Here is a 72089-nt window from a genome sequence, read left to right on the forward strand (position 1 = left end):
TTTTGTCCCTCTCTGTTGCTCAAGCCAGCTTGTTCTATTACTGTGCTTGAGCAAATCCTTCTACAGTTGTGTTGTGAGCCATATTGGAACTAATCCAGTCAAAAGATGTAATGTCTTTGTTTTTTCCTTGGATTGTTTTCCAGCAAGATCAATTCCTCAGTCTGACTCACCATTGGACCACCACAACATCTTGCTTTGGCACAGCTCAAGAAATAATCCTAGGAGAAGAAACAATATGAAAGAAATAGAAGCATAATTATACTCTCACTGACTGTTTAATGCATCATTCATATAAACCCATTCTGACAAATATACTGATTTAGAAATGTGCTGTCTCCTTGTCTTTCAAGCTTACTGGAAACTACTGTAATAAATTGTTACAGAAATTAATTTCCCCCTTTTCCTCAGCCCAGATGTAAAGACCAAGGTGTTCAGCATAGTGCCAGGAAAAGAGGAAGAGAGACTTAAAAAAATCTGTCCTAGCTACTTCAGATCTCAGCAGTTACCTGTGTAACCTGCTTAATTTGATTAGACCATGGACAAGTTGGCTGTTATCAAATTATGCACTTTTCAGTAATATTTTTATAATATTTCTTATTAGCATGGCATTGCTTTTTTTTTTTTTTTTTTTTTTTTTTAGTATTAATTGTGTTCAGGTTAATTTTGAAAGATGTGTTTGTAGGAAGATATCTAGAATAATCTTATATTGGTGTTCTTTCACTCTCAGTATGTGTTTCAAAATCTGTTGTGCAATATGTCTGTAAGGAAAAGAAAGTGCTTATTACAAGGATTTGCACTCCTTGAAATTATTCTCTTCTGGATTTTGAGGTACATTTAACCCAGTTGGTGAAAACATAAGTCTTAGTATGCATGATCTATAGTACCACAGTGAAGATTAAATATGAATTGGAGAAGTAATAATGAAAAGTTTCATTTAGAAGGCCTGGATGATTTGATTCAGCAAAAAGCTGCAGCACCCAGTTTCAGAACAGGATACATTTTAATATCCTGAAAAGTAATTTATTGCACAAAGAGAGCATTAAGGCAGTGTGTGTATATATATATGTATATGAAAGCACTCTGCTCATTTCTGAGGTCTTGTAGCTATTACAGTTAAGTCTTGAAGAAATCTGGGTTATTGTTTCAGTCAGTGTTTCTTAAGATATTATTCTCCTTGGGTTAAATATTAACAGGAAAACTGGTAGGTTTTGATTTTAGGCTACTAAACCCTGATTTTGTGACATAAAATCCATTAATGTGGATCCACTGTGGATGAATTGAAATTTATACGAGGTGCTTGCTCTAGGCTTCTGAGGTTTTGATTCTTTCGGAGATATATCTTCTGAGTTGCTGCCTTAATATTTTTTCTTTAGAATTAATTCTTTGAAAGCCTGATCTTTACCTTGTGTTTACCCTGTGCATTCAAGTTCCTGCCTTATTCTCCTTCCGTCTCTAATAAGAAATTTTTCTTAAAGAGGAGACTGCTTCCTTCATAAAAAAAAGGTATTAGGATAAATGCCCACCCTTTCGGAAGTTAGACAGCCTCTGATTTGAGAAACTTGTTCTGTCAAAGATAGTGCAAATATTTGCTTCTGTAAACAGGTATTAGAGTGCTTCCCTACCCAGTGAAGTGGCAATAGGACATGATTCAAAAATCCATCCAATCCTCCTTTCAGCTTTTTTTGCTCTCTAATTGAATAGGAAATGGAGAGCAGCAGCTGCCTGTGAAGCCATGCCAGCTCTTCATGCCAGCTGGGGTCTTCCTCTCTTTTACCCACTTTGCTTTGTCCTCCCTTTCTCTGCCCAAGCTGCTGTCTTGGTTTGCATGCCCTGAGGAGGAGTTGTTTCATACACCCTTGGATCATTTACATCGTAGCTGGACCCCTCCACAAGCTGAAATCTTTGAGGGATCTATACTGCATAGCCTGCTTGAACCATCAAACTGAGATACTGAAATCTGAAAGCCTTTTTTTCCTTTGTGTTGTGAGCAGCCAGGGGAGGATGAGGAGCTCTAGGCTTTCCAGGCTTATTAGACACGTAAATTGTGCTCTTGGCTGAATTGCCCTCTGTCTCCATTGACCACATAGGAAGCCTCATGAGACCTATGTCCTGCCTTAGGCATCTTACATCAGATGACTACAAATTGACTTTGTATGTTATCATGATTACAAATTTTTTTCCTCTTCAGCTTTATTTATAGCTTTAATCATTTCAGTTATTGTTTGTGTAGTTTCTATGACCCCTCTCTTTGATAGATACAATTTTGGTTTTGTTACCTTGGCCGTCCAGGCTAATTTTCTCATTCTAATAATTCTCTCCAAGTGAGCCTTCATCCACAGCTGCCAATCCACTTTGCAAGCTGCTCTCAACTACATCATCCAAGGCCCATGTGAAGCAGGAAGTGAGTGTAAGACCAATATTGAGAATACAGCACCAAAATTATCTACATCTGAGATGGAAAGTGATGTCTGTTAGATGAAAATACTTTGAAGCTTCAATTACATTGCTAAAAAACACTGAGGGAGTGAGGAGAAGTGGGCTTAAATGGAGACTGTGAGAAAGTCAAGTCATAGTTAACCTGAGGAATTAGAATTAACCCTTCTTTGCTCATAAAAATGCTGCTGAAGCTTCACTGGCCAAAGAGCCAGAATATTCCAGTTCTTGCTTGCTGGCTGAATAGCAAATAGTCTGCAGATAGGATTGTATTTGATGTCTCCTACACCAGTGCTTTTCCCAATTTCTAATTTTGCTTGATGGTCCAAACCTGTATAAAATAATTTCCTCTAGCTTTCTTAGCACAGTGGAGAATTACCCAGTTTCATACACTGGCCATTTTGGAATGAGTTTTTCCACATGTTTTAGTTACTGCTTTCTGGACATAAACTTGTACCTAGGTTTTTTCATGTCAAGAAGGTAAGCTGTAAACACTGAAGCTATGCTGCTATCAGGCATTGAGTGCTGGTCCTGAAGTTAGTGACTGTCAATACAGACCATTCTTTGAAAACCCACAGAACAGCAAAGCTTAAAATGCTCAATATACAACTAACTAAGAGGTGAACTATTAATTTGTTAGGGATCTAAGTCCGAAATGAATCCAGACTGTCTATTCCAAGAGGAACACACATTTGTGTTAGTTAGTTCTTTGGCAAAAGAGCATGGTTCTTGAACTCTGTCACTTTACAATGCTTGTGAAACAGGTGCAAATTTGTTCTGTTAAAAGTGACGTGTGATTCATGTCATTACATTCTGGGTAGGATGCATTCTAATATTTCTATCTGAGGTCCAACCAATTGAAATTAGCTGCTTTGGTGTACAATATGAGCTTACATCCTTTACATTTTTTCACACTTTAAAATATATTTGCAAAACTAAAAATTACCTACAACTCACTGTACATTTTAAACAGAAATGAATATTTCCTATTTTCACCCACATTTGATTAAAATTCTAAGATATTTACATGTCTGTGTAAAGTAGATTTCTGCTGGAATAGAAGGCAAAAATAAACAAAAAACCCAACCTGTTCAATGCAGCACATTATTTTTTTTCTATGTTCCTGCAGATCATACTTTGTCTTTCATTTTTCTGTTATTTTTAGCAAATGTTCTCTGGCATATGGTTTCTAATTCAGTAACTATTAGAAGCACAGTTCTGTTCATATCAATCATTAACTACAGAAAAAGAAGCTAACCACCTTATTCTGATCACTACCAGTTTTAGGGGCAGCATGGACTCTTCACCGTGTCTTGTCCCTTAGGTCCATGAAAGTAAACCAAAATTCAGAGTAATGTACAATCTATGAATTTATGACACTATAGTGCCACAGCTGGATTTTGCTCATAGTTTTAAAATTCTTCTTTCCTGAGGTAATAGGTAAAGAAGGAAATCAACATGAGGGACCTGCTTTATTTCTTCATAGTTATACCTGATGATTATAATGAAATAACGATTATAACAGTAAATTTACACTTTCCTCAAACCTACAGAGTTAGTGATTCAAAATGACTGACAGATTTTATTTTTTTATTATTAATTTTATTCTTTACTAAGTGTCAATACCAGAAGAGGGTAATTTGCAATGAGGGTCACTAGTTGCATGTTGTGATTTGCAGAGTTGCTTATCTGTAATGCCAATGGGATGGATTTTAACAGCAGAATCTGTTTGCGTTTCCTTTGGGGATTCTTTTACGTACCAACATTCTGGAAGTGTTCAAGAGAAGGGATCATTTTGAAATATTGTGTTCTGTTTCAAAGATATATTTTAGAACTGCAAAAATGATATTTTGATATTTTAATATTTGTATGTTTTTAGTGATAATTTTTCTCCTTATTTCCAAAAATACATCTAATGTTTTGTGGTTTCAGTACAATGCAGCTGAAGTTGCAACAAAACATGCTTGATTGCTGTCATAGCTGTCAACTTCAAGATGGGAAAGAGCTGAAAAGGTTAGAAGCTGGGGAAACTGGACAACGATGCAATATTATTTAAAAATATTTAATCCATGAAAAGGCAAAAAAATGTTTATCGTGACATTTCTATATACTCAGTGTTAAAGGAGAGCTGCACTTTTAATAAGATCTTAATTTCAACAACAAGCAATGATCTCCTCCTCTTCTTCTTTCCTTCCAAAATTTACAGGAGCTAAATAAATCTAGAGCCTTTCTTTGAATATTTTAAAGATTTTTCTACTCCTGGACTGCCTGGATGGTTGCTTTTATTAATATTATGTCTAGCCTCTTCACTTGAATTATACTTTTGTGGCATTACTTTAATTAAAGGAAGCTGAGAAATAGAAAAATTGTTCTTCAAATCTTCAAATGAAATAGACCTGGTTTTGGTGCTGTCATCTTGAGACTGGGTGGTTTACTCTTCATGTTTCATTTTTATTGATTATAATGACTGTCCTGCAAGCATAACACTGATAAACATTAAGTGGAAAACAACTGCTATGATTTTTCATATGTAGATGTGTATAGTTTTCAGAGTCTTTAATAATGGGTAGCCAAACAAATATTACTACTGTGTGATAAGAGAGCCACTTATTCTATGCAGGTTCCAACAGGCATCCGTACCAGTTCCTGTATGTCCTTGCATGAGAGTAAAATGAAGGGAACATAAATATATCCGACAAAGTCATCAGGGATTAGAAAACAGAATCCAGCAATAAATATGGTAATTAGGCAATTTGAGACTTAAAGCTCAGAGTTCTTTGAAAATGCAATTTCAAGACTGAGAACCAGCACTGAAATTCTCACCATTAAGGAGAATTATGATAGAACTGAAACTTTTTAATGACATTTAAACATTTTTTATTGGAAATTTAATAACTTTTCTGCTCATGCTAGAGAAATTTTAATGATGAAGCTATGTGTAGAGAGTTTTCTATGCACACCACTCCGCCTTGTCCTGTCTAATCTCCAGCAGCTGAATTTGGACTCCTCCAACATTCTTTCTATTGCAGTATGATGATGGGGGACTGCTCACTTAGCAATGAGAATGTAGAGCTTCTCGATTAAAAGTAATTTTGGACAGATAACACTACAACTAATTTAATGGATCTGAAACTTCAAATAATGTTTTGTCATTTTACAGTATTTCATTCCACACTAACATCTACATACATTTTTGTGGATGGTCTTTTCCATTATGATGACTCTAATAGAGCTAATAGTCTGGATTCAACAAGAGGGTGTTTCCCTATTAAAAGATATAGGATGAGAATTTAAAACAGAACTGGAACAACCAAAGCTGTTCAGGTTAAACGCATAATAGCAGAAGGAGTTCCTTTTCATCCATGACATTTTTCTGCCAATTCACTCTGTTCCTTTTAGTTCTGCAGGCTCCCAGCAGCTGCCTCAAAACTGCTCCTTAGCACATGGGGAAATCTGGTCTTGCAAGCAATGGAAAAACTTACACAGGAAATCTGTGTATGGCACCTTTGGGGAATGTACAATGGTAATTTGGTCTTGGTGGTGAACCATAAATTCTCTGTATGGGTTGGCACACTGTGGAGACCACACTGAGTATAACTGCAGACTTTGTAGTCACACCAGATTAGGAAGAGACAGGAAAGCCTTTTGCAACAGTATCCGCAGCAGCATTATGCTTAATTAGCACCAGTTATGGATGACTAATGAAAATGTAACTAAGCAAGCCTCAACATAACCTGCAAAATTATCAAAACCAACCTTGAAAACAGGGATAGAAGGAAGCTCCATGTGTAATGTTCAGTACAGTGAGTGCATCAGGTGCTATTCCCCTGAGGTTGATTAAATGCAATTGGAGCTGCTTCAACCCTTGAAGTGAATTTGGTGGGGTAACTAAGATCCTACACCACCACTCCATTTTGCAAGAATCTTTGTATTAAATGTAGGTATTATGGTATGCAACTTTTTATAAACCAACCAAGCAAAACAAAGTTCATTTGAACTGTATGTACAGGTGAGGTTATTTACAGGTAAATGTTCCATAGAGCTGCTTCTGAAATTGTGCAATTAAAGTTCAGCACTCTGAAGTGCTCCTTAAACCCTAAACCTGTAAACAGAAAATATGTAGGTGCTCAAGAAAATAGTCCAGGCAGTTTTGAACCTTTTCACCAGGAACAGAGTAATTGATATATCTGTTTCCCTAAAGTATCTTACCCTCTCATCTGTTGTAGTGCAGGAAATTGGATGGGTAGAATTGTGTGCTGGTGACACTTAATGAATACTTTGTGTATGCCTCAGAGGAGAGACCCCCGTGGATTTTTTAAATCTCTTCTGTGTCACTTCAGCTGCCCAGACTGATCAGTATCTCTCAGACAAGGCTTTGTCATCAGATTGTGGCCAAAGCATATTTTGGCATACTCAATCCTGACAATCTGCTACTCTGTGGATAAATAAACATTTGCATCATTGTGTATTTAAACACTAATCCTGAAAAGCATTGACTACTATTTGCAAATGTCCTCAGTACCAGTTTGGACATTCTTGGTGTCCTCAAGTCTGTTTTGTACTGAGCTCCCTTTCCTGGCATTTCATAGCAGGCATGATTTCTGTCTGAGCGCTGTGTGATGCTTTGCCTTTTTAGGTTAAAAATCCCAAAGCAAACAATGTCTGTGTAATTCAGCTACCTTTGCTGTCACAACTTTCATGCAGGGTCAGTGTCACAATAGTAACTATCCTAACTGGACAACAAGTTTACAGATCATCTGGTATTTCTGGATTGCTTTTTGCATTAAAATGCATCCAGAAGCAGGTGGAAAAATACAGTAATGAGAATCATAATTTTATTATTATAGATCTACTTCACCCTTACAATTTTTAAAGGGGCAAACCGGGCTTTGCCATTGCAAGGAATCGTTCACCTAAAACTTTGCAAAACCATAATAAACACACATCCATTTCTAGCTGGAGCTGATGCATGTGTTTCCCCTTGAGATCACAGTGCCTTGCTTTGTTGTTTATGGGTAAATGTTTTACAGTGGGGACAAGGAACCCAGAAAGGAGGGGATCAACATCAATCCTGGAGCACATTCAGCTTCCCAGAATAAATCCCCGTGAGCTGGCAGTGCTGTGTTCCTCTGTGGCTTTTTGTCTCTCCCTTGTAGCAGCACTGCAGTTGGGTTTGCCGTATCCTAGTGTTTCTGTGGGACTGAAGGTTCATAAACCAGTGAATGAATTATATTCACCCATTTATTTAGTTTTATCGTCTGTGGCAGATATCATACGGGGAAATAACTTTGTGTAATGAAAAATCCAGGACTGCTGCTGACTAAATTGGAAACCATACGAGTGATGACTGGTCCTCAGTTTGCTGTGTGTGCAGCCCAGCTCAGTTTAGTGAGAAGCATTTGTACAAACAGACCAGTGTGGCCCCTGTGTTCTTCAGAAAGGTCTCTGAGTGGCTGTGGTATTGCTGGAACAGTCACAATGCTGGGAAAGAGGTCCAGGGTGACGGAATGGGCTGAAATGCAAGGATGCAAAAAGATGTCTTCTCTGCTCCCCCCTCCTCCCCTCTTCTTCCTTCTCCTTCCTTCTCCTCCCTTCCAGCACTTCATCTTTAAGGAGTGAAAATGATGTTCACCAGTGGAGAAGGAATTATGTACATTGTTTTATACAATGTAGTATGGAAGGTAGTTGGAAAGCCCAGTGAAAGGCAGACTGCAAGAATGGAGATAGCAAAGACATCATTGAGCACCTTGGCTTTAAGTGAAGGAACGGTTCAGGCAATGAAAAGCAGCGCACCTTGGAGCCATTGAAGACACTCAAGATCAGGCTGGATGGGGTTCTGAGTACCTGATCTAGTTGTAGGTGCCCCTGTCACAAGGGACTTGGACTAGATGATATTTAAGAGTCCCTTCCAACTCAAACGATTCTTTGATTCTATGTTCTAATATGTTATTGTTTCTCTAAGTATAAGAGCTCGGAAGCACAGTAGCCTGTCTAGAAGCCAGAATTCCCTTTTGTTCCTATTTTATAATTAATTTTAACTATTTCCCTTGGTCTTCAGCATTATTCTATCTGTTTATCACAGAATCACACTATCCTTATTGACCATGCCAAAATCATCAAAGATTTTACAGTCCCTGGCTAACACTTCAGTTTATAACTGGAAGTAACTGGCAGGCAGTGAGGATTCTGGATTTCTAATCTTAGTGTCCCTAGTGAACAGCTACACTTTATAATCAGGCTGCATTCTGCTTTCACTCCATTACCAGAGCAGTCCCACAGCAGAGCCCCGCATGGAGCACATTCCAGCAACCTTACTAATTTAGTTAAATGACTGGAGGAGCTGGTCAGCTTAAAAATATGATTTTGATGAGAAAGGTGGGGTTAGAATTCACAACAGCCAAGAATCTTCAATATACGTGCATATATCATGCAAGTTTTCTTGGAAAAATATTGGCATATATTAAACATCAACTCTGTAATTTGTGGTACAATCCTTCACACAGGGAGAATTCCTAGATGGATGCTAGTTAAGTTTAGTTCGAAAATATGTATGGCAAATATTTATATAATTAGCCAAACACGCAAGGCTAATTATTGTTTATTTTCAGTTGTGTAGCTCAATACATAGAGTAATTGCTGAACAAATCTTAACTGATTAATTTACCTTTATTGAAAGCATTACTAAAGCTATGTTTTCCTGGGGAATCCTCATTTCTAAGTATATATCACATACAGAAAAAGTCCCAGGTGCTGTGGTGGTGCACACAGTCTGGGGATAAAGCACTGCTGGCCCATGGAGGGTTCCTGACCAGCCAGTGCTAAAGGTGTTCAGCCAAGTGGTGTGGAAAGCAGCTGCTCCAACACTGAGCAATTCTGAAATATCCAAGAGACTGTAGGGCCTGGGAACAGCTGAGCAAAGAGCAGGAGCCACAGCTGCCTGGGAACATGTGCGGAGGATGCAGAAGAGGGGAAGGTAAAAGCTGTATTTTCTGTGTAGGAGCAGCCTGAGCTGCATAACTTTACTTAAAATACAAGGCTGTGGGGAGCTTCACCAAGGAAACGATACTTTCTCCTGCAAAGTCAACAGAAAAATATTCCAACTATTTTGGTGGGACAGCGTTCTTCCTGAAATCTTTAGGCCATCTTTTGGTCATATTTCTCTAACATAAGGCAGTACATCTTTTCCAGAGTTGTTTGTATGTGTGTGTATGCATATGTACCTGTTAAAATTTTCAGAGGTATAATATTAAGGATTCTGCTGTTTTCTGTGGTAGTAGTGTTTCCAAGTTATTTTATGCCTTTAAAATGACTTTTTCTAAATCCACAGAGCTCAAAAGTCAGATCTATGCAAGAAGTTAACAAACCCTTTAGTGGAGTCTGTTGTGGCAAGACAAGGGGAAATGGTTTCAAACTAAAAGAGGGAAGATTTAGATAGGATAGAAAGAAGTTTCTTGCAATAAAGATGGTGAGACACTGGAACAGGTTGCCCAGAGAGGTGGTGGATTCCCCATCCCTGGAGACATTGAAAGTCAGGATGCTGTGAGCAGCCTGATCAAGCTGTAAGTGTCCTTGTTCAGCACAGGGAAGTTGGACCTTTATGGGTCCCTTCCAACTCAAATGATTCCATGACTCTATGATTCTAAGTTACAAGCTATGCTCACAGTAGTTGTAATCTTCATATGATCAGCCCATGGATTAAAAGTTGTAAACCTGTTAATTGAATTCATTCCACCGCAACTTTCCTATCAAAATGCAGCACTCTCATCCCAAATGGCCTTACAAGAGCAAAATTAACACTAGGAAATCTATTTATTTATTTTCTGGTTCTCAGAAGTAGAAGAATCATTTTTGTGAAAAAACAGGGAGAAAAAAATCAATCTGAGGCAAGAAGCAAGCATGAAATGCTTTAGCCCAACAGGATAAAATGGGATATAAACAGAGACGTCACAGAAAATGTTAAGCAACTTTATCTGCTTTTGTTGCTAGCAGATCCATCTGTTATACACAGTAAAAATACTGAAACCAGAAAAGCAAACACAGCAACAATCAACTTTATTTATTGAAATAAAGATGCATAAAGCAGCATTTCTATATCAAAATGTCCTAGAGGGAGAAAACCAATCTCACCAGGCAAGGTTTCCCAGTACTGAAAGAACTGTGAAGGGAGTTGCTGGAGGCAAAGTACTGCTGTTCTGTAGGAAGTGATACACCCTGAGATACAGAGGGCAGGAGAACTTCTAACACACCAGAGGCTTTCTATAAAATATTCCAGTCTGCATTTTCTGTAGTAATATTAGAGATTGTGGTGATTATATTATTTTTTCTCATAAAATGTGCGGTTCTGAAGGTGGTCACAGTGGTTTGCCCTTTCCCTTGATTATAAAGTGAGAAACCATTTTGGTGGTTAATCATTAAACAGAGTTCTTTGCATTTTCAGGAGCAGTCTGTTTCTTGACAGAAGCAGTGACTGAAATGAAATGCCATGTATTCAGGTGACCTTGTCTTGCAGATATGCTGACAGTTATGTAAGCAATGGCACATGCGAATCGGGTACCGTCTTAACCAGCTGGGACCATTTTATTTGCAAATAATGAAATGGCCCCAATGGTACCTTAGGAAATAGGCTTCTGGTTTTGTGCAAGATGTTATCTGTCTTCCTAAATTATGTTTTCTGTTGTGTGCTTGTGGTAACATTTTTTGTTCTATGCATTCCCAGACAATCACCTAAATTGGAAGCCCATTTTTCCTCCTTTTGTCACAGTCATACAAAAATAACATTTTTTTGGTTGCCTGGAAAGAAGAAATAGATGCTCTCAGTGAACAGCCTGATTAAAGCTCCCTTCTGCAGCACAGCTGAATAGGGGCTGCAGAAGTGTAATAAACACTGATACTGCCCTTTGAGGCAAGCATTTCAGATTTCTCTAAATCACAGATTTAAATCAAATCAAAACTTTGCTCAAAGCAAAAATCAGTCCTACGTACAAATACATCACTACACTTGATTTAGGCAACTTCCCATCTTCTGATTAAATAAATAAATAAATAAGTCGTCTTCACGCCAATCAGTTCCTTTCACATCCAGGCATGATCAGTGCTTTTCAAAAATACAGTGCATAGTTACGTTACAGTTTATGGCCGTCTGCTTAGCTGAAAAAAACCTGCCTCTTTTTAGTAGAAATACACACCCAGATCAATGTGTGTAACTTTAGTACTAGCAGGACAAGTGCTTGCTTCCCTCTTACACAGGAAGTTTTTAAAAAGAGCCTCTGAAATAATCAGAGTTCCAATATAACATTCCAGAATACACTGAATTACTCAGTCATACCACCAGTTGTGGCTGTGTGTGTGGGTATGCATAAGTTTCTGTGCAAACTGATTTAAAACAGGAAATAACATGGGTCGAGACTCTGCTCTGCAGGCAGCTGACTAATCCTCATAGCTCTGATGACAACTCCACCATGTTTCAGTGTAGGACCCAGCCACAATCTTACTGTCAGGTATCAGCTCCCCACACCCGCCGGATGTTTCTTTGAAGACATGTCCTGCCTTTTCCACTTTCCTGGCCCTGGCCCATGGTCATCATGCAGAGGACTTAAAACCATGTTGTGAATGAACTCCAGCTTGATTTCCCTGTGATATGAGCACAGCTTCAAGAGGCTATAAAGCTACCTCAGTGTTCATAAACTGAACAGCATCATGGTACAGGGCTATGCTCTGTCCTGCAGATAGCTGTATTGTTAAATAATCAGCGTGTTCCTAAGTCTGATTTGGCCCACATAATGAGTGTTCTTCCAGAGATTGCTCCGGCATGCAATGGGGACAACATGGAAAAGCAGATGTGGGCTTGACCACCTTGTACTGGAAACAGGAATGTGGAGTAGAATTTATCTATATGGATACAAATGCTGTGACACCATATACTTTTATTGCTGGAGCCAGGGAATGGCCTCTATCCTTTTCTAGTTACAGATGTAATCTGAAAAATGTGAGGCCAACTGTTTTGCATGCAGCTTATTCATCACTTAGCCTTTAAAATTTAAACAAAAACAAACAAGGAAAAGCTCAAAGAAAGAAGGTGGAGTTTTGTTCCCTTAGTACTTCCTTTCTGCATCTGCATGAGTAAATCTAAGCAAATTCTTCTCTCACATCAGAGTTGGGGCTACACCTATTCCCATCACAACTTCAGGAACTGTTCTGTGCTTTGGATTGAACAAAGCTAATGAACTAATTTTGTTGCCAGGGTTTCATTTATCATTTTCAGCTCTAAAAAAGATATTGGGAAACCGAAATGTGCCATCTTGTTCCAAAAGTCCTTATGCTCATAAAACTGGAAGCACTGCTCACGTTAAGTGCAATGGCTGGTCCTTGGCAGCCCTCATCTTTCTGGGCTTGCACAGGTCATGAAGGTTGTTGAGACCATCACCTCTTCTACCCATTTCAAATGAGAAAGCACATTTTTCTCATGTCTGCCTGATATGTCTGAGCTTTACTGGTAACCCTGCTGCCCTAGTTTTAAGAGTTTGGATGTTGTATTTGATGTTTCTTGGTTTCTTTTTCCTAGCTGCCATTGATGCCTAGTCATAATAAAAGAGTGAACCAAAGTTTTCCTGTGAGGTCAGTGCTCCATGCAAATCGCCTTGAGGTTGATTTGAGTGGCAATTTCTTGCTTTCACCTTGATATAGCAAACTCCACTATTATAGGGATTATCTTATGCACCTGCATCAGAGGGAAATTTTCCTTTAGGTGTTGATGAACCTGTGGTGATAACTGGATACAATTAACCATGCTGTGCTATTGGTGAGATGGGAAGAGAAATGCTGCTTGTGACTTTATCCCTGGTTTAAACTGGAAGTGAGGTTCCTGTAGGGAACCACCTCCTATGTTAAAATCATTGAATCATAGAATGGATTTGGATGGAAGGGACCTTTAAGATCATCTAGTTCCAAACCCCTGCTATAGGCAGGGACACCTCCCTCTAGACCAGGTTGCTCACAGCCTCATCCAGCCTGGCCTTGAATGATTCCAGGAAGGGGGCATCCACAGCCTCACTGGGCAACTTGTTCCAGTGTCCCACCAGGCTCACAGTGAATAATTTCTTCCTAATATCTAGTCTAAAGCTACACTCTTCCAGTTAAAAACATTTCCCCTCGTCCTGTCACTACTAAGATGCCCTTCTAAAAAAGTCCCTCCCCAGCTTTCCTGTAGGCCCTTTCAGGTACTGGAAGGCCACTGTAAGGTTCCCTGGAGCCTTGTCCCCTCCAGGCTGAGGAGCCCCAGATCTCATAGGCTGTCCTTGTGAGGGAAGTGCTTGAACTCTCCGATAATCTTTGTGGCCTCGTCTGGACCCGTCCAAGCAGCTCAATGTTCATCTTGTGCTGGGGGCCCCAGACTGTACACAGCACTTCAGATGGAGTTTCAGGAGAGCAGAGGAGCAAGAATGTTGAAAGCTCATAGGTTCCTATCTGTCTATGATAAGAATAATCTCAACTCAAGCAACATTTCAATGAATCTGTTTCAGATGAAAATTCTGGTTTCATATGGTACCCAGCAGTAAGAACTCCATTTGCACAGGCAGTCTCCCTCGTTGCATTTAATGCATCCACTGTGCTGTGTTTTCAGATTTGTACCTTATCATTTATACAGATGTAGATGGTCTTGAGTTGCCGTACTCATGAACTCCCTGTAACAGGTCTGTAAATTGGTTTCTTTTCTTCTGCTTAACTTTTATTTCCTGACACAATTAACCACTGCAATGTGATTTTAGTTTTCCTGCTGTGATGAGATGAACTCTAACCCATTCTCATGCATAGCTTCCATCTGGGTAGGAGCAAACTTGTTTCTGTAGGTGCTTGGTTCATCTTGGTGCTGCTGATACGAAGGGTTCGTGGTGAGAGAAGCTGCAGCTACATTAGAACTGTTTGATTCCACCATTGCTTTGTTGGTTCCTGTTGTGTACAACACAAGCTATACCAACTTCTTTTCTCCTCACAACCCCAAATTTGGCTTTTTTTCCCTTTTCCTGTGTCCTCTGTGGGTAGAGACCACCCTTAAGGCAGATTCTAGTTAGCATTGTCCTAGCTATGATTCTGCTCTTGGAGGCCTGTCTGACATTTGTAGATAATTCACATTTACAAGTGCATATAGAATGAACTCATACTGGAGACAGAAGGATCTGTGGTGTTCCCAGCTGCTATATGTTTTGCTTTGTTTCCTGAGTCAGTTCATGAGTCCCTGAACTCTGTCTACTCCTTCTGTCATTGCAAATCCAGCATCTTTGGGTCAAGTTCTGTTTTCCTCTCATGAAAAGATTCTAAAGTCATTCATCACTAATTCTGTACATCTGCACTGAAGTGAGTTCTCCAAGACGTTTCCAAATACATGTTCATTTTGCTTTTTAGCTGTGCCAGGTATTGATCTCCTGTTTCATTTTCTTGTTCTGTTACAAAATTTGAAACTGCCTTTGCTGCCTTCTTTGGGGCATGTAGAGATCTTTTACAGGTCTTGTAGACTTACGGTTCCTGCTTGCTTAGATTGCAACAGGACACTTCACAGGGCGTTAACTTTTACTGCCACAGATAGTGAGGAAAATTGCTTTCTGTTTATCTTTACGTGTAATCTTATTTGCGAGAAAATAGTGGCTCAACCTTTTTAACCTTCTGAACTTCTGTATGTTTTCAGACAGTTGCTGTGTTTCACTGTCTTTCTTTTCTTCTGATTCACCTGTTCTTGAAGTGTTATCTTCTGTTCCCATACAGAATTCCATTCTCCAAATTACTGGAACTGAATGCAAAATAAATAATATTTAATTTCTGTGTTAGTAACAGACACATTCATCTATTGCTGCTCACAGTGTTTGCTGGATGTGAAACATGAGAGTTTTTTAAACAATGGATCTAGTTTGGAGAATGAGAAATATCTGTTATCTTCTTTGTACTTGAAGTTTCTGCTTGGGCTCGCAGTGAGTTAATTAGCTTCACAGATGGAAATATCAGTAAAAATGCAAAACTAAGGTATTGCTGCTTATATGCAAAATTAGACGTAGGTTATAGATAGGCTTATCTTTTTCAGTCTCCAGGTTTTTTTTAACCTGTTTTCCTACTCTGTTTATATAATAACTACGTTATACCTAAAGCTCACTAAATCCTCTTGGTTTTTGTTCATCATAGAATATCACAGATCAGAGGCTCTGCAGACGTAAAACAAGAGATTCATTGGTGTCTACAGAACAGTACTGGTTCATTAATCAATATATCAACTAGAGATCTGTCATTTTATACAGAGGTACATTCATACACAAAAGAGCTATAGATGGCCCAGCATATACTATATATCAGTGGTCATTGGTTTGTAAACTTCCTTACACTCAAAGAGGAGAATTGATAGATGAGATCTGATGAGTGATTATGTAGAACAGTGCATAATACAGAGCATTTGCTGTACAACTGACAGCACAGACCAGCTGAATTAAACTGTGATCACTCCACAAAAAGTTGAATCCTGAAAAAAGGATGTACATGTGCTTTTATACGTATATATTGTCTGTGTGCAAGTGTATTTTTCGATACATTTAGGTGTGCCTACACGTACACGTGTGCTATGCAATATATGTACAACACTGAGTATGCAGCAAAACTGGGGACATGAACAGGAGCATCCAAATGTGTGAAAACAGCTGTCTTCAAAGAATCCCTTGCTTCTGCTGACTGCAGGTTGCCAATGTTTCCTAGAGACAGCACAAGCTACAAGGTTGTGCATTATTAAAGAGGAAGGAACATGAACCTCTCATGAGGATTCAACACGAATGTGCTCTTTAAAGAGAGATGTTGATGATACCTATGCTTGAATGCATCATAAAACTGCACGTATTGAAATCTCACACTTTACCCATAGAGTAGAACCTGCACTGAACAGTTCAATCCAATCCTGGAAAACATCTGTGGCAAGATACCTCATTTAAGTCATCATTTTGCCAGGACTTTTGCATGACATCTCATTTTAAATACAATGAGATCTTCATCTTTCCTCCTGAAACCATTGGCAAGCACAAATGAACACTCCACTGCCCTCATGTATTGGAGGGCATCAATTGTATGCAAAAAATACTAGGAGACTTTTGATCCTCCATGCAAACAAACGAGGACTTTAGTATTTGCCATCTGCAAGGATATACATGGTACTGCCCTGGCCTGTGTATGGAGGGGAAGAGACTAGGGAAGAGAATTTTAAAAAGTCCAGCAAAGCACATTCACCACAGCTGCTATGGTACAACTATAACTTATCAGCTCTTTTCTATGGTGCTGGTTAACATGCTGCTGAGAAATTCCATATCCATCCTGAGTGTGACAGAACTGAAACTTTACTTTCATGGCTGAGAGGCTTCTTGACCTGTTTGTGGCTTGTGTCACTGCTCATCATGTGCAGGTGCAATTGTAAAGGTGTTTTCTGCATTGCTGTTGCCACGACAGTGGTTCCGCTGACTAATCAGTGAGCTTCTGAAATTGTGGTTTCTTTTTGTACTTTTTGTGCCTGGAGATTAAGCTGAGCAGAATGACAGCCCTTGATCTGCTCTCTGTTCAACATGAGGGAGGCAAATTAACACAATGCGTGGGTGGAAAATCAAGAGCTGAAATCTAAATCAAGAAGAAAGGCAGGCTTTGAGATGGGCTGATAACAACTCATACAGTAGGTTATGAGCAGCCGGGCTAGGAGAATAAAGTAGCACCCACTTGCACGCATCTGCATTTGTTGGTTTTGTCTGATATGACCACCACTCCCTGCCGACTTTATAGTTTGCTATCTCCACTACTAGGTTTGATTCCTACAGCCACTGAGCACTTTTGCATGTGATACTGTGTTGACGTGCTGCACTGAACATCACATTCTTCCCTAAAACTGATCTACTGGGCAAAGCTGATATGGAAGAAAAAAACGTCAGCATTTCAAAGGTGCTAATGGACTACAGAAATAAATTAGTATCAACAGATGGAAAGTACATCAAGTCAGAAAAAAACTGAAATACTCCAGGAATGAGTTTAAAACGTTAATAAAGACAGAAGAAAATGCATAAACTTAGCTTTACAGAGTGAGGGAGTTAACAGAGAAGTAACTTAACTCACTAGTGACACAGAGATAAACCACTTAGGCTGTCAGCTCATGATGTATTCATCAAGTCATCTCAGCTTAGATATGCTCAGTAAACCTTTACTTCTTAGAGCTTTTATTATGCAGCTTGCTTTGGCTGGTTTTTTTTGTTTTGTTTTGTTTTTTAATCTCCCTCTAATTTCAGAGGAGTTAGAAAGAACACAGTCCTGAATGTGACCTGGGTGTTCATTTTCTAACTTGAGGTCACCTTTATACCTGAAATGCATTGTTATCTAGCTAAATATTCTTTCTTTTTCTCAGACATTAAAGCTTTGCAATGATAAGACAACCTGAGTCGAAAGTTCATACTGAGGAGGATGACATAATGGACAGCATACAAGCAGAAAAAATATATAGTATCTATTTTTTTCCCATGACCAGAGCCACATTTTGTTTATGGTCACTGGAAGTAACCAGCACCACTCAGTGGTAATAGCAGTGATGGCTCTTCAAGCATCTGCTAGAATGTAAATTTCTGCATAGACACTACAAGATAAGTTGTCATGGTGTCTGTATACATAGCAGGCACAGACGTACCTTGCAGTAAAACAAAGAGAACATACACTTACTGAGAAACTTAGAGCTGCCTTCCTCTGTCACAGTACATTAAAAGGATGGGGAGAGCTGCAGCTATGACTGGTAGAAACAGTGGATCTTCACACACTTTGTTCTATAGGTGACCCTCTCAATGGTCACTCTGAGACCCAACAATCAGAGCTGTATGAAAGGATGAGGATGCTGTTTGCCATTGCAGCTGTGGCTTTCTTGTGTTCTCCGTCAGTGTTACAATTGCTCAGTGACAGCAAATGCAGTCAGAGCTGCTCACGCATCTCTGGCTGCCACATGGTAACCAGGGAGTGTGCTGAAGGTGTGGAGCTGACACTTCAGGAGTGTGTGAGTCACCTAAAATTTGGTGTTCTCTTTCAGTCAGCCTGCTTTGGATCTATGATTAGAACATGAAGGGAAGAGAGCAATCACACTGATGTAATAGTAACCACTGTTACCAGGATAACATGTTGTGCAGCTACAGAGCTTTTGCTTAAGAATCTCAGCCACCACCAGGAATTTCCTTAAAACCTGAGATCTGTTAGGTAACTGAATCAGCTTTGGCAGTAAGATAAGCCCAGCACTGTTGATGTGCACAGTATTTCTGCAGACACAGAGATTACCTGTTTAGTTATACTTGGTAAACTTCAAAGATCATGGAACTCAGTGATAACAGTCACACTAAGATAATTGTAACATAAAATGTTTTGTGTTTACCACACTGAGGGATGCAGTAGCTCCTGCCCAAACCTGTCTGACCAGCATTCAATGAGATTTATATTTACATGCTGGCATCATTCCTGCAGTGACCTCCAAACAAGAGCCAAAATACTGCATGTGGGAGGCCAAGCCTCCTTCCATGAGCACTAAGCATTGGGCACTTATCTCAGCAAAGTTCATACATTTTGCATTGGTAACAGTAGAGTTTCACTCCCTGGTGTGCTCAGAGCAAAACTGAAAGGAAGCCAACCGTCTCTGGGCCAGAGAGGACTGACGTGCCTGGCACAGCCCAGCCTCGAGAGAGAGATCTGTCTGCTCTAAGGGCTTTGCAGAGGACAACCCCAAGCAAGGTGGTCCCAAGGGAACACGCAGAGAGATCCAAATGCTGATCAAGGACAGCTCAGTCTGAGGAGGGCTGAGGTCCTGGGAGCTGTGCTTGTTCACATGAGCCGAAGATGTGACTGCTTGTTTCCCAGGTATGACATTCTGAGTGCTAAAACATGCATCAGCTCTTTGAGCACCAAAGAGCCACATAATATTTTTCTATTCAGAGCCACATAATTCTTTTTTCTGGTATGCTTTATTTTCAAAACATTACTCTGAGATGATGTAAACCAGTGTAAGTCAGAAGAAACTCCTTTTTCCAACAAGATTGTGAAAACAGTGAAAGCGAAGAATTAGAATTAGCTCTCCCAAACTCCCCCGCATGCATTTATCACACCTAAGTGCTAAGTCTGACAACTTGCTGGGGGCTATGCACACATGAGCACATAAATGTGTGTCCTGTGCACACAGAGAGACATATCTGTGTATGCACACAGAAATCTTTTATTGTGTGTGTATTTCTGTGTGACTGTATATACACACATATTTTTACAGAGAGAAAAAAAGAGATTGAGTACCTATAAGAAAATAACTTGGTTCTCCTAAGAGCTGAAATGCCCTCTGGGTGTGCTCGCCCCTCTTTACAAGTACAGAGGAAACCCAGAGAGACTGAAAAAATGCTATTTTTAGTAATAAATTTCCTAGCCTGTGCTACTAATACCACTGTAACTTATTACACTGAAAGTTATTTGGAATTTAATTAACTTGGCTTTTAATCCTGATTGTTTGCTTTGTTCTATCGTGAGCAACGAAAATGAACTGTGTACTTTCACCTTTATTACCAATCAGTGTCCAATCACTTTCAGTTTTGTATTTTCTAACACGTACATAGAGTTCCTGTGTACGAGTACAGACATTTCTCTGGAAGCCAACAATCCATTTTGTTAGTTGAAAGTAATGAATAAATAAAAATACAGGCAGCCTTTCTGCAGTTTAAAACAATATGCTTTATACCGTCTTTGGGAATGAAAAAATATTCCAGTTCAGTTTAAAACCTGTCATTCAAGATTTCCTGCCTTTAATCTCGGGGACAAAAGTTTAAGGTCCACACAGAGTACTTTGTGATGTTTCCACTAAAATGGTTCTCATGGCTGTGGATCAATGCAAATCCAAGTCAAATAAGTGAATCCACACCACCCTGACCTTCCTTTTCAATTGCAGCCAGTCCAGCTAGTTTTAGTGCCCTTTGAGAAACCCCAGGTACACCCCTGTAAAGGCAGGTCCATGTAATGCCTTCTAAGTGCCCTTTCTACTTCAACTATTGTTAACACTGTCTTCTCTTAATATAAAGCCTGCATCTGCGATGTTCAACAGGGAAGAACCTTTTCCCAATTCTGTCAACAGATGTTATTATTTAACAAAGGCAGACTGCAATTATAAAACATTACCTAAACCAATAGCAGTAAACCTGTTGATAAAGCTATTGCAGTAGTAATTATCCTTAAAACAATAGTAAAAGCCTAAGTGCACTTGGTGACTGACACATGAAGACAAGGGTTTTCAGTTGCCCTGTTGGCCTGATCCTTGGAGCTGGGTAGAATATTTCAGGGCTCCCTACAGCCACAGGAGTCCACTGCACGAGGCTGAAGGGAGCACTTCCCTCTCTGCTCTTTATTCGTGGCACTCAGCTTGTTCAGAAGCTGGTATGTATCTGAAAGTATATATTGATGAGTGTTTCAGTACTGTTGAGTTTTAGCCAGATAAATTGTGTTGAATTTTGTAACTGTTAATGCTCAACTGCGACAACCAATTTCTCCCAAATCTGGATGTTGAAATTGCTTCTTAATCTCAACACATAAGTGATTTTTGTGTGTAAATGGCAAAATGCTTCCCACATTATCCATGGTGATGCTTCCATGCATCCACTTTCCTGCTGTGGAGAACAAGCATGACATTTCCCCAAACCAAAACTTCATCTCTGCGTACAGTGCTGTCATTTATTTGATCCAAATTCTGCTTTCCAATTTGCAGATACTCCTTCTGTATCTGAAACTGAAAGGAAGAAAATCTCAACTTCACGATTGCATGGAGTTAGTTATGTCACTGCAGAACCCTTGACGTGTGGAGATGAAATAGTGAGTGCTGCTATAAAAAAATAACTGTATCTTCCAAGCACCCTTTCCTTTTAGAGATAGCTTCCATTTGGCCTTAACTAGAACGTGCCGCACATGTTTGCCTAGCTGTACATTTGTTTTCCATCAGAGATGGGGTATATTTTAGTGCTTGAGTGGAAATCCTACTCAGCAGTATTTGAGAAATGCTGTGTTTGCTATCTAACAGTTTGTGCTAGTTATCACAGAGTCTAAAAGGATATCAGGCTTCTGAAAATTTGTCTAATGCAAAACCAGCTGCTTGAGATCAATGTCCACATTGCAAACTTCGTTCATTTTGCTTTTAGATACCAGGGAAAGTGTCTGATTCTTTCTTAGTTTCTTTGTATGCACCTCAGTTGGATGTATTGTTTGCAACCAAAAGAATAAAGACCAAGGAATGCAATTTAAATTCTTGCAATTGAGTTTCATCATCCTTTCCTCGAATTTGAAATACATTTTTGTTAACATAACACTTTAAAATCTATAATATATATTTCAATCAATTTGTAGGTGGGCACAGAAACCTCACTGCAAAATCCCATGGTAGAGCTCCTAAGAGTGGCAAGGAAAGGACTGCAATTTCCCTCCGTGAGAAATATGGACAAAACCATCCACAAATTCAAAACACTTTTTTTTTTTTTTGAAAATATCAATAAACCTTTTATAATTCAAGAGCTCTATTTCCAGTACGAGCATTGCACGCCACGTTTTGTCATCAGAGTTCTTTTTTTTCAGGAGATGCATATTATAGTTCAGTTCCAGAATCATAGAATCATCAAGGCTAGAAAAGGCCACTAAGATCACCTAGTCCAACCTCAGCCCATCCCCACCATGCCCACTGAGCCATGCCCCTCATTGCCACATCTCCTGAACACCTCCAGGGATGGTGACCCCACCACCTTCCTGGGCAACCTGTGCCAGTGCCCAACCACAAGTTTTGTATAAATTCAAGAAATTCTCTCTAAAATTATGTTTTGTAATACATTTACCCCATTTTCAGATTTAAAAATAACACTCTGGGCTGCCACAGCTTCAGCCTGTAAGTAGTTTACAGGACATGCACAGAGCTGTTGGGATGCTGGGATGGTGCTTCCTCGCTCTGCTTCTGTACACTTTAAATGTTAACCTTGTTTTAACCTTCATGCTTCTGGAAAAGTACACAAGGGATTGGAACCTCCCACACCCTGCACAACCACATGATGTCAGCGCACTGAACTCCTGGCTTTTCTGGTTACCAAGCCGATGGAAGAGGAAAGAGTGCATGATGAGTGGGTAAACGAGCCCCCTGCTGAGATCTGGACAGCAGAGAAGAGAATCCTTTGCCCTGGGAAGAGTTAATCCCTCCTGGCAAGGCTTTGCTGGAAGCATGGCTTGCTGCGTCACTGTGACTTCCCTCACTGGCTGGAAAAGTTCACTGCTGCTGTTTGCTTAGGGCTGTGTCCAAAAGCACGGTCGCGCCCTGTCAGGGAGCTGCAAGTGTTGGTAGTGTTGGCTCTGGTACAGCCCTTAGGGACCAACAGGAGCACAATGGCCCGGCGTGGTGGAGCTGGAACAACAGGAAATGCTGAGACCAGCTCTTATCGTTTATTTGTTCATTTATAGATTTAGTTTAAAAGCTTTTTTTTTTTTTTTTTTTAACATAGAGACTTCCAGGGAAATAGTAACTTCTGTAGCATGTCAAGGGAAGCTCTTTCAAGCCCACTTTTCTCTCTGATGGGTGTATGAGTTTCCCATCAGATTGGTGCTTATTGAGCTCTGAAGTTTGCTTTTCTGTAACAAAGTGGAAAACAAATCTTCCTAAAATAAAGTGCTTCCAGGCTGGCTCACATTCTTAAATAAGGCCCAGATATTGCAAAGCCATGACTTTGATGCTGCTGTTGCACTTTTTGTGTGCATTTTAGTGCTTGCAGAGCCAAATCCTGTGTCTGCAATGGCACTGTTTTTCAAAGGCATGCCGTGGAGACAAAGGTTGAAATCCAAATCTCTTCACAGCAGTCTGCAAGTCTGCCTCTCCCTTCAGAAGTTGTAAATGTGTCTAAGCAAAAAGCAACAGTTCACCTATCTGTAAATAATGAGCTGTGGTGAAATAGCTTAAATAGCTTGTTTAAAACAGAAGGAAATTCTGGTTCTGGGCACCAGCCTGGAATACTTTGGGGCTGGATTAGTATGCAGGATATAAAGAAATGAAAAGGCGAACCGTGGCTTAAAATGTCATTGCACAAACATGCATGCATATTCTCTCAGGCCCTGCCTTGTGGTTCAGTATTGCAGCAAGCAATGATAATGATACAATTTCATAGCTCCGCTAATCCCAAGAGAAGCACAAAATGCTTGACAAACTGATGCTCTGTCAGCAACAGGCCGGGTCTTTCCTTCTCATCTGTAGAGGAGCGGAAGAGATTATGGTACAAATATAGCAAAATCTTCCTGGTAAGCTCAGAAGCAAGTGGAAACATAATGTATTCCATTCAATGAGAGCATTAAAATTTGTATTAATAAAGAAATTCAGACAACTTTACACTTAATTAGCAGACAAACTAGAATGGTTCCATATTGTTCTTGGGGAGGCAGAGTGCTGTAATAGGAAACAGAAATCATCTAGAAGACACAAAGGCCATTTGCATGCATAAATCTCAGATTCAGAAGAGAATCTGAAGGTCTCTGATCTCATTATTCTGGGGGAGAGAAAAACCCAGCCTTGGCAAACTTCATTTGTGAATCTTGTTGTCAAACTCTATTTTCCCTTGCCATTGCCTTTGCTTTTTGCCATTTGCTTAAGATTTTATGAATATACGTGATCCTAAACAACACCTTTTTAGAAGCAGTGCCTGAGTAAAGAGTCGTCATTTCTGAGCAATGGATTTTATTTATTTATTGGATTAATTCTGAGGGAAGTCTGCATTTTTCCTTGATTATAATTGTAAATATTATCAGACAAGGTGTATCATTTCCTTGCCTAGCACTAGGCTTATAAATGACTCTCTTGAAACCAAAACTACCAAATTCAGTTGGCTTCTTTAGCATTAGAAAATGAAAAATTTTCTGTGTGATGTAAGCTTGCATGTTACTAGGTCAAAAGCGTTCACAAGTTTAATACGTTGAGATGTCAACTGTTAAAAGACAAGAACAACATCATTTAATAGGCCATCAAAAGCTTGCAGAAAACTTCCAACTGATTACCATCTTTGGAACAAAGCAGTCTAAAAGGCCAAGAAAGCAGAACATCTTGTGCTTTGAAGGTCCTGACGCAGGAGACACAGCTGCTTTGCAATGTTATCATCTGTTTTTTTTTTCCCCTTGACACATTTCTGCAAGTATCATCAAGAGCTGTTTATAGTCTCAATGACAATTTCTTGTGAGAAAAGAATCTTAAATTTTTCTCCACAGTCACATCAACTATGATAAATTCTGGGAGTATGAAGGAGTTTATTTCCTACATATCTAATTCTACATAGGAAGGGGTGCCCAAGGAATTATATCTGTGCTGAGGAACCTGCAAGACTATGAGGCTGAGTGCCCAGTTTAGCACCGAGCTGGGGTGTTTGTGCTGCGTGGTCATTCCTCACCATCTCCCAGGAGCAGAGCTGAAATCCCAGGCAGAGCACACACACAACAGCACAACAGCACCTATTCCAACAGAGATGCTGAGCTTCATACCTTTAAAAAATCAGCTAAAAGTATTCATCATGGGAGAGCACCTCTGACAGTTGCAGTGTCATGGATTATTCAAGGTCATGCAGTTGGCAACAGGACAAATGCTTTGGGCATCTGGAGCATACAGAGGCTGCTCATCAATGTTATGGATTTATGTATCTCCTGCAGGTTTTGTTAACAATTGTATGCCTGGCTAAGTGGGTCAGACAAGAACGTATAGGAATTGCATTCACTGAACAAATTACAGTTTCCTAGACTTCAGAAACTTCTATTATTGAGAAAATACCCTGTGTTGATCTAACATGTTTCAGAAAGGTGCTAGGGAAAAGACTAGAAGCACTGTAGCAACACCAGCTTAATTCAGGAGAGGGATTGTGTGCTGACAATTCAAGTCCCAAATGGATAAAGGAAGGGGCCCTAGAAAACAGTGAAGGAGTATTCATGGTTTCCTTGTAAACCTGGTAAAAGTCCATAGAGTAAGGCATTCCTGATTATCTGTTTGATCTCTGAAGGGCCATTTTTCATTATGCTTTTATTCAGGCAACAATGCCATTGTTCCAACAGCATTGTTCCGTCAGAGCTACTGAGCTGCGGCTTAACCCTGAGAGCGAGTGGGACCAGCTGAGGTAACAGGAAAGCCTGTGGAGCTCTGCACTGCAGAAACCACGAGCTCAGGGGAGATGAGAGGACCGAAAAAGAGGGCTACAGGGGACCTAATAATGACTCCCCGAGGAAAACTGCTGGTAAGAGCAATTAGCTCTGAATCTAGAAAAAGACAAAACAGAAAGGAGAACAGAGGGTTTCTTTTAATTCCTCAGTGCCTGGGAGCCCTTTGGATAAGAGGTAAAGCAATACTTCTGCTTTCTAAGTAGATTCATAGAAAGATTCAAGTCAGGATGTTGAGGTCACTGATGGCCAGAGCTCCCCACAACCCCAGTTCATTCCATGCTGGATGTGGCTCTGGGCAGCCTGGTCTGGTGGTTGGTGACCCTGAACATGGCAGGGGGGTTGAAACTAGGTGATCATTATGGTCCTTTTCAACCCAGGCCGTTCTATGATTCTCTGATTTCTCATTATGGCACATTATGGGACAACTGAAGCATTACATGTATTACACTCATTATGGAGAGCTACAGTGTATAAGCATGACTGCAAGGGATATTTATTTTTTCACACAGGCTAGGAAGTGTTGTTCCACTTGTTGTGGTCAGGGTGGAGCTAACAACCTCATAAGAGACTTCAAAGAACCTCAGAGAAACTTAGCAAGAAGCTCAGGGTTCTCACAAACCCAGTCTTTTTGGGGGGAATGTCATGTCATACAGCTAGAAGTGGTTATGAGTCTGCCATTGGACTTCAAATAAGTCACCTAATTTCTCTGCTGTAGTTTACCAGTGATAAACTACACACAATGCATCCCCCATCATCTGTCAGTGCAAAGTCTTTTGATTTCAGTGGGCTTTAGATTTAGCTCATGGAGGACCAGGTGAGGTAATAGAATGATATGCTCTAAGGTAAAATGTGAATATTAATGAATATTTTCCTCTGTTAGCAGAGAGCTGGACTTCATTCTTTTTCATTTAAGCACAGCAACAGGGCATCTCAGCATCTCTAAATCAGGCTGTACAGAGATACAAAAACAGGAAATTCAGAATTGTGCCCTTTTTCTTTGCAACTCCTTTAGCTCAGTGAATGATATTTAGGCAAACGAAACACACTGCTATACAGTGATAAGTAAACTGACTGATGTTCCTGTTAGGAATTCTTGCCATAAGTTTCATGGCAGAGAAGGCAGAGCAGAATCCTCCAGAAAATCACTGGCTTTGGTGATTACAAAATCACGTTGCTCCCTTTTGAAACCCCATCTTGTGTTTTTATTAGGCAGCACTGTGTTATGATCTGTGTTATATTAAAATGTTTAATTTCAGATGTAAGCTATGCTTTGCATTGTGACAGACCACTGTAAAAAGTCAAGTAACTTATACTCTGATAGGCTACCAGAGCAGTCATGCATAAGTTCAAATCCCTTTTCAGCAAGACAATACTTAAACTCTTTGATGAATCCAGGCCTACGTATTCAGCAGCTTCTTCCCTTTCTCAGCATGGATTTAGTTATGTGAAGCCACAAATGCCCTTTGTATGTTTAGACTTTGGGAGCACATTCAGCTGGAGTCTAGCCTTGCACCTAAGATTAGACCTCTGCAGTAATTCAACTCTGCTTATTCTGGCTCTGAACAAAGACAAGCAGGGTTACGGAGTTATGTTACTCACTACAAGTTGAGGAATCAGCTTTCCCTGTGGCATCATCCTCCCACTCTCTTTCCCAGAGAAACTGCACAACGTAAGTAAGGCTTGTGCCTTTGCCATTATCATGCTCTAGTGGCTCAGTTCCAACACGCAGCCATGTACCACCTCATTATTTATATCCTGCTAGCATCTTATTCAGTTCCTCAGCTTCCATCACAAATACATTGGGATAACAGCTTTTTTTCCTGGATAAGAGGCTCATTATAACTGCAGCTTCTCTGCAGGGGTCAGCACCTCCTCCCTATGAATATGATAAGGTGCTCTGAGTGCCACCTCACCTGCAAATGGTATTTTTCCCTGCAGAGTGACTTCCCACAGGGTGCAAGCTGCTATTGGATTTCTGTGGTAATATTTTAATTTAATAACTTAATCTAAGATTTAATGGCTTTCTTTCCTGTGCTTCATAGTATAATTAATTAATGTGATAGGAACTCATTAGACTTGGGGATCTGAGATGCATCTGGGCATTAAGGAACTACGAACATGTAAACATATGTTAGGACCTATTGGAGGAGGGCAGATGCAAAACTATTCAAAGAACAGACAATTTATTATTACAGATGAACAGAAACTACTTTCTTAATAGTTGGCCAAGACTTTTAATTATATCTGTAGTTTGTAATAATGTTGATAATATCAACAAAAGTCTGGTTCTCTAATGTTCAAGGTGGCTGAACCCTAGGCTTCCAGAGCATGGACACCTTCAGGCAGTCCCATGAAGGCATGTGTGCTCACCCAGTACTTGTAGGCACTTTTGCCTCTTGAAAAATTAACTCAAGCAGATACTACAGAGACACAGGAACACTTTTGGGTCTCGTGAATATGCTCCCCACTGCGTACCCAGTGCTGAGAGTAGGAAGCATTACAAAGGAGAGTGGTGCCAGCTGGATTCTATGTGAGCCTTCTGTGTGAGTTGTACTTGAAGGCCTGTTCTCCACAGATATTATTTACATAAGCACAGCACATATTTTTCTGTCTTGATCTTTTCTTCTGAAGTCTGATCTTGCTCTGTCCAATATCTGTGGTGAGCCAGGTACACTTGTGTGCCTGTTTTGCTCAATTAAACCATTTCCAAGGATGTGACTTATCTATTTCATGGTCCAGAACATCCTCATTTCATTTCCTCTGCCCTCTGGTGACTGAATTGATTAATACTATGTAAACACCTTCAGACCTACTATACGGAAAGAGCAGAGTTTGCCCCAGAATGCTTCTTCAGAATAGGACAAGATGGAAGAAGCCCAGGAGCAATGAAAAACCAGATCCCAGACTTTTATATTACCTTGATCTAACTTGGTGGATGCCTCATTCTTGAAGACATTTCAGGTTGGGTAGGATGAGACTCTGAGCAACCTGATTGAGCTGTCGATGTCCCTGTTCATTGCAGAGGTGTTGGACTAGATGAAATTCAAGGGTCCCTTACAACTCAAACGATCGTATGGTTCTAAGAACTTGGTAAATTTCCATTGATAATCTTGACATAAGCAACAATTCAAGTTCCAACATGGGGACAGAACACAGTCCTTGGTAACATAATGACTCAGTGAGGCAAATGGCTCTTACTGAGTGTTTGACATGTATTTCTAGCAAGCTCTGTATGGCTCTAATGAGCCCTGCTGGCTTTTCATGTCCAAAGGGTGCTCTGAGTAATCTGTTTACATCTGGCTTCCTGATCAGGGCAGTCAAGCACCCTTTTGAGCTAGTACTGAGGAGAGGCCTATATAACTGTGAGGTCTAGCATATAGCTGGCAATGTGTGGCCAACAAACGCAACAGTGTGCACGAAAGGGGCGAAGGAACAGCATACAGATGCTCAGCAATGGTGGCGATGTGCTACAGGGCATGGTCACCTGTACTACCGGAGCAGCTGTCCGTGGAATATCTCACAGCACGGCACAATCCCCACATGCAGCACAAGCTGAGGGAGTACATGGGGTGCCTGCTGGACCAATGTTGGCTGGGGGGCTGCAGGTCTTCCATGGGCAGAGACCAGGGCTGCCAGACACAGTCAATTCCAGCTGGCTTCAATGGCCTCACCAGAATGCACAGCTGAGCCCAGCACCAAGCTGGTGGATCTTTGGGAAAAGCAGATTTCAGCAATGGCAAGAAGGTTCCCTACAGTAGGTTACACAGGGAAGGATCCAGGCAGATTTTGAATATCTCCAGAGAAGGAGATTCTACCACTGTTCTGGGCAGCCTGTTCCAGTGCTCTATAACCCTCATAGTAAAGAATTTTCTATTCATGTTTTTATGGAACTTACTATGTTCCAGTTTATGCCCAGTGCCCCTTGTTCTGTTGCTGGGCACCACTAAAAAGAGCCTGGCCCTAATCACTTGACTCCCACCCACTAGATATTTACAAGCATTGATAAGATTCCATCTCAGCCCTCTCTTTTCCAGGCTGAACAGCCCCCAGGTTAGTCAGCTTTCCTCATACAGGAGATGCTCCAGGACCCTGACCATCTTTGTGACCCTCCACTGGACTCAAGATGTTCCCTGTCTTTCTTGAACTGAGGAGCCCAGAAATGAACATAGTATTCCAGATGTGGTCTTAACAGGGCAAAGTAGAGGGAGAGAAGAACCTCCCTCAACTTGCTGGCCACAGTCTTTGTAATGCACCCCAGGATAAGTATTGCTGGAAGGGCAATGCAGCAGTGCACAAAAAATCAGAGGTTTATGGAATACCTCAAGAGTTTCCTGTCTGATTGGGTAGCCAGCGAGGGAGAGATGTTCTCTAGAGCATACCTGCAAACAAGGATGAACTGGTAGAGGATGCGAAGGTCAGGGCAGCCTTGGCTGGAGGGACATGAGATGAAACAAGGCAAGTAGCAGGATTTCAGCTCTGGGCTTATCTTCTGGGCTTCAGAAGAGCAGAACTGTTGCCTGTTCAGGGCCCTGTTTGGAAGGATCCCATGGACGCAGTCCTGGAGAGAAGGGGTTTTGGGAGAGCTGGCTGATATTCAAAGATCACTTCCTTCAAGCTCCATAATGGTACATTCCTCCATGCAAGAAGCAAAGGTGGCAGGAGGCTTGCATGGATGATCAAGCAGTTCTTGACAGAAGTAAAACATGTAAAAAGAAGCCTATAAGAGGCAGAAATTTGCCCACAGAGATCATAGTTTTCCATTCATGGAATCTGACATCAGATTCCATTCATGGAATCTGTCAGCATCTTGTTCTAACTGCTCATGCTTGGAGAAGGACAACCTCCAGAGGTCCCTCATGCTATTACAGATTTTCTCTTTTTCTACAAACCTGTTGCTCCCCCTCAACGCTGCCTATCAGTGCTTAAACACCTTGATTTCAGCTAACAAAATCTGCCTCCTGCCACAATGCCAAGCTTTGGGGAAGAAAGTACATAATAGCCACTCTTGCAAATTAAAATGAGACCACCTTCCTGTATAATGGAAATCTGATGAGGCAATAGTGGTGGGTGGTCCTCCTTTATACAGTATCATAGAGATGTGAGCATAGTTTCAGGATGGAGAAAGATTGCACTTTCATTTCCTGTTATGCCTGAGTAGGATTTAAATTCCCATCCATCACTTCCACATTTTTGTGAGGTGAGGATTTTCATGAGTGCTCTTGCTGGAAGTTATCTGGAGCACAGCAAAGAGATAACTAATGAAGAAACCTCAGTACAGAAATCCCACTGCTCAGAGCAGCCAGCCCTGAGAGCAAAAAAAATCATCACAGTTCGTGTCCACCTAAATGCATGTTACATCAGCCCATTTTTGGCTCAGGTGTGAAGTTCTGAAATAAAAGAACAGTGCAGATGACATTTTTAAGAAATTCCTGCTCAGCATCTGAGGTCACGTACATTCTGGGAGCAGCCACAGTGGTATGAGGCTTCTCCATACCGTATCCCTCCATCACTGTGAAAGAAGACGTCAGCTGTGTTGCTTCATGTAATTGGAGAAACTTCTGGGTGAGAAAAAGGCCCAAAGCTTCAAGATTCTGCAAAAAAGGTAAAAATTAATAAATCAAGCTTCAGATTTAGTAGTCTCCAATGCTAGGTGGCAGCTGAGCAGGAATTTCAGGATATTGATTCAGACACCTGAGTGACATTTTTGCTTCTTCATGTTGTTTTTCAGATCTAATATCAGACACCTGAAAATTCAGGCATTTGCAGTCACATAGAGCACAGCTGGGTGCCTCACACATCTCGTTCAAAACCACCTAAGTCTGCACTAGAGCTAGAAATTGAATATTATGGTGAAATCCCACCTGTGGCCCTGATCCTTAGAAGCTGCTGTCTTGGTTACAGGGATTTGTCTCACTCTGTCACACCTGTGAGAAGGCCATCAAGGACAGCTGCAGCCTCCAGAAGACCTAACTCTCCATTAATACACTCAGCCAAGGACCATCTTGTTACAGCTGAATTTTCTCGGGAAGGTTTCACTCAAAGTATTCTTGCTTGAGCTGACTTGATGCTTTTGCATGAGATTCAAACAGCTTCTAGTCTGGACCTCAGGGAAGTGAGGTTCAGCCACTGTATCACTGTCTTTGTAGTCATGGATGTGTACATGGTGAATAGCTTTGACAAACTACATGCCATTGTACATGGTGTGACTACTTACTAGGCAGCACATCACTCCCATCCCATGCCTGGGACCAAATAGTTGTACAGATTTTCCCAAAACTCCCTATGAGTTCTGACGTTCACTCCTTTCTCCTTCTCACAAACACTACATCTGTTCCTTTAGCAGTGGCTGGCACACAAGACAGTCCTGGGTGCCAACTAATACTATATGATCTTTTTCTGAATTCATTTTCCACTTTTTAAATTAAATTATGTGCCAGATCCTCAGATTTAATACAGCCATTGCCTATTAATCAGTTGACAGTCTGGCCTTGTGTAGAAGTTTTTTTTTTTTTGTTTTGTTTTGTTTTTTTTTTTCTTTTGAGCATGAACACAACCGAGGAGTTACATTTTGATCTGACATCTGAAGCCAGTGAAAACATTGATTGTTTTGCACCTGATGCATCCGTCATGAAGGAAATCACTACAGTTTTCCAAACAACCTAGGGAAAAAAACATTCTGTTCAGGAAAAAAAAAAAAAAAGAAAGAAAGAAAGGAAAGAAAGATTATGAAAGATACTATAAATCTTTTATTTCTTTTTAGTTACTATGCAATGCCCTTCATTTTGAAGGAAATGGTACAATCAATGATCTGTACTTCTTTCTCAGGAAAAGAAGAGATATTTGCACTAACAATTAACATTCATTGACAAAAGACAGCTTACAGAAAATGCTCATGGAGTTAAAATCATATTTTGTGATTACACTGGCTATTGCAGATGATTCCGTGAAGTATTACAATATCAGGAATTTCAGGTGTGCATTGAAAGAAAGCTTCTAATTCAACAATAATGCAAAAAGAACCACCTAAACCACTGATGTTTGAAGAAGCTACTCTGATTTCTTCTTAGCCACAGTTAAAAAGAAGAGTCTGATCCAGGGAATCTAAGTCCATGATATAATAAACCTTGCCTTATCACCGCACATTACTTTATAGAGTAGCCAAGTCAACACATAAATAACAGTAGCTTTCTCACAAATAGAAACTGCTGCTGGAAACAACACATTTCCTACTTTTAGTTACTCATATCTGATCAGTTGTGTAAGATTCGCTTTCAAAAGAAATATTTGTTCCTAAATGGCTGTTGGAATTACAGTTATGTGGTTAATTATCAGGAAAGCACAGGTGGCAAACAACTCAACAAGCCTCACCACCCCTTGGTGAGGCCCAAAGGGAGAAAGAAAGAAAAAGAAAACCGCTGTTACAGGCAAAATCTGAAATATATTCCACACAGAACACCTTTTTGGTACATGGAGTGAAATATTGAATTTAAAAGAACAAAATAGTAGAAGCATGCCTAGAGCTGCATTTATACAAAACAATTAAAGTTTGCTTCCATAGTCCTTCGGTCTGAAGGATATACTTTTCTGAGCAAAAGCTAGTTTTTGAAGTAGCTTCTGTTGGTTTTTTTTTTTCCACCCTCCCCATCTACCCTACAACTGTCTACTGTGTTGTCCAGCTGAGCTACAGAGAGCTGTAATCAATACTTCATACTCACACAGAATCAGGGAAACTTGAAATAGTCTTGTTTATATCTTTGTTCACTATCATGGAAGGTAAGTGTTTTAAAAACACAATTCAGACTACTCAATCAAGGAATAATTGTAGGCTTCATTATAAAGCCATTTCTGTGGCATTATTTGCATCAAACCTACCAATACTCTGGGGAAGTAAGACTGCTCATCTTCATTTCCTAACTGGGACTACTTTTGCATGTCTGGGGCTTTGTCTTGCCAGCCTTTCCACGTGCAGAATGACATCTACAGCAGTCTTCCCATCGGTAACAGTGCGTACATCTAAATGAGTAAATTCATACAAGGGAAGTTCAAGCACGACAAGACGAGGACACCAGGAAGCAGTGTGCATCACGACTGTCAGCTTAGCATGTAACTGCTGTGTAATGTGTTTGCCTCGCCACTCGCTGAGTCAGTGCTGCTCATGGATTTTCAGGGGGAAACCGAGGCCAAGCTTTGGGCTGGATGCCATCTGCTTTGCTTGGACAAGGGCACTTTGAGGAAGAGCTTCCACAGTGCTTCTTGTGCCCTCCCCATGAACAGGCAATGTCAGATCCTCCGCACTCCCACCGAAGACCTCAAATCAAAATTCCAGCCTTATTCAGATAGAAATGCAGACACTTAACTTCAAGCACATTATGAGTTTTGAGGATTTTTCCAAGCGGCTCAACTCAGCATAGGCCTTGGGCTGAACCAGAAGCTCTGCAGAAGGATCACACCTTCACTTCTCTACCTTAAAGAATGAGCTCAGAGAACAGCACTTCCATTTACTCTCCCCCACCCCCTCTTCTTTTTTGAGCAACAGAAAAATCTTGAACTACACACTCACAAAAAAAGGCCTGTTTTCACCAAGAGATTATTTGATTAAAAAAAAATAAACAACAAACTGTAGAAATCCCAGTGTAGTCTGCAGAAAGTAAATGATTACAGTAAAACAAAAATGAGAAGCTAAGCAACTGTGATGTGCTCCTATGGCAATTCTAGTCCACACGTTATGAGCCATGGCTTTAAAAACCAGCCTGCTTAGAAACGTTTGCAGTGGTGTTCATAGCACCTATTGAATAACACTGCCTAATCAACAGGTAGGGAAAAAAAAAAAAAAGACCCACCTGTTAAAGATTCAACAGTCATTAGCTGTTGGGGTAAGAAATCCCTGTCAGGACATAGAAAAAACAACAAAACCACTCATAAAAAAAAAAAAACAGGAACAATGAAAACCCTCTTTTGCAAATAATGGAGTTGCAGGAGACAGAATAAATCCCGTAACTTGCAGAACAATGTATTCCAAGTATCTACATTTTTAAGGACTGAACACCTGAACTGCAGGTGCCAGAGAGGCAGACAGGTTTTGTAACACAGCTGAATGCATGCCAGGCTGCTTTGCTGTGAGCAAAGCCCTGTGCTCAGCTCTCCATCCTAGAGAGCCGTGCAAGCTCTGGGATTCTTTGTTAAGGCCCTTATGCCTGCATAGGAATTGATCCCAGGAGGCACGACCAGTACAGGGAAGCACCAAGATCAGCACAAGACGTGATTTTGGTTGGTCAGAGAAGCTTTGCTCTTTGTTCTCAAACAGATTTGGTCCTTTTTTTTTTTTTCCCCTTTGCTTAATTTAAAAAAAAAAAAAAAAAAAGGAAAGAGAAAAAAACCCCATAGAAAACAAAGCCAGACCACGCAGGATATCTCAGAAGGAGAGAAATGGCTGTGTGTCATAGTTCTGATGTTTCAGACACAAGGGAAAAATATTTTCACAACTAGTTTACTGTTTAGTACCCTGTAGATACATAATATTTGACATTTATAGCAGTTTCTATACTTTATGACCTAGAATATATTTTAGATCATTAATGAAAAATAAACCCATTCAGAGGACTGGAAAATAATGTGCATAACAACTTACTTTCAAATGCAAGGTTTCGATGGATTTTTTTTTTTAACTTTCAAAAATATCTGTAAGAAAATATTATTTTACATACATATATTACACAGAGAAATAAACTTTGTTATGTACAAGGGTCAGTATGAAAGAAACAACAGGCAGACATTTACTTGTGGTCTAGATAACCTCAGTTGTTGTATACAAGTCAGTACAGCACAGAGTCTCCATTCTCTTCTGGACTTTTTCCGTGATCATTTCAGCTTTCAGCATTTAGTTGTTGTATGAAAGCTGCATGCATCCGTCCATACACAAACCCTACTGCAGTCAGATAGGGGTTGTTACCACACTTTTTAAAGCAAGATTGCACAATTGCTTGACAGCCACACCAACACAAGTGTGACTACTGCACACTGAAGAAAACAGTCAGTGCAGGCACCTGAGCTATAGCGTTCTAACAGAGCTGGGTGTTAAACCATCTTTCAGATTTGAGCATTTTGCAGTCCAAAATGAGAACACAGAGTCATTAAGGAAACACTGTATGGTGTATTTGCATAACCTTAAAGCCACATTTCCTCTGGAAGCAAGGCTGAAGGAATTTATCACTGCTTTGTTCCCCCCCAGGTTGTGTATCTTAGGAAGAAAACAACTCAGATTTATTTAAACCATATTGTCAAAGTTGCTTTATGTAGTTTTAACTGATCAAAAATAGGTATCAACTTCTTAATCAACAACCTTTGCTCCCAAGGGGCAGAAAGGACATGGAGTACTTTGCTATTTGTGGTATAACCATAAACAACCGCAGGGAAGACGGCAGTAACAATGCTTTCAAGTTTACAGCACAACGTTAACTGCTGTTATTTAAATGAGCTCAAGCTTATCTTCAGGTTCACCTCTTCACTATTGTGCTTTTAAAGGGAAGGAATTTTGTATTATGAAGTGGCGTCCAAATCTGTTTGCTCACACACTTAAGATCTCAGGACAATGATCTGATGGTGCCCACGTGGGAGAACAGTTCAACAGCTGAAAGCAGAATTCAGGGAACATTCAAGGGAGGCAGTGCTGCACCCCCCAACCCACTGAATGGGGGACCTACACAACAACTCCCAAGGCATATCCTCTCTTCTAGTGCTATAGCTCAGCTGCACATCATAAAAATTAGTAGAAAATAAGGAAACATGAAGTCTCTAAAGAAAAAATTGCTCTGTGATAAAGGAGGGAATAAAACAAACACCCCAGCCCCCCTGCCTTCCATCCTGCACTGCTTCCCATCGCAGGGAGGGAGTGCTGCTGAGCAGGACCTGTGCCACACTCCCAGCCACGAGACCACCTTCTTGAGGGGCAGCTTACTGGAGATGTGCTGGTACACACAGACAGCCTGCTTCTATGCTCACCACAGATGTCATCGGGATCTCTGCTGTTTGCTTTAGGGGAAGCCTGTAACAAGCTCCAGTAGAGCTCAATACGTGCCTGTAAGAGCCCAAGCACCCACCAACGCGCAGACTCTGCAATCAGGGTTGTGAGCTTCCTCCTTCCTGGGACAGCTGCTCTCTCCCCAACAGAACCACGTGCTGCTAGCAAAGGCAGAGCTCTCGCAGCCCACCTGCACATTTCTATTAAGAAAGCACCAGGCACACAAAAAGCATTTCACTGAAGTCAGCACTGATTTCTCCCTTGCACCTCCTGGGGAGCTGGCTATCCACCCATGAAGCCTAGCACCACACAAGCAAGCAAGCAGCCTGTTGCAAGACCAACCGAGCCACAACTGAAGAGAAACGGAAAAAGAAGGGACAGCAATATATCACACCTCCCAGCTACCAACTGATCATACGCTCAGATAAACATGGCCATGTCCTAAAGTTGTTGGCTCCTTAATAGTATTAAGTACTTTTAACTTCTGCTGATAAGTAGATGTCAAAGGCATTTAGCATCCCATAGGGTCAGGCCTACTGGCAGATGGTGGAGGGAAGGGCTGGCACAGAGGAAGGGAAAGAAGTGGGAGCGGAGAAGGATAGAGTTGCCCTGAGTTTTATCCTCTACAATAAGTCAGTGTTTTTTTGTTTTGTTTTTATCATCGAGCACTGAAGGAGTTAAGCACTACAGCACAGACACTTAATCAGCTTTCCCCCTTCCTTTCACATGTGATCGGAATGAAGCTGCACTGAAACGGCCCAAAGGGTTTATAACAGCTCAATTTCGCAGCCTTCCATTTTAATCCCCATCACCCAGCCCGAGCAGCATGGCAGTGCTGAGCACTACTCCACAGCAGTCCGGGCACCTGGATGGTGGGGATGCTCTTCCTCATCCTCCTTGTCCTCTTCCTCTGCAGCCTGCAGGTGGCTGGAGAGCTCCTGGATCACGGCAGCCCTACCGATCTGGTCATTTCTCCTCTTCTCCATGATCAGATCCTCCAGGCTCTGAAACTCCAGCGTGTGGCTGCGCTTGTCGCCCAGCCGGATCTGCAGGCGGTAGGGCTGCTTGCCGATGCGCAGCTCCCCGCCGATTTTAAACTCCCGCTTGCCGTAGCGGCACCAGGCAGCGAAACACTCCGAGTTTCTCCAGCTCAGGTCCCGGTCCTTACAGCCCACCTGCTCCAGGGCATTGCGTACCACCACGGCCGGGCTGAGGGGTTTGTAGCGGTACAGCTGGTTGGCAATGCGGCCCCTCCTGCCCTGGCTGGCATCAGTGAGGAAGCTGTTCACCACCTCCAGCCTGTGCAGGTGCACAACCTGAAAATCCCCCACGTATACCACCCAGTGTGGGTACTGGGCCTGGCACACAAACTCCACCAGGTCGCCCGGTTTGCAGCGGTTCAGCAGGTTCTCCGGGGTGTAGGTGCTCAGGTGTCCCCTGCCTCCTTCCTCGCCCTCCTCCGGCAGCACGTCCTCCTCAGAAAAGCTCTTCTGGTAGATGCACTCATCCCGGTAATACACAGAGCATTCCACCTCGTGCAGCTGCGGATCATAGGGCTGCAGGGCAGGGTGCTCACCCCCGAGGTCGTGCCCCGAGTCCTGCTGCTGCTCCAGCTCATCGTCATCATTGGAAAAGATGTAGGAGACCCCGATCCTGGGCCCTTCATCTCTGTCCATGCCCGTTGGGTCAGCCGTGGGAACTTCCTTGTAGTTCAGATGGGTCAGCTTTTCCACCTGGTTCCCCATGCCTGCTGTAACGACAGACACACAGCAGGGCCATCAAGAGGCCAGAGAGACAGCAGAGGGGAGACTTTAGAGCACGGTATTCAACCCCCCACTTCACGCTGCGACACGTGAAACAGCAGCCCCGGGAGTACCCGAGGAGGGATGAAGGTGATGGCCCCGGACCACCGCCAGCGCCCAGGGGCAGGCGAGGCAGCACGGCCACCTGTTAGCCGGCAGCGAGGAAGAGGAAAAAGGCGCCTTAGGAGCACCGAGCCACCTGTTAGGGACCGAGGGCGCAGCTAAAAGGGGGACTGGAGGTCCGAGCTGGAGACGGCGGAGTTCCACCCCCCGCGGAGGTGAACCTCCCCGGTCCCACTCGCCCCTCCGCCGACACCGGGCGGCCGCAAACTTACCGCGGAGAACGGCAGCGCGGCGCCGAGCGGCTTTAGGGCTCCCGGGCGGAGGCGGCGCGGCTCCCGGGGGCGGGTGCGATCATGGCCCCCCCGGCCCCGCTCCGCGCTCCCCGCAGCAGCAGCAGCCGCGCTGCCGGCACTCGGGGCTGTGCAGGAGGCGCGGGGAGGCACGGCCGAGAGGAGAGAGGCTGGATCCGGCTGCGGACGCCCCGGCGAGAGCTCAGCCCCCAGCATTTAAAGAGGCAGCGCTTTTTTTTTTTTCTCTCTCTCTTTTTTTTTTCCTCCCTTCCGTCTTTCCCCCCCTCCTTCCCCTTTTCCTCCTCCCCGCACCTTTTTCTTTTTCCTCGCCCTACATGTCAAGCGCTCTGCTCCGATCCGCAGATCCGCGGGCGGAGGTCGGACGGGCTCTTTGCGCTTACGGCTGCGTGTGCAACGCGCTCACGCACCAACTCACACGCGTGCTCGCACGCGGCCCCTTTAAGGGAGCGCTGCCATGAAGCAGCCCAGCGCGCCGTTTCGGCGAGGGGTTGGGATAACCGGGAGCCGGAGTTTGCTCGGGACGGCGCCGGGAGGCGACGGGAAGTCTTGTGCGGGGCCGTGGGGTGATCCCGCTGCACCCCTATGGGGATCCCCGCCCGCAGCCCCGCCGGGAGTTGCCGGCAATAGCGGGGAAGTTGTAACGCAGCGAAATCAAAGAGCCCGGCTCTCCTGGGCTGACTCGGTGCCTTGCATTCCTCCATGAGTGGAGCGTGTAATTAGTTTTATTAATAAATCTCTTTTCTTTCCGACTCCAAGAGATCGCTCTCTTTTTCAATATAGAAGATGATGATTCTTTCCCACTGGAACGGCATTATCGGGACTAGTGGGAGTATTTCTCTTTCTGCATTTCGGAGAGCACAACACGATATTCTGCTTTTTCATTAATACCCAGTTAGGCTGCTAGGTGGGTATTCTTCCTATTTCCACACGCACTGGTAAATCCATGCTGTTAAAATAGACTACGGAGATAATTTATGGGAGCTAGGAGTAACGTCTTTAATTTTGCCTCATTGTCTGTTGCCTTGTAATTTATAAACCCAACTGCACACCGTTGCTTGGAGGATTCACTGAATGGCAGTGAGTGCAGGAACAGGCGTAGTGTTACGGGGTGCTGGGCACTGCCTGTAGCTCAGAGAATGCCATTTCCATCTGGTGATGTGCTGCTGTGGCTTCAGATACAGCCACATGTTTTGGTGTGGGGAGAGGAGATGGGGAGGGGGAGATGTGTGCAGTGCTCCCTGGGACAGCCCCAGTACTGCAGCAAGTGATGGGCAGCTGAATGAAGACCTCGTGTTTTGGGTCCCCTGGTGGCTCGATTCATTTTTCATCTCAAAGAGGTTTCAGACAACCTCAGCTATAGCAGATGTGCTTCAGCCCCAGGACTAGTTGAGGAAACCTCTACAATGTGGTGAATGTGGTTGTCATTTTTCAGTACTACAGTTCCTCCCTCCCTGCGCTGCGCTGCTTACTGGTGTAGATACAGATGCTGCCAGACAAAAGGGGGCCCTGCTCCATATGGCTTTGTAAAATTGCTTCTCTCCTGGAGGATGGGCATGTGTAACGATGAGGTTCTGCTGGAAGGAGGAGCTGGACTGAACATAAAGGTGACTTTTTCATTTTCTTGCATTTGCGCTGGAAGCTGTATCTCAGCATCCTACCTTACCATCTTTGGAGCAGTTTTATTTTGTGACTACAATGGTTGGGCAGCCCTCTGCTGAAGGCCAGATTTCCTTTTCAATCTGTTGCAGTGTGAAGAAAGCTGTGTCCGTGCAGGGGCTCAGCATTGTCCAGAGGAGCACTTGCATGTGCCTGCACATCCACATGTATTTGCTGCTGTCTTTTTCTTCCCATCTGCTTCAACTCACCCCAGTGCTTAATTTTCTGCACCTTGTCAGCTGCTTTGATCTCTTTGATCTCTTTTAGTTTCCTTTCAGTGGCTGTTCCTCAGAATTCACATTCTCTGATCAATCTGCTTTCCATGATCAGAAACCTTAGGCCAGTGTTTTTATGTCACAGAACCCATACGTAACTGCATACTGTGCCTGTAGATAAGGCATTGGATGGAAAATTCACAAAGGACTTTTAGTGCCTATATATCACCTGGGCTGGTGCCTAGAATTACGATGCTTAAAACTGCTGTGTGCTTAACTTCTAAGCCTTGAAGCAGCCAACCTGCATGGGCACCAGGGCTGGGGGTGGTGGCAGTGACATGCTGTCTTGGTGAATGCGTTTTTAAGGAGAGAGCTGACCTCTTGCATAGCTTTTGCAAAAAGGACTTTGGTGCTTATCTGCTAAAGATAATCCAGTCTGTGGATCTTGAGTGAAGGGAAGACATGCTGCACAGCGCTGAGCTGGAAGCCCAAGCTGCAGTAGGGCAGAGTTGAAGACACACCTCTGACCTCGCTTTGGACGTTCTTCAGTTACAAGAGTGCTTGCTCAGTGAGTTGCTATTTGGAAACCAGTTGTGAGGTATTCAGCTCTGGGCACATATCACAGAGGGAACCGAGTGCTGTGAACCACATACAGCTGTGCTGTGTATCTGCAAAAGTCAACAGGAATGTCCACGCTTTCAGTACTTATTAGAGCTTAGAAAAAGATGGAGAACTACTTTTTACATGGTCTGACAGTGATAGGACAAGGAGGAATGGATTTAAACTAAAGGAGGGAAGATTCAGGTTAGATGTTAGGAAGAAATTCTTTACTCAGATGGCAGTGAGGCATTGGCACAGGCTGCTGAGAGAAGCTGTGGATGCCCCATCCCTGGAGGCATACAAGGCCAGACTGGTTGTGGCCCTGGGCAGCCTGGTGGGGGTCAGCCACACCATGACAGGGGATTGGAATGGAGTGAGCTTTGAGGTCCCTTCTGACACAAGTCATAAGGTAACTCACCCGGGTCACTGCCTGGTCCCAGTTGCTCATCCAGACTGCATAAGTATTTGTACATTTTAGATTCTCTTTTGGAAGTAAAGCAGTCCCGTCACAGACAAAACCCAGGTGTGGTTTTAAGGCTGGTTCACTCCAGGCAGCCATATCATCTGAGTCCCTGCAAAGACTGCAGCGAAACGGGTGGACCTGCATGAGGTCTGGCTCCCTCTCTCAGCACAGCCCTCCAACATTCTCCCAGCTGAATTTGCACATCCATATGTTCTTAAGCTATTGCTGAGTGCAGCAACACGTATCTTTGGCTTCATGTCATAAAAATACCATCCTAGTGGGTTGCAGCATGGCTCGTAGGATATTTTAAATGTTTGAAATTTTGATTGCCCATAACATGCACTCCAAATAGTATTTTTTTGTCTAGGGACAAAAAAACTGCCATGATGCCAGGCTCTCTGGAAATTCAGAGCTGCATTGCTACATAGTCCAATGATGTATACAGTCCACAGAGATGGCTCTACCTCTTGGCTTAGTGACTGTGGGTCATGGAAGGAGAAGATGCATTTGTAGCAGTCCCTGTGGCTGTATAACTGATATGGAATCATAAGAATCATGGAATTATTAAAGTTGGAAAAGGCCACTAAGATCATCCAGTCCAACCATCACCACCCTGCCCACTAATCTACTCATTATTTGAACACCTCCAGGGACTCTACCACCTCCGTGGGCAGCCTGTGCCAATGCCTCACCACTCTTTCTGATCCAGGGACCTCTGCAGTGATTGCTCTAAACATCAGACCTGTAGTTTTGAGAGTCTAATTTGTTTTGTTGCTCCATTATATTTAATCGTACATGAATCCTACACGGAGGTCTTAAAAATGTGATGTTAACTTGAAATCATACCTCATCCTTACTTGGATGTGAAATGCTGTGTTGCCATTGTTATTGTTATTAAAAATATATCCACTATGAGAAGATATTCTTTTTGTGTATATTTATGTTTTCTTCTTAGCGACCAGTCATTCTGTGCACGACAAGATTCAGTGTCACAGTCTGTAAACAAGCTGTGTTTACAGGTATTCACCCAGCTGATGGCTGTGACACACTTGAATTATTTAATTGTTTCAGTTTCTTTTTTTTTCAGTAGAGTTTTATGAGAACTAAGATAAAATATACTCTGTTTGGCATGTAAGCATTCTGCTGCATCACAGCCTTTGCAAACTAGAGTGCTTAATTGCTATGGTGTAATTAGGGGCACTGAGGTTATGAAGCACATCCTAGTGAAGTCCATGGGACTTCTTCCACTGAGTTCTGTAAAAGTCAATCATACCTTAATTGAGGGAGGTGTGGGACCTGAGAGCTCCTCAGTTCAGTTTACCGAAGAAGTTTAGATGCTGAGTTGTAACATCTGCTTCGTCACCTCTTTGCCTTCCAGTGGAAGTCTCATCCCTGAATAAGGCACCGTAAAGCTGTGAATGCCACTTGAATGAGATTCATCAAAGCCAGCATGCCAGAGCAAGGTGGTAGGGAACAGAAGAGAGCTAGCGTCCTGACAGCTGTTGGAAAAGCACTGCTTCCTTTCACTCCTGTTACAGCCTAATATTCCTTCAAGGTTAAGTGCTTTAATGAGGTTGGCTGTTTCTTACAATGATGCCTTGTCAGTTAATAAAATGCATTAATATTTCACATTGCTTCCTTAGGGTATGAAAGACCAAGGTTGAAGCCTCTCATCTCACTGAAGGGACTTGAACCACTATCTCCCAGGAGGGTGCTGGAAGCCACCAGACTGTTTGCTGTTTTTGAGCAAATTGTGCTCTGTCTGTCCCACTGAAACTGTTCATTAAATATCCATTCAGTCAGATGAAAAAAAAAAAAAAATGAATGACAGTGTCTCTGAGATCAGGTGCAGGAAGGGGATGAGATTGCTTTGAGATTCTCTGTAATAAATATTCACATGTCTCATGACCGTGGAGTGTCTTCATCAAGAGTCATTCAGGCAGACCCACCAGAAAGATCTGAAAGTTTTGATTTTAGGGCATGCTTGAGGGTGAGTTTTGTTCATGTCTTCTCAGAGTAGAGCTTGAGCCTCTGGGTCTCATGTATCCTGCATGACTGCTGTAACCCAGTTGTTGTTGGATATCTGCTCATCATTGTTCTGTTGTGTTAGAGCCATTCTGATACATCCATTGGATCAGACTATAACTAGTTTGTGATTTGTTTTTAAGCTTATGTGTGAAACATGTGTTGATCTGTGCCTGTAGTCACTTCTCAGTGACTCTGCATTTGTGCCAGGAGAAATGTTTGGAATTTAGATAACCACAAAATCTGTGTACCCCAAAATGTTGGCAAATATCATGAGAACTTTGGTATTTTTAACTTTTCAGATTTGTGTTATTTGATATAATGTAAAGCATATAATGAGTGTCTGGTGTCAGGAAGGTGACTGCCTGAACTGAGATCTTAGTGTTTTTTCCTCCATTTAGCTTAAAAGGCTTCGATGACGTTAACAGGTTGGCATCTGTGTGCTTCCAAACATACAATCTTCGGTACTTTAGTATACTTTAGTATAGCGTAGCATGGACCACAATGTAGTCAAGACCTGAAAGTTATCAGAAAGAGATCTGCATTTTGAGAGCAGAGAGTGGAAAATGTGATTGCTGTGTTTATCACATCAGCAAACCGTTCCATTTTTCTAAAACTCTCAGTGGAAGCTTATGCTTCTGTTAAATACTTTCAACATTGTAATTTTTTGACTAAATGTGTTCCAAAACAAAATGAATTGCTAAGATTGCCAAAGCCACAGTGTTTTTGATTGAGGCTGTATCTCAAAAGTTTTACCACTGTGAGATTTTAATTGGTGCATTCCAGCAAATGAAAATGAGGTAATTCATGTGTCAGCAAAGGTCTGGAGTTTTAGGAATTGCTATCAGACTGACTTGAGCAGCAGGCATAGCTTACTTAAAATGCGGTCCATTTTTTCCAGGAAATAGCAACTGTATTTCAAACATAAGCTAACAAGGAAAGAGGTAAAGCACATGCATCTTAGACTCTATAAGTAGTTAAGAATGTATATGTGTACTGTATATGGATGTATGTAAGTTCTTTACTGTAAGGATGGCTTAGAGTTAGACTAAATGGCCTTTAAGGTCCCTTCCAACTCAGATGGTTCTATGATTCTGTGATTATCCAGTGTTAGAAATGCTTGTCTCTTGCATCTCTGGTCCTGCTTTCATTCCAAGCTTCTCCCCAGCAGCCACTGTATCTTTTGATACATCACAGGATTGCTGGCTGCCTTGGTGGCAATCTGTCCTGTGCAGCCTGGAGAGGGTGGAACTGCCATGTTTGGTGGAGAAAGCTCTCCTGGTTGCTCCCAGTGTGGAGAACCTATGCAGAAGCCACTGTTGTGATCACAGCAGTTCTTCAGGCAACACTTAGACATGTCTGTATGTTAGTGCCTCCGTTTTGAATGGGAAGGAGCAGAGGAACCAGCAGGCAGAGTCCCCTCCTGTGACTTGGATAATGTCAGTGCCAGGATGTGAGGCTGGTCGTGTCAGAGCACATGGCCATCTACACAGTGGTAACAGGATATCTATGAGACCTGCTGTCTTTATCCTGTGTTTGAATGCTTGCTGATTTGAGCCAGAAGCAGTAGTAGTGGCTGCTCATCACAACCTTTCTGCAGGTCTATGAAAGGGCCGAGGGGAAGTGAGGTGAGCAATTCCCCCTTTCATTCACCCATTAGACTGGGAAATGGGTTACAACTATTGTTTCCCAGCCAACAAAAAGAGAGAGATATAAGGCCTCAAAACAGCTGTGAAGGTGATGCTTAGGCTTTTCCTCAGGACTTGCTCCAAATCCAGCAGAGTAGCACTCAACCCCTAGCAGGACTGCTGGGCAATTGCTGAGGCTGTGCAGAGCCACAAGCATCTTTGGCCTTGAGGGTTTGGAGGAGCTCGTGGGCTGGAGGCTGCATCAGAGGCAGCTTTGCCAATGCCCCACTTCAGACTCTGAGGCACCAGACAAGAAGGGCGACATCAGAGTGACACCCTGAGAGTGCTGTAGCAATGCATTCAGACTTCTAAAGAAATGTAGTGGTAGGATCTATGCTTTCAAGCTTTTGTTTGCCATTTGTGACACTCCTACCTTTTACACTAAAGGCTGCAAGGATGAATAAGCGTTAAGGCACCCATGTTAAGGCCCAGAGGGACAGCAGGAAATCAGTAGGTAGGTGCTATGCTTCTCCGGGCAGTAGGAGTGTCACAACTTGAACTAGAGTGCTGATACCCACCGTGCTCAAGGAATTCCATGACTTTGCATCTCTCTGATGTGCAGCAAAGGCCTGCAGCATGTGTGGCAAATGCCTTTTGCCATGGTGGATTTCTCCTGGCTGCAAGCATCTCTTGGCCTTAAGTAACGCTGCTCCTGAGATCCTGGTGGCTGCAAGGGACCAGTGAGCCCAGGCAGGCTGAAATCACAGAATAATAGAATTGTTTTAATTGGAAGGGACCTTTAAAGGTCATTTCTGTGGACTCATTCACTTCTGCCCACAATGAAGAACCATTTTATGTCTTGGTCAAGTGCAGGTGTGGAGTCAACTTGTGTAGGTTTTTAAGCAGAGAGCAAGCACTGAGGCTGCCCCTTTGCAGAAGGCATTTGAGCATGAGGAAATGCCACTACGCTTCTGACTTAAGGAAGCATTGATATTAAGCTTGACTTCCTCTAAGCCCTTTCTGTTTATGCTCATGGGAGGAAGGAAAGGAGCAAATGTATATTCATTCTTTTAATCCCATGAACGAGTTAGATAAAAATCATATTCCTCATAGAATCTACTGTTAAGGAAGCCTCTGGCCTGCTGGATGACTCTGCTGGTTTGGATTTATAAAGAGCTGTCTGGGTAATGATGTGTGTGCTCATAATAATGGCTCTAATACCTGTTAGAACTGACAGCTGTATGTGTTTGCCTTTCTGGAGACAGATGTTCTCCTGCCTGGCTACGTAAGTCAATTCCAACCGGGGAAGAGGACAGTGAGCAATGTGCTATTCAGTGCTATTACATTCCCTTTTATTTTCCTTTTCCCCTTCTCTCTTTCCTTCCTTGGGCTGTCTGCTAGGCAGGAACGTGACATGATCATGCCAGCTGCTGCAGGGAAGCCCCTTGGCCATTCCAGTTCTTCCTCTGCGGGCTGACAGAGGTGGAAGGGAGGCTCGGGGCAGGCAGGGCTCTGAACATGGCTCAGCTCAGCAGGTCTGTGATGCTTTTCCTCTTCACACCAGCCGCAGACCAGGTTTGACACTCATGCCTAAAGGCAGTGCTTAATTTCAAACAGTTCCTGTATATGCTAAACTTGTTGACTCCTCACCAAATCCTATTTCTTGGCTCTTTCTGTGGTGTTCTCTTGCTCTGATTTAAGTGTTTTACGGTTCCACATGAAGGAGATAACAGCATGAGCAAAGCTGTGGGTGAAGATAAATCATCTGTAGGGGAAAATGTGAACACTATTTTTGGAAAGCAGCAAGGCCACCATGCCAAGGGACCAAAACACTTACTGTAGTAAGTCTCTGCAACAATCAGCTTTAATCTCCACTGCATCAAATGTAAAGTGATTTCAACACAAAACCATTTTGCAGTGCAGCTTTTGTATCAGAACAAGCAGTGTAAAGACACTCCTCCAAGGAAGCTGCAGATTCTTGCTTTCACCTGAAATGCCCTTCAGTTGATGTTATGAGTTAAATCCAATTCCTTGTTAAGTTGAGGGAAAGACTTCAATTGAAGTCAAGAGCAAACAACCAAAATTGTGTGTATCTTGCTCTTTTGGGGATGCACTGATTCAACAGTCTAACACTGCTAGATATTCCATTCCAACATCTGCAATTTATACCCTAAGAGTATCAGTGCTATTTTGTTGGTGTGGAGTAGAAGAGAGAGAAAATACTTTCTGCTGTCTATACCATTTCTTTGATCAAAGGTCTAACAATAAAATCCAGGTGAAGGTAATGTCTGCAAGATAAGATGTCATTAATACTGGCTTTGTTACAACAGGAAAAATGATAAATGAGTCTGAAGAAATACTGAGAAAAAGTCTGAGAAGTGACTCCAAGAATGCATTGCACAACACAGTTTTTTATTAATTAAATTCAACAAGATTCATGTCTAGCCAATCATCACAGCACCCTGGGCTGTAATAGTGAAAGTGTAGTCTTCTGGTCCAGGGAAGTGATCCTCTCCCTCTTTTCAGCATTCATGATATTGCAGCTGAAATGCCACTTCAGATATGGACTTGCAGGTACAAGAAGGATGGGAACAGAGGCAGAAGGCACCAGTCAAAATCTGAAAAATTCTGATTTAATATTAAGAATATGTATTTATTTATTTATTTATTTGAAAAAGAGAGTGAGCAAATGCTGGAATAAGTTGCCCAAACAAGCTGTGTGATCTCTACCTTTGGAAGGGTTAATGTCTGGGCTGGATGCCTGTGTTATCAATCTGACCTAAGTAGATCTGCCTTGAGCAGGAGGTTGAGCTAGATGAACTTTGAAGATCCTTTCCTGTCCAAATTATGGTTCTGTTATTCTCACAGGACACACGAAATCTGCCTGTTAATAATGCCTACTAGCCAATCCAATTTACAGCTTCCTTTTTCTCCATCCTGGAGTCTGATTTAGTGAGAACTAGATAAAATCTACTGTTCAGTTTGAAAGTCCATGAAAAGGTAAAACCCCTTGGGGCTGTCCTTACCTAAATACTTCTGATTTTCCTGGACTTCAAAGGGAGAAATTCTTTTCTGTCGGTAAAGGTTTCCATCTGGGGGAATGCCTGGGAAAATAAGTATTCTTATCCCTGCTGATGGGTCATGTAAAGAAGTAACACATCAAAAACTAATTCCCTTATCTCCCTCAGATATTATGTACGTAGGTTGCTCCAAAAGCAATGCCTTCTATTTATTTATATGGAAAGAGCACAATAACTCTATTTGATAGAGCAATTTCTCAGCTACGAAACACCATTTTTCAACATGATCATCACCATTAGATACGTATTTTCACCAGCGATGAACAAGAGACTGCATGCTATGCTGGTTAAAATCTGCATGGCTGTATGGAACATGGCTTGTTTTTCACACTGCTGCTGCCACTGCAGAAATGAACTGTCCACCACCTTCCTGTGCTTATGTCCACTGTTTGGCCTCCATAAATGTTCAGGAAGTGCCAATGAATGTCAGTGGGTGCCATTTTTTTCATGTGAAGGAAATCAGTGACACACTTCTGTTTCATATTTGCTTCCATGTCAGATGCCATTTTGTCAGACTGCTCCTCTGCTGCCATCTGTCACACAGCAACAGCCTCTACTGCCATACCACCATTTGCCTCTGATGTTGTGTGCCAACATAATAAAACAGGAGGCATTACGTTCGGAGCAGCTCTCTTAGTTGAGCTCTATGTGCTGTCCATGGTGAATACCACTCTCTTAGTTACTTCGCAGTGCTATGTAGGAGACCTTGCCCCTGGCCCATAGCAGAAGTGACAGACCTGAGCAGTGATGCACTTCCTCTGGCAAAGTGTTTCATGAATTCTCAGGAGGATTCTTCTCCCCATTTGAAAGTCAGATGTATTAGTACTGATGGGCCAATGTCTGAAAGCCAAGCCAATATACGGTATTAATATGACTGCTGTGTCAGGTCTTACAAAGAACGAGCATTATAAATCACAAATAAATGCATAACTTAAGGCCAAAGGTTGCCTCCATTCTGTATTGATCTAAACAAGATTGTTAAAGGTGCTACACTTGCAAGTGAGGTTGTGAGATCTTGGTCCTCAAGGAGCACAGCACCTTTGGTAGTGTTGTGTTCACTGTCAGGAAAGGCAACTGGCTGATTTCTTCCACGCTGGATTGAAGTCAATGAGTGCAGTGCATATGTGGACTCTTCTAGCTTTCTTGAAGCAGAGCCCTTATTCAATACACAAAAGAGCCTTTGAAAAATTGATTGCTTAGGTTTTAACTTTTCCAAAAAGGTTTCTCTGTTAAAAGCTCCTGGTTGGAAATACCAAGACCTGTTGTTGCTAAGATTAAGGTATTTGTTTGTTAGAAATGGCTTGCAAATAGAAACCAACACATGGATTATTTCTCCTTCTTTAGCCAAGTAGAGCGAAGGTGCTTTGTGTAGATTGTGCTTCCAGTAGGATCAGGTTTTGCATGTGATTTTAATAAAGGCTTTAGGAATGCAAGGGTCAGATATAAATTTTTATATTTCTAATTCTTATGCAAAAGAGGAAAAGCAGTACTTATCACTTCCATGTTGTTTCTTAGGCTGTTTTAAATGCATAAAATAAAAATACAGTGTTTCAGTAGAAATTTACTATGTTATTTATTTAGAATACTAATGAAAAAAAAAAAGAAAAAATAACACACTATGGTCAGATTTGTGGATTTTGCTTTTCTGGAACAGCATTTTTTCTCTCTTTGTTTCTGGGTGGTTGTTTTTGTCCTCCTGCCAAGGTTAATGTTATCAGCAAAATAAAATCTGACTAATTAAATCAGCCTTGAAAAGATTGTAAACACCTATCAGGAGAACAGAATTTTTTTTTTTTTTGTTGCTAGACAGTGGTCTTAATTTTGACCTGGGATGATCATGCTTATAGTTTGTGAATGAAGACAGTAACTGTGGAGTGGTAGTTCTGGTTTTATTATGAAATGCACATCACAGGTTCTGTCGAATTGCACATGTTGGTTTTATGATATCTGTCGATACTGAGCCAAGACTGATCTTAGATATCAGCATTCTTTGATAGATAAATGCTGCTGCCATCCACTCCTTCAGCTTCCAAATTGCTGTCTTTGGTTATAGAATCAGAATGGCTTGAGTTGGAGGGGACCTCAAAGATCTAGTTCCAATCCCCCTGCACAGGCAGGGTTGCCAGCTGCTAGATCAAATACTGGATAGGATTGCCCCAGACCTGTGTTCATTTATTAAATTCTTGACAAAAGTTCTTAACTCTTTCCATTAAGAAACAGCATGCTGTATTACCCTCTATTCTTTGAAGCATTGCCACTGCTCTCAGCATTATCCCTGAGCTGACTTGTGCAAGATTTCAGCTGAAGGAGACTGGTGGAATTATGCATAGGAGGTACTCAGTCTTTTGTTTATATGAAGGAGGAATCTTCTGCTAGTGTTCACAAAGGTTTTGGGATTGCTTTGTCTCTTTGGAGACCTAACAGAAGGTAGAACCATGGCTATGGAGAATGGATCCAACCTCATTTCCCCCAGCCTCAAATACATGTCTCTAGCTTGGGTCTGAGATATTCTTACAAACACAAGATGCAATAAATAATGGATATCTGTGTTCTAAAAAGCTCAAGGGTGCATCAGTGTTACCTCAGGCAGCATTCCAAGTAGTGTACCGACCTTATTCCTCTCTGGCAGTCCTCTCTACCAATCCCTACCAGTCTCCAAATGTTATGATCTTTTGCTGTAATACAAAAAGGTTCTCATGATGCCCTTGCCTGAAGGGAGCTTACAGTAATGGCCTCTTTCCATACCTCTACCCTCTGATGTTGTCATATCAAGCCTGATGCAATTAATTGGCAATATTATGAAAGGTCTTTCCAGCAGTGACACCAAGTGAAGAAGCTTCTGAGGTGATTGTGTGTCATTCTGTCATTATTTTTCAGTCACCACTGCCTACAGCCACAGTCTTTGGTGGTGCTAGGTACCAGGAAAAGGGCTAAAGTGCTGGGCTTCTTGCTGTTTTTCACTGTCATGCAGTCTTATACTGCTTTCTGTTTCCAGTTGCATAATAGTTTTTTCAGTGTGTTTTGTTTCTCATGCACTTGGTGCTGGCAGTAAAATGTGGATTGTTTTCAATGTTTAGCATCAAATGTTACATATGGAAGTGATTGATCAGCAGGATAATAGGCTGGAGGCCTGTGGAAATTGGACTCCAAGGTCCCATCATTCTTTGGAAAATGCCAGCCGTAGTAGATTTTGCCTTCCAGGATCTGTCCACTGTTGATAGCCTTATTCAAATATTATGTTCAGGTTGTAAAAAAATATATCTTGACAGATATTGCAGAGACCTACAGATTACAAAATGCAGAGGGAAAAAAACCTTACATGAGTATATTTGTAAGACTCAAAAGTGCCAAGGAGAGATTTTAAGCATTTTTTGAAATTGCTGCTTCTAGGTGAACTGCAGTAAATTGTCCTTCAGTTCAGTCAAGTTGCAAAAGTTTCATTCAACCAATCATCTTATCTGCTTATTTTTGAGAGCAAAGACAAGAAAATGCAAGATTTAGATGAAGTTATCTCCAGTAAAAATAAGCAAAATTAATACTTCAGTGTTCCTCAATTAATGGTCTGCAAGTGGAATGTTTCCTTTATGACACGCTTGGGTAATCCTTGGCTATGGGAAACTACAAGGACTAGCTGGAAAAGTGAGTTTTATTTACTAAGGATATACCTTAAGCCTTTAATATTTGTAATCTGAATTTGTCTATACAGCTATTTCTAGCATTTAGTATTTGAATGCCATTGCAGAAATGGTCACATCTCTCTAAAACTGACATTCAGCTTAAACCCCTTGTATTGCTGGTTGGCAGAAAACCCAGAATACTTTTGGAATTGTCTAATAAATAACAGCATGTATGCATCTGAAGCAACGGGAGAAGTGAAGGTCTTTCCATGTCAGCCCCACTTTCCTTAGCATGAAAATTGACGTCTCTTCCCCCAAAACTGTATCCATGCAAAGTACTGCCATAAGAACTCTTCATCACTAAGATATTCTCCTGCAAACGTGGAAATCATGGAATAATAGAATCAACTAGGTTGAAAAAGAGCTTCAAGATCATGAAGTCCAACCTGACTTGACCTATGAACTCTATCAATAAACCATGTCTCACAGTGCCATGTCCACACATCTCTTAAATAACTCCAGGGATGGGGACTCCACCACCTCCCCAGGCAGCCTCTCTGTGAAGAAATTCTTCCTGATATCCAATCTAAACCTCCTCTGGCAAAACTTGAGACTTTTTCCTCATGTCCCGTGTCCTGGTTTCAGCAGGGATAGTGTTTATTTTCATGATGGTGTCTGGTGTGATGCTGTTTTTCAGCTTTAGGAGCTTTAGGATAGCACACTGATGTTTTAGTTGTTGCTGAGCAGTGGTGCACAGAGCCAAGGAAGTTTCAGCTTCTGGTACTGTCCTGCCAGTGAGGGAACTGGGGGGTGCAAGGAGCTAGGTGGGGACAGAACCAGGACAGCTGATTCAAACTGGCCAAGGGGTATTTCGTACACTACGACATCACACAGAATTATTAAACTGGAAGAGGTGGCCAGCAGGTCGTGGGAGGTGATTCTGCCCCTCCACTCTGCACTGGTGAGAACTCACCTGCAGTACTGTGTCCAGATGTAGAGTCCTCAGTACAGGAGAGACATAGACCTGCTGGAGTGCATCCAGGGGAGGGCCACAAAAATGATCCAAGAGGTGGAACACCTCTCCTGCAAGAACAAGCTGAGAGAGCTGGGGCTGTTCAGCCTGGGGAAGGTTCTGAGGTGATCTAATAGCGGCCTTTCAGTATCTAAAGGGGGGCTACAGGGAAGAAAGGGACAGACTCTTTATCAAGGTCTGTAGTGATAGAACAAGGGGAAATAGCTTCAACGTTAAAGAGTGTAGATTTAGGTTAGATATGAGGAAAAAGTATTTTACAGTGAGGGTGGTGAGGCACTGGAACAGGTTGCCAAGTGATGTGGTTGATGCCCCATCCCTGGAGACTTTCAAGGCGGGGCTGGATAAGGCCCTGGGCAACCTGATCTAGCTGTGCATGTCCCCGTTAATTGCAGGGGAGTTGGATGAGATGACCTTTAATGGTCCCTTTGAACTCCAAGGATTCTATGATTCTATGATTCTGTGGCTGGGGAGTGGCTGCCACTGCCTGGAGACTGATTGGGCAATTGGTTGTTGGTGGTGAACAATTGCGTTGTTTTTTAAATATGATGATGATTATTAATATTAATTATCAGTAATTATTATTACCATTACCACTACTTTTCATTTTCCTTTCTGTTTTAGTATGTAGTTTTTATCTCAATGACTTTTTTTTTCTTTTTTTTAATGGTTCCTCATTGCACTGGGAGGGGAAGAGGCAAAGAGTAGAGTGAATGGTTGTGCAGTGCTGAGTTGCCTGCTGGGTCAGACAACAACACCTGTCATGTGTCACCTGAATAATGAGACCAACACCCACCTCACTCAGCCTCCTTTCATGTATCTGTAGAGAGCAATGAGCTCCCCCCTCAGCCTCTTTTCCTCTAGTCTAAACAACTCCTATTCCCTCAGCTAGTCCTCATATGTCTTCTTTTCTTTCTTTCTGTCTTTTCTTCCTGTCACCATCTTTGTTGTTCTTCTTTGCATGTGCTTGAAAACAGAATGGTGTAGTCATCTTGGGGAATTTCTGATTACAGGACCTATGGCAAAGAAAATGAATAATTACTACATAGAAATGCCCAGATCGAGATATCCAGCTGCTGGGTGTTTCTTTTGAGGAAGTACTATGGGCAGCATTGAAAAACATTTTCAGTGGGAGTATGTGGTTGTTCTTGAGCCTGGATGGATGTGTTCTTGGGCACTATCTGCTCTAGGTGGCCCTGTTTCAGCAGGACCAGATGGACCTAAAGTCCTTCCGATCTCAGCCATTTTGGAATTCTATGATTCTGACAGCAAGGAATGAAATTGTATTTCTATATAATTGCCAGTGTTTTCCTCTCTTATCTTCTCAGATCCTCATCACTACCTGCTGACCCATGGACACTGATGGTGCTCCTGGTTACTAAATAGTTGCCTCACTAAGTTGGAGGTGCAAAAACTCCCTCTGGCAACATCAGAGATGTCAGTGACAAAGATAGAGGAACAAACCTCAGATATGTCTCCAGTGATGCCATGAAGCCTACAGAAGTCCCTGGCTAAATTGTTCTTTATCTTTATTGCTTTATATACTTCTTTATCTGCTTGTCAAGACATTGCATTTTTTCCTGATAAAGTGAAGAACAACACGCATTGAACAAAATCAGAGTGGTTGATGATAATCTCAGTTAACTTCCTCGAGTCTCCAGTTATTTGTCACAGTCAAGCTGAGCAGTGGAGAGAGAGGTATAGACACTTTGAACTAAGACAAGCTGACATTAAAAAGCTGTAATAAAGTTCATGTGAAGTTATCCAGTCCCATTTCTGTCTAGGGTTCTTTGATATCAAAAGATGTATCACAGACTATCCGTAGATATTTTGGAACAAGAAACTTCAGAAGGCCACTGTGATATAAGTAAAATAAATTTTGAAGATCCTGAAACAAGAAAAAAATGTCAGAACTACAGACTTCAGCAGGAAAAGGTTTAGGCCTTAAGTTATTTGGCTCATAACTTTTCAGTAATATTGAAAGAAGCAGCTCTGGGAAATTTTTTGATATAAGATTTTATTAATGCCCAACCGAGATGCAGTTCAGTCTTAAATAAATAAATAAATAGATAGATAGATAGAAAACAATACTTAAAAAAAATGCAGAAAACATCAATTATTTGGATTTCAAGCTCTGTGTAACACTTATTCTTGGGCAGACAAATTACGATAAGAATAACCATTGTCAGAATATTAATGTGATATAAATTAATGTTGAGGTATTTATTCAATGGAATACAATTATGAGCAATATTCTATTTTCTGAACAGTGTGACTGTAATCCAATTTGGGCTGTTTAACCCCTGGTGATTTTGTTTCAGTTTGTACTGTGACAGGCTGAAAAAAAGGCAGTATTGCTGGGGGCAGCAAAAGGGAGAGTAAAGGGAAAAAGAAGCACATGTAATCTGAGATCTTAATAACTTTACTAAATCTACATAACCACAGGGCTGTTCATCATGGATGTACTGCTAATTGAATTTTAAAATAAGGGTAGTTCCTACACTCACTTTCTCCCAACATCATTTCATTTTCTGAAGAATGCTTAGTCACCAGCTTGAAAAAGTTGTTATGGCTTTAACCTGAAGTTGCATTAGGGTTTTGTAGAAGGCAAGATTCTCAGCTATGTGGTGGGAAGTGGCAAAGAAGATATGCAAGCTGACTTTCATTACCATCTCTTGCAGAAGTGTTGTAGGCCGGAGGAGTTTTAGCAAGTGGAGAGGCCAGCTCCTCTACTTCAGAGAGGAGCCATGGGAAGGACTGGGACTGGGGACCTTGCTGCAGACAGTTTGTGAAGACTAAAATCAGCTAGATATTGGAACATTCACTATCACACAGGAGTCCCCCTGAAACCAGCACAGTTTCCGTAGTTCTCTACTATCATGGATAAAAGTCTTGGTATTTGGTCTTTAAATAAAAGAAGTTCTAGTGAAAACTAGTTTTAAGCACACAGAGATAAACAAGTAAGAGCATAGTGTCTGTGGTGCATTGTTCGCTAACAGCAGTGTCAGCTACTCAGTTTGAAAGAGCCTGGAGAATAACTGTTCAGACCTTTTACTAGTAACTAACATTTTACCCCATCAACTGAGGATACCCCCATCAACACCCCTAGTGAAATTACGCTAAAATCTGTTACAGAGACTAAAGAGATTGGAGATGCAAGGTTTCAGCACAGTGGTAGGTGAGTATGGAGGATGCTAGGACATACACATTCATGGGACCTGATGAGCTGCATTTAAGGGTCCTGAGGGAACTAGTGAATGAAGTTGCTAATCATATTTGAAAAGCTGTGTCAGCCTGGTGTAGTTTTTGATGATTGGAAAAGGGGAACATCAAGCTGTGCAGTGCTGTCAACATGCTGGAAGGAAGGAATGACATCCAGAGGGACCCTTACAGGCTGATTGGCCCATGCAAACCTCCTGAACAACAACAAGGTCAAGTGCAAATTCCTGCACCCATGCTGGGGCAATCACAAACATGAATATATGTGGTGAATGGATTGAGAACAGATCTGTGGAGAAGGACTTGGCAGTGCTGGTTGATGAAAAATTCAACATGGGTCAGCAACATGCACTTGCATCCTAGAAAACCAACTGTGCAGAAGTGCAGATAGCGGGATGAAGGAGGTGATTCTCCCCATCTGCTCTTCTCTCATGAGTCCTCACCTGGAGTACTGCGTTCAGCTCTGGGGCTCCAGCAGTGCAAGAAGGATGTTAGTGTAGGTCCAGAGGAGGAGGGCCATGGGGATGATCAGAGGGCTTGAGCACCTCTCCAATGAACAGCAAAGGCTGAGAGACTTAGAGATGTTCAGCACAGACAAGAAAAGGCTCTAGAGATGACATAGTGGCTTTTCAGTACTTAAAGGGAGGCCTAGAGAAAGGTTGAGGAGAGACTCTTTGTCAGGAAGTGTAGTGATAAGACAAGTGGAGACAATTTTAAACTAAAACTATCTTTTAAAAGGATTTAATTTACTTATTTTATTCAGAGGGTGATGAGATGTTAGAACAGGCTGCCCAGAAAAATCCCTTCCCATCCATGGAGGGGCTCAAGAGCAGATGAGAAATCTCATCTTGTGAAAGGTGTCCCTAGTAATGGCAGAGGGGTAAGAACTAGTTGATCTTTAAGGTCCCTTCCAACCTAAAGTGTTGTATGATTGTGTGATACACAACTGCCAGCCCTGCCTATCTGCAAAGAAGAGAGCTCTCGGTGCATTTAGATTTCTTCCTCCCTCATCACCATAACTGAATATCTCAGTGGAAGGCAGAAAGTAAGCAGGAGGAATGAGATGGCATGGACACTTCGTTTCAGGTACATTTCTTGAAGGCTGGTAATAACACCTGATCAACGCTTGATTGCATTGTTGGTTCTGTTTACTCCACATGACAGCCTTAGGAAGGTTTGGATCCAGCATACATCCTGTGATTGCCTTACCAAATGAGTTAAGCTTTGTATCCCCTGTGGCTGGCCCCTGCCACCCAAGAGATGATGCCAGTTCTTGAAAGTTTATTAACATAATCACCCATTGTTGTGCCATAGAGGACACAGCTCCTCTTGCAGCTCATTTGAGAGTTGAATATTATTAATGATGTGTATTGCAGCAGAGATCAGAGTCCCCAGCTTTACCATGGCTAGCACAATAAAATACAACATGAGAAAACTAAGCACCATCAAAGAAATGCGTGACTGAGGCTATGGCTGTCTAAAGAGAGAACTGTTGCTCACCAGGAGAAGAAGACTTCAAGGAGAAACCATTGCATAACTGCTTCTAGACTACAGAGCATGGAAAAGCAGTTCTCCAAGAGAAATAAGCCTTGGATGGGATTCTGAGTAAGATCATCTTTGTAACGTTTGCACTTTGATTCAGGCTTTTATGTCATGTAAGCACATACCTTTGGGAGAAAATGGCAGCTGGGGTTTGCCTACATGTTGTTGATATTTCTGTAGTTCTGGGATAGCGAGAAGCAGAAGTGAGTACAGCACAGTTAGGATGTCTAGGGAAGAGAGTGGTCCTAACTCCCTGGGATGCTGCATGAGACAGATTTGCCTGATCAAACCCTTAGCATTTCCAACAGTCATTCAGCCATAAAAACTTAAGCTGTCAATGAAAAGTACACGCTGCAGCTATTCTTTTTCAAGTCCCCATTGAGCTGTTTGCTTTTTCACTTTTACTTTTTAATATAATTTGTCTTTGGATTTTGCATGAGGCGTCCATCCCCAGTCATTTCCCATGAGTGCTGTGGACTCCTGACAGAACGCAATGAGAGCTCACGACATCAGTGAGCTGAGGAAGGAGGCAGTTGTGTGTCTTACAGCAGTACTTACTTAGGCCCAACTGGATTTAAATTACATGCCATCAGGGGCTTTGTACAAGGCGTCTGTAATAGCAGAAGCACCTGCAGAGCACTGTTTCAGGATGACAAATTTTGTCTCTTTCTCTCTCTGGACTAGCTCTTTCCCTCATCTAAACTAGATACTCTTTACTGAGTTGCACAGTTCATGTTATTTATGCTGGTGTAAATGAAAGGAGAATCAGAGCTTTTCTTTCCTTCCCTGGGATAAATGTTGTAAAGAGAGGAAGCTGTCTGCAAAGCTAACCTGGCTGCATGCTGTCCAGCCACCTCCTCTTCAAAGTTCTGTCACCACTAAGCAATCTGCTTGGCTTTGAACAAATTGAAGCATAACATGTTTGTAAAAAGCCAGACCACTTTTCCACTTCTCATAGAACTGTGCTTTGAAAGGCTCATGTTTTATAGGAACATTGAGTGTCGTTTTCTATTCAGCATGTGTGAACTTTGAAATTAATCATGGTTTCACCATATCCACTTTACGCTGATGCTAGACCTCCATCATTACTGCATGCCAGCAGCATGGGTTTCAGTATGTGAAGATTCTGTGCACAGATAATGAGATGTGTTTTTGGCTATTAAGAGGAAAGCCAAGATCAAGACTATGGGGAGAAATCACAGAACTGAAGAATCACAGGGGTTAGAATGAACCTCATGAGATCAAGTCCAACTCCCCTGCAAAAGCAGGTACCCTAGGTTTTGCAGATGGCTGTCCAGATGGGTCTCGAATATCTCCATAGAAGGAGACTCCTTAACTGTTCTGGGCAACCTGTTCCAGTGCTCCATCATCCTTACCATAAAGAATTTCTTCTGCATCTTAGTATGTTCCTATGTTCAAGTTTAAGGCCATTAATCCCTATTGCTACACACCATCAAAAACTGCCTCGCCTCATCCATTTGCCTCTCACCTCCCATTAGATGTTTATACACATTTATCAGATCTCCTCAGTCTTTTTGTCCCCAGGCTGAACCACGTTACTCAGCCTTTCCTCATACAGGAAATGCTCCAGGCCCTTATTCATTTTTGTGGCCCTCTGCTGGAATATATCACCCTAAGAACAGACTGATGCTTAGGTGGCACAAATTTCTTCTTCCCTTGACATACTTTCATCTCACACCAGCTAAGAATGTGTTGTTCTTGATTTAATACACAAAAATCTTGATTTGATTTCTACCTCTGGTCCCACATCAGAAAGTTTGAAAGAAGTCTGATCCTGACCTTCAGCTTTATGACAGAGATGGATGAAACCTATGATCTAGCATCTTTCCTATGTTTGTGTATCAGCCATCTGACTGCAAGAACTCATGCATCTTTAGCCTATATGACTTGAGGCTACATCTTGTACTGACTGGCACTGGTACCACTTTATTCATTGCTGCAGCTATGTAATTTTCTGTCAGCTGGTGCCCTTGACCATGGTTGCCATTAAATTAACAGGAGCAGATTACCATACACATGGGAATAAAGCTTTGAGGACTTGAAGAGAGAGGATTTATTATATTTTTCCACAGTAAATGAGAGTTCAGTAGGATTTTTTTCCCAGTAACTCCCTTCCTTATATGTTCCGCACTTGCCTTTTGGGAAAGTCCCTGAAATTATACAGATGAAATAGGCTCCCAGTAATGTCACGGGGGGGATGAAATAGTCAGTGGTAGCCTACAATTAAGGAGTTTTGGCTGAGAACAGGCCTACAGTACCCTGGTTATCTTGTCTAGCCATGTGAACAAACATTCAATTTACTATCAGCATTATCCCTGGCACATAATTATTCTCTTTCTACATGTCTATTTGCCATATCCATATATCACTGGTCATCACAACCAATGACAAAACACTCCTTAGAGTTCTTTCTGGACATTTCAAACAGTTGAACTATGGAAGAAAACAGCTTCAAATGTTTTCCACTCTGTAACCTTGCTGTGATTTGCAGTGATGAATACCTATTTTTATGAGTGAAAATGGCTAAAATCCTCATTTGAGAGTATGGTAGGAGCCAAAGAGCCACATTTGGCACTCAGTCAGATCTCAAAGTTTTGCAATCCAAGCAAATTTTGCAGCTAGGCAAGCCAAGAACCCTGAAGAGGTTTAAATGGAACACATGACAGGACAGCCAATAAATAGAGGTTACTAGACAGAGGGGAAAATAAGAAGAAATACATTAGTAACATTTCAGATTGTCCGTGCAGAAGCTCAGTAAGGTGGAAAAAGGGATGAAGTTCTATATACTGTTTACCACTATCACAGACTAAAGATTTCTTCCCTCCATTTCACACCAGTTGAATCACTTTTAGTGATTTGATTTCTATCTTCTGTTGCACTCATTCCGAAGAATAAATTCCATCATAAAGCTTAAGCCTGACCTTTGGCAGAATAACAGATAGATGAAACCTATGATCTAGTATTCTTCAAACTCATACTTTCAAATGTGGTCCAAGCACCATGAGGAAGCTCTCTTCACCTGCATCAAATATCCTTGTGTTCTAAGCACAGTTCCTCCTTTTCCCTTGTTTCCCAAGGGCTTAGCACTGCAGAAACAGCTGCAGGAATAATGTTTCACACCCATTTGGTGATCATATTAAACAAAGAAGAATCCCGTAATTTCGCATGAAAACAGATAAAGAAGTACTCACCAGCTCCTTGCTGAGGAAGGCTGAAGGAGATAGAAAGGTAAAGAACTACTGTTTGTGTGTGTCTATTCCTTGATACACACGTGTATGCTGGAGATACGACCACAAGCTTTGGATATTTCATGTTTTGGCACTGCAGCACTTTGCATCGACCTTCCCTCTCAGGCTCCATTCATAAATCGCTTTTGGAGTGCAAATAAGCCATGGGAAGGCTTTAATAAATGGTTCCTCGCATAAAGTTTTATTCCCCAATAATAATTAGCTTATTAGTAAATCCCTAATGGCATTACTAAGGAGGTCATTATCATTATCCCTGTTTTATATCTGCAGGAGCTGAATCTGAGAAAGGGAAAGTCACCCACTAGGTAAGATTTGTGGATGCAAGCTCCTGAGTTAAGGCAAATGCTTTATTTAGTAGGGCACACATGGAACGAATGAAATAAATTGTTGATCAACTGGTGTAAACAAATTGTACAATGATATTTTCATAGAATACAACACATTCTTACTGTGTTTGGATGTCAACATTTAATTAGAACCAAGTGTTCATAGAGACTATCGTAATATACACATGTCAAATTGTTGCAATGTTCATCTTTAGGATACTTCTGAGCTTCTATATATTCAAAATTTGTGCCATGGTCTCTGAAATTGCTACAAGGAAACTGGCATGCAATTTGCAAAGTTTTTCACTTAAAAATATCCTTTTTATTCAGATTATTCCAGATCATTTTGAAGACTGTGCTAGTGCACTTGGTTATTTTCTTTAACAGTTCATTACTGGCCAGCAATTGGGTAATTTCCAGTACCAAGGGATTCCCATTCAAATGAACAAAGGTCATAGTTTCATAGAATGGCCTGGGTTGAAAAAGACCACAATGGTCATCTAGTTTCAACCTCCCTGCTATGTGCAGGGCTGCCGATTCCATGCTCATCTATGTATGGAGGACCTAAACAATTCTCTAAGAGAAGAGAGAAGTTCTGACAGACAGTGCATTATGTCAGTGTTGTAAGATGATGCTGAAGCTGCTGCTCCTCCACGTTGTCTCACACTCTGGGAATTACGGTATTGTAAAATCTGCACAGTAAAATTAGTGCAAATTCAGTACATTATTGAATAACTCCTAAATTCACTGTGTAATAAATGGTGGAAGAAATTGATGTTTAGTCTCAGGATCTACGACACTTAGCGTGCTGGATACTGGGTCCTCCAAGTCAGCCAAGAAGCAAACTATGAAAGGAGTATGCAAAACTATCATCTGGGCTTGTCTGCCCTGGGATGGAGAGCCTGGAACTGTCTTAGCTAAGGTCATGTATCTGGGAGACTCTTACAACTTCTTGTCTTTGCTTGCTGACCTAGTGGCTATGGCACCCACTCAGGATCTGACGGTTTGGGGTGCTTCCCTATCCAATCCTGTGGCTTCTGCATGCTATGAAAAAGCCAGAGTGTGATCTATCTGAGATCACTGGGGAAAGAGAAGTTGTCCTCATCACCAGTTCTCAGAGTAGCAAGGAATTCACTGTGCTTTGCAAATACAAGTGCAAAGGGCAACATTCCTAGCACAGCTTGCTGCTCCTGGATTTTTTTTTTGAGGTTATATTTATTTTTCTTACAATTCAAGCTACCTAGTGAGGAATGTATAAAGAGTTGTGGGAGCAGTGCAGCTTCCTCAGGTTGTCCCTTTCCAGCTGAATATGCAGAAAAGCTCACACCATCCGCCTGGCTCAGGGGAGCTGGTTAAGGTAGGATTGCGTGTATGAAATGGGCATATTTAATACCTGTGAAGTAGTTTAAAACATCTAATGGCAACTCAGACTTGAATCTTCCAGCTCTACAGTGCTGCAAAAATCTGCAAGTCTCTCCAGGGAAATTCTGATTCCCCTTGGTCCAAAGACTGTCTGCAAATTGATGCCTCTGGGTTGAGTTTTTGCATGTGTGGGTATCTGACCACCTCCTGCAATGCTGAATAAAGTGCAAGGCAAATACCAGTGCTCAGAGTGTGATATGAAGAGTCTGACATGCTGGTAAGTAAGTCACACATCCCAATAATTAAAATTCCATGCCTGGCAATGAGGTTTGGAAGGTTAATTAGGCTCATAAGCCAGGGTAGCAGGGGACCTTTGGGAGAATCTTGTAGACAAGCAGCAAAGCATGTGACCTCATTTGAATTTCCCTATTAGGCATCCTGCAGAGATCTCAAACATATCCCATCATCACGGCCTGAAACTTTGTTTAGGTTGCATGTGTGCAAACACAAGGAGTCTCTATTAGATTGCACAGCTGCTGTATATACTTTAAATCATCCAGCTGATGATTATTTATGGCAAGCAAATAGATCCTCCCACCTCCTTTTGTTTGTTAGCACTAACAATAAACAATACAATTATAGCAAGACTTTCCCATCCGGTGTTTTGGAGCAATCTTCTATTCTTCCATTAGCAGCTTTTGATGCTGTTGGTTGGACCTGAAGAAGTGGAGAATGGCACTGCTGGACACTGGGTTCTTCTTCTGAGGCTTTCTGGTCTCTGAAAAGGTTATCACAGAATCATAGGATTTCAGGGGTTAAAAGAAATCACTGAGTCCAGCCGCCTGTTAAAAGAGGTTCCCTATTGTAGGTTGCACCGATAGGTGCACAGAAGAGTCTTGAATATCTCCGGAGAGGAGCCATAAGAGGAGCTTGACCTGTGTCTCTGTGCAATCTGCAGCTCCTTGCTGATGTGCCCAGCTGCAGCACATGCTGACAAAGAAGGGTGAGGAATTCTCACCTGGGCACCGCGCTGTGCACACTGGAGGAAGCCTTCATGCGAGCGGAACAGCCCTCAGTGACAAGATAGCACATCATAACCTTTACATCCATATATTGTGCAGGCACAAAGGATCCTTGGAATAACTCATTGCAAGGGTTACAGTGAATTCCAATATTACCACGGTCCTCATTCCTTGTGATGACACTGAGAAATTCACCTTCTGCCTTTTGGACACCACCGTGACCCAAAATACAGCCTTGGCCGTGGGTTGCAGCAGGCCCCCACAGAACAGAAGCGTCATGCTCGGCATGCTGCTGTATTTCCATTATATGTCTGTGAGTGAAATCAAACCTGGGGGATTTCTTCCTCGCGCTCCAGACAAACACCCGCACTGCAGAATACAAATGGAGAGCAGGGCTGACGCACGCACTCAATGCTCAGCTTGCTGCCCCAGGGACCGATAGAAACCTGCAACCTTGAAGGGCTTGGAGCTCGTTAACACCACGATTTAAATAACAGCAGAGCCGGGGGGGAGCAGGTGCTGCATGTCCCTGTAGCGTGTATTTATGTGTGCACGTTTGGTTTAGACAATGAGAGTGAAAGAGCACTTGCTCCTTTGGTCCTCAGGTAGCAGCCCTGTGGGAAAGCATCAAGGAGGGAATGGGAAAGAGCTTTGTGTGCTGTTTTGGTTTGTTTGTTTGTTTATTTTCCCCTTTCCTTGGAGATTTTGGACTGATTAAAAAGCTATTTTTGCTGGGAAAACAAGAAGAAAAAAACAGTTCTATGTGGCAAGGATGAAAGTGTGCTTGACTCCTCCAATGAGTACAATAGAGTTTAATATCTTTGCTGCTTGGCCCAATATTGTATCACAGGCATCACCGACATTCTGCTTCCCAGCATGCCCCAGCCTTCCTTCAAACAAGCACTCGGTGTAGCAGAAAGTCCAAGAAAAGGCTTACTCCCTGGAGGATCAAGAAGAAAGCAACAGTGAAGAAAGGTACAGTGGCTATTAATATTAATGCTTAAGGAAGAGCAGAGAGAGAGGACACGGGAGCAGTAGAAAAAAAATGACTGCTCATGGCTTTGATGTGTTCATTTCCACAGGACCGATAGCAGCATGGAGAATACAGAAAGCAGATAAAGAGGGAAAGGAGGAGGTGGAGGTGAGCAGAAGGCAGCTCAGAAAATTGCACAAGCTGTGAGGAGTTTTTCCATCGAGACGTTTGTGCATCTCAAAGGGAGTGACTCTGCCATCTGCATCTCCTCTGAAAAAAAAAAAAAAAAAAACGGAACAGAGCAGAGACAAAAAAAGAAATCCACCTGTTGTGTCTCTTGTTTTGGCTGTAGTAGGACGAATCAGCACAGAATGCCTGCTGTGTGAGGGGAGAGGAAGCCAATGGAGTTACTGTTGTGTCTGAGGAGCCACACACACCAGTCCCACCACTCTGTCCTACTGACACACTGGGAAGAGCAGGGAGGAACTATTTTAGTCCTGTTGAGGCTGCTGAGGAACAAAAAATTGGAAGTAATTAAAGGTGTGTTCCAGTCTCACTTACTTTTCTGAGTCTCCAGGCTAGAGTTATTTTTGCTACATTGATTTAATGGCATTGCACTCATGTTTAAATTGGGTTGGATTTCTTTTCTTTCTTTCTTTTTTTTTTTTTTTAACCTGAACTTCAGAAATGAGCCAGCACTTAGTGGTGATGCAATCACTTTGCTGAAATTCTGCCTGCAAAAGGTTCAGATTCCAGGAGGAATTTTGCTAAAAGCCAACAGCTGACTTAGAATCATGGAAATATAGAATGGGTTGGGTTGGAAGGGACCTTAAAGCCCATCCAACTCCAACTCCATGCCATGGGCTGGCTGCCCTACACCAGATCAGGCTGCTCAGGGCCTCATACAACCTGACCTTGCTTACCTACAGGAATGCAGCACCCACAGCTCCCCTGGGCAACCTGTGTCAGTGCTTCACCATCCTTTGAGTAAAGAATTTCCTCCTTATATGTAGTCTAAATCTACTGTTTTAGTTTAAAACTGTCCTTAAACCCTTGTCCTATTACGATAGTCTCTCCCCAACTTTTTTATAGGCTCCTTTATCTATTTGAATACCTCATTCTGGTCTCCCTGGGGCCCTATAAATTGGAAAAGGCAGGCTTGTGTCCTAGTGCTCAATGGCTCACAGCTGGGTTGGAAATAGAGTGTCGGCTGCACTTTAGCTAAACTGGTTATTTGATGCATAATGACTATAGAGTCTTACTGTCTCCCATGTTTTCACAGGGAAAAAAAAAAAAAAAAAAAAAGATTTTCAGTGGTTAAAAGCAAGAGCAAAATGCAGAGAGAGAGCAGGAAAGATTTCCAAATCTACGATCAAGTCTTTGTCTCCTCAGTTGTGTTAAAGGACTTAGCCCACATCTGCATCCTCATGTGGCCTCCCAATAGCACAAGGCAGCCTCAAGAAGAAATGATGCCTGGATTTCACCACAGATCCTGCAGGGCAGTCATTATAAACAGAAAAGAACATAGTGTTCCTATCCTCCTATGTTAGACCTCACCCAGCTTTTTAAGAACTACTCTGTTACTATAAGAAGAGGCACGAAGTGCTCTTGTCAAAGGCAAGGAAGAACCTCCAGCCAGTGTGCATGGGCTATGAGTTGTCCCAAAAAGAAGCAGAGTGCAGCAGAAGCCTGTGGGTTGAATGGCCATGGGAATGCCTCTTGCTCCATGGCAAGTGGGGAAGAGCATCATGTCCTGCAGAAACTAGCAGCATACCTCTAAACCTCTCAATCCTTTCCCCATTAAAAACATCCAGAATAACGCCCTCACAGACCAGTTAACCCAGGGAAGAACGGCACGCACTTAAGCACTTGTCAACCATGACAGCACTCCCACTTGGAAGTAGTGACTGGCACTGATCTGGTGGTCTTCTATGATGAAGTGGAGGCATCGGTGGATGAAAGATGGGCAACTGATGTTGTCTACCAGGACTTGTGCGAGCCCTTTGATGTAGTCCTGCATCATATCCTTATGTATAAATTGGAGAGATGGGGGTTTGAAGAGTGGACTGTTCAGTGAATAAAGAATTGGCTGGGTGGCCATAGACAGAGGGTTGTGGTCAATTGCTCTGTGTCCAGGTGGCAGCCGGTTGTGAGCAGAGTCCTCCAGGAGTTTGTCTTGAAATTGGTGTTCTTCAACATCTTTATCAATGACATAGAGTGTAACCTCAGCAAGTTTGCTGATCACGCTAAGTTGTGTGGTGCAGTCAATACAATAGAAGGGAAGGGATGCCATCCCATCAAAGGGACCTGGACAGGCTTGAGAAATGGGCCCACGAGATCCTAACGAGGTTCAATAAGGCCAAGTGCAAGGTGTTGTACTTGGATCGGCACAATCCAGATATGAGTACAGACTAGGAGATAAACTCCTAGAGAGCCGCTCCGCTGAGAAGGCTGTGGGAGTCCTGATGGACAAAAAACGAGACATGAGCCAGCAGGGTATGTTTGCAGCCCATAAGGCCAATGGTATTCTGGGCTGAATCAACAGAGTGGTGAACAGCAGGGAAAGGGAGGTGATTGTTTCCTTCTACTCTGCCCTTGTGAGGCCCCATCTGGAACACTGTGTCTGATCTGGTCATCTAGATGACCTTGAGTTCCCTTCCAACCCAAGCCATTCTATGATTCTGTGATTCAATGGCTTATGTTCATGCAGAAGGAGCTATTTGGGCAAAATGAGACGTGATGAGGTGAAGGATAATTTACTGATGCATGGGGTCTGGAAATTAGGTCAGGTAATTTGAATGCCAGCTGACATATTTTCACCTATAAGTGGTATTAACTGGTTATCTTCATTTTCAGTGATAGAAGTATTTTAGACCTTTTTTCATTCTTATAACTCACCTTGAATTTTCTACAATTCCTCTTAGAAACTGGTTTTTCAACTGGACATTGGAAAATAGTAGAATTCCTCTGGCAACAGAATTACAGGTAATGTGTCTTGTGGGCAATTCTTCTCTTGATTTGTCTCAGCTGGGGGGTGGATTACATTATATCTCAAGTTCCCTTCTTGAACATATTTTCTACAGTTTCTACAATTTCCCCTGCTCTTCCAAGGATACCAATCACTATCATGTAAGCACATCAGGCTTGGTGCCTTACTATGTCATGTACCTCACACTTCCATAGGTGTATTAGAAACAAGTGACCTTACTCTTTTTGTACAGCTGCAGCCTTCTACCCCCATCTAATTTATTCTCATAAGCAACTGGCCAGTGAACGATGCCACAGCACTCCCTTATCTGGCCATGCTGTGAGTATTGTTAGTCCCTGGGTGCTGTTTGAGAGCAGCAGTGCAACACAGTGTGATGAGGTGACACTTTTGCTTGGTGATGTCCCCAGGATTGCAGTGGCAGCAGAAGGGTGAGATTGGCTGCTTTCTGTCTCTCTGCAGTTGCTTGTTCCAGTGAATTAAGGCTGATGATTTCCTGTCTTGGCTCATAGACTGACTCATCCATTCTCCCAAGCATGGGTATTTACGACAAGCAAAGGAAAGGCTTGAATAAAGAGGGCAGCAGGGGCACTTTTGCTAGTCTAGGGAGCTGCTGGAGTCAGTTCATTACTAACAAGCAGTTAGCGCTTACACTTACACGCTCATAAGAGTACACAAAGTACCCCCTGTGGGCTTCTTGCTGGCAAAGGCTTGCCCTTTCCTTAGGACAAGACTCAGCAAGGTGTTTAACCTAAAACAGGTGAGTAATCACATGCCGGTATGCTGAGATGAATGATGGAGGCACATGCTCAAATGCTTTTCTACCTTTGAGACCTTCTTTAAAATTCACCTCTGTCAGTGCTCAGCTGCATGGCTGGTACAATGTCTGTTTTTCAGTACTTTGCCATTGGAAAAGTAAGGCACAATACACTCTCGTCTCTTTTTTGTAAAAAGTCATTTTAGATCCCTGAATGTGCAAACGCCAGCACCTCATTGCCATCAAAAAGCAATTAACATAACTGATGAGTGGCAGGAAATCAAAATACAGTCAGATCTAGCAGCTCTAGAGTCAAGGATGTAAATTATACAGGCACACACTTTTCTATACGATGACTCGATTTGTTCTCTTTCCATTGTATTCAAAAGTGAATTACGATCTTGAAAGGTTCTATCTCTCCCAGATAACTGAAAAAGCTAATTAAAAACAAAAGCCACAGATGTAATCATTGCTTAATGCTGTAAGCATAACATGACCTAATGCTATTATGAGTTCTGAACAAATTTCAATTAGAACTCCAGCTGGTAAACAGATAAATGTGATAACAACATTTTAATATTACATAATCACTTGTTAGTAAAAGTCATTTTTATTTTAGCCATTCATACGGATCAAAAATAATTTTACATTTAGATAGGTTTTTCAATACAATTGGAGGACAGAAGAGGGGGGTTGGAGCTCAGTGATCTCTAAGGTCCCTTCCAACATAAGACATTCTATGATTCTGTGTTTGAATCAGTAATATTTGAGAAGATCCTCTTCAGGGGTATGTTTCATTTTTTTAATTAATCAATCATTTCGGATTAAATCACCTTATAGCTTGTCAGCAACTTACACTATTCAGATCAGAAAAGTAATTCAAAGACATGCTTTGTGCTCATTGGCATTGGAAAGAATCAATTCCAGGTTGCAATTGCCTTTTGTTGCTCAAAGTGCTTTTTTATTTATAGTCTCACTGAGCTTTAGGCAATGAGGGAAATGGAATTTCTGGCAGAGCTGGAGTTCAGAACATGAAGAAGCTGGGGAGACATTTTGTAGCAGGGTATGTATTGTACAGTACTTAGAGCACAAACATGAGTCTGCCCTGTGTTAAATGAGTGTAGTCCATCATCATAGTAGTGCTGGCATGGCTTTGGACAGCCAGAACCAGTTTCCTCCACACTACCCCCTAAAAAATATACCCGACAGAGACTTGGAGAGAGACAGAGACACAGAAATCTTCCCAAGACACAGAGATAGGGATGAAAACAGTGACTGTAAAGGATGTTCTCCATGTCCCACCAGGCTGGCATCATGCTGCTCTACTGCAAACTGTGAGGACCTGGCTGGTAGGATGATGACAGCTTACTCAGCTCATCAGCATACAGTTCTTCCCTCTTGTGATTCAAAACACTGATAAAATGGAGAACATACTGGCTTGACTGCACCAAGGGAGGAAATCTGCTCCAAGATGGAGTCAGTGAGGGAAGACACAATGCAGGGCTTGTGCCATTAACCTGCTGTAACCTGGTCCTCAAGGGACCACCCCTAACAGGGCAGTGCTCAGCATCCAATGCTTGGTCTCTGTGCAGAGAGGTACGATATGCCACTCTGATGATGTGCCTGATATGGACACCTATGTGTAGTCTGGCTTCATTTGCATGCAGCAGTTCTCCTGACTTCGGAGTTATTTGATGGCAGAGACAACAGAAGCTGTCACTACCGTGAAATAAAATTCCTGCTATCCCTCAGTGACATGATTTTTTCCTTTCCCCTTCGATTACACGTTTTAAATATTTATTATATACCCTGTAGGGTTACTTTTACTCTAGAAAGTGCAAGGGTTAAGCTCCTGTTTTTTAAACAAGAGAAAATGTGTTGAAATAAATCACATTATTCAACAACAACAACAATAACACACACACACACACAAAGAAAGAAATCCAATATGAAAACAAACTATTCTTAGTTAAAAGGGCAATCACTCTTGAGACTGAAGGCTCTCCTGACTAGCTGCTGTGGCTTCTTCATTATTTACTCATATCACAGTAGCAAGTAAAGGTTTGAAATAAAACAGAGGATTGTATGTGCTGAGCCCTATAAATTGCAGTATATGCTCACTCTTTAAATAGGTGGCAGAGCAATCCTACAAGCAGGATATCATCCTGTCCATATGAGATGCAATGGTACAGAGAGCCAGAGTGACTGGGTAACAGATGATGTGGCCTATGGTAAGGTCAGGACTGAAACAGAGGTCTCAGTCCATTTCTGTGGCTGCAAATTCATCCGTCCTCCTGGAAGCTTATATGAACCTTCGAAGACCTAGGTTATCATTCCAATCCCTTTATGTCAACTTTCTCTTCTTATCTTACCTCTACATGGCACTGTGGAGGCATGTGGCAAGTGGGATGCTGTTCCCCAACACCAGATCTCTAAAATATAAATTTTCACCTATGAGGCAGATATTCAAGCTCCAACTCTGTTTTGTGGATAACCAGTCAATACAGTCTGTAATACCTTGGGCATGACTCATCTGACCTAAATGTTGATGTCTGCTTTAGAATAAACTGCATTATGGCTGTATTGACCAAATCCCCAGCGACTGTCACAGGAATCCTGCCAGCAGCGACAGCCTAATTACAGAGATGGATCAGACCCCATTCATGTCTGTACAAAAACTGCCCTTGTGCTGTCTCACACTGGTGTGTATGCCTGGTAAAATTTAGGATGTTGAGCAACTGTAGTGCAGTGATCCTCAGCAGTTACAGATCCGAATGGGCTGTAATGAAGTTAGTTGATGGAAGAAACTCACATTTTGCCAGATCCAACACACTAGTGGGCAAACTGAGAAGCTATCCTTTAGGCCACCACAGAGTCATAGAAGTCTTCCTTCTGTATGCTATTTTTTATCACATCACATTTTTTATTATCTGCACCTGAAAATGGGCTCAGCTGTCTTTGAGCATGCTCTAGTGAAGCAGGCTCTGCAGACAACTAGAAGGAACTCAACACAGCCTGCGGATGGATGGCAAATGTAGGATATTCATCATTTTGATCACCTGGCATGTCTGTGCCTGTCCAGATTTAGGTAAAAAAATGTCTGTCTCTGCTGGTTGTCTGTATGACACCAGTGTTTTGAAAGCCTGAAGATAACTCATGCAAAAACTCCTGCAGCTGCATAATCAGAAAATATTTCATTTTAGACGAAGAGAAGCAGGCCAATGGATGAGACCATGAGAGTTGGATCTGGTCTTTGCACTGCCCAGAGCACTGGACTGGCAAGAGGCATTCATGGAGCTGTCTGCCAGCAATGCAGCTCCAGCAACAACTGTCTCAGCAGCAATCTACATAGGCCCCCACAGCTGTTTTCTTCTGCTCTGGATTTAATTCTTCTCTTAGTTATCCTCATTTTACCTCTCTGGTGAATCTTAGAGATTCATTCATGTGAATTAGAATACACGTTCCTAGGGGCAGCTCATTTCTTA

The 72089-nt window shown here is 42.1% G+C and overlaps 1 protein-coding gene and 1 long non-coding RNA gene across 5 annotated transcripts; one reads left to right on the top strand and one right to left on the bottom strand.

The window, feature by feature from the left end:
- Positions 1-19068: 19068 nt before the first annotated feature.
- On the top strand, positions 19069-32953 carry LOC149918719 (uncharacterized). Its single transcript, XR_016465326.1, has 4 exons — positions 19069-19317; positions 21197-21300; positions 25537-25715; positions 31370-32953. It is a non-coding gene; the product is annotated as an uncharacterized LOC149918719 (long non-coding RNA).
- Positions 32954-35017: 2064 nt separating this feature from the next.
- LRATD2 (LRAT domain containing 2) lies at positions 35018-39239 on the bottom strand. 4 transcript variants are annotated; one of them, XM_090137981.1, is made up of 2 exons: positions 39126-39239; positions 35018-38408 (listed from the first exon to the last, which is right to left on the bottom strand). In XM_090137981.1, the coding sequence occupies exon 2, from the start codon at positions 38401-38403 to the stop codon at positions 37501-37503; it is 903 nt and encodes a 300-aa protein (XP_089994107.1). In that variant the 5' UTR covers positions 38404-38408; positions 39126-39239; the 3' UTR covers positions 35018-37500. The 4 variants fall into 4 exon arrangements, with proteins under 4 accessions (XP_089994107.1, XP_089994106.1, XP_031447081.2 ...); XM_090137980.1 differs by having other exon boundaries at positions 35018-38405; positions 39126-39230; XM_031591221.2 differs by lacking the exon at positions 39126-39239 and adding an exon at positions 38796-39026.
- Between the last annotated feature and the right edge of the window lie 32850 nt (positions 39240-72089).

Source organism: Phasianus colchicus, chromosome 3 (genome assembly GCF_987193195.1).
Source record: "Phasianus colchicus chromosome 3, bPhaCol1.hap1.1, whole genome shotgun sequence".
Lineage (NCBI taxonomy): Eukaryota > Metazoa > Chordata > Aves > Galliformes > Phasianidae > Phasianus > Phasianus colchicus.

Coding starts and splice junctions, on each gene's coding strand:
- LRATD2 (XM_090137981.1), bottom strand. CDS start 38,403: ATGGGGAACCAGGTGGAAAAGCTGACCCATCTGAACTACAAGGAAGTT.